Below are 69676 nucleotides of genomic sequence, written 5' to 3' on the forward strand. Positions count from 1 at the left end.
GCGAGACGGCGAGCAGCAGCGTGGCCGTGGCCTCGGATCGCGGCATCTTGGGCAGGCTGTGTGCCTGTGTGAGGGAGGTGTCTGTGTGTTGGAGTGGCGTGCCGTGTGGGGTTGCTTAAATTCAGTGCGCTGCACATCAGATCTGTGCATACCTTGCTGATCATCTCTGAATACAGTTGACTTCGCGATTGTTTTAAGCCATCGCTTGTTTCGTTAGAGTAGCAGAAGCAGCAAGCATGTGCTGGAAGCCTGGAACATGGAATGGATGGCGCGATCCATCATCCATTGGCTCTCTGCATATCTGCCCAGGGTGTTACCATCTTCTGCGCTCTCTGTATCTCTCTTGGGCTCTATTTCGACACATGCATGGAGTACTAAATGAAGTCTATTTACAATTTTTTTGCATGAATAGACTGTAAATCGCGAGACGAATCTAATGAGCCTACACAATCCATAATTTGCAACAATGATGCTACAATAACCATCAGCTAATTATTGATTAATCATGAATTAATTAGCATCATTAGATTCGTCTCGCGATTTACAACCCATCTATACAAAAAGTTTTGTAAATAGATTTCATTTAGCATTTCAAATTAATAAAATTCTGTCGCAAAATTTTTTTTGTGTTTCATCTAAACACACCCTGGTCTCTTCGACTCTTTCCCAAGCCCCACCATTTCGCCTCCGCGCTCACGTGCCACTTCTGCTGCCGAGCGTTTTCTACTCCCTGCCCACATGGCAGCATGAGAGTGGAGCCTTCATGCCCAGCATGGTCGCATGTTTTCGCCGCCGTCTCCGACGAACACGGTGAGGGGGTCACCAATGCCAATTTGAGCTCGCGTAACCACAGCGGAAGTTGGGAGATTTCAGGTGATGAAAAAGCAGAGGGTACTCAGGCTTTGTTTAGTTCCCTTCAAAATTCTAAAATTTTACAAGATTTCTTATCACATCAAATTTTTTAATACATACATGATCATTAAATATCGAATCTTTTAATGCATAAATGATCATTAAACCGAGCTAGTACTTAAACAGGTGACAGACTTGGCAGGTCACTAACATGCCATGATCGAGGTCCGAGATGGAGAAGAATCCACTGCACTAGTACAAGTAGTATCCAGTTGACCAGACCCTGAGCCGACACATGCTTCCAACAATCCACAATTTACTGGGTCTTGGTGAAGTTGAAGTTATTGCACGCCGAGAAAGCCGGCACCTTGGCGAAGCCGAGCTGCTGCTTCTCCAGGTCGAACTGCAGCAGGTGGTTCTCCATCTGGAACCCTCCGACCACCACCGCCGCCGCGCTGGGGTCCCCGGCCTTCACCCCCTTCATCTCGACCAAGGCGAGGCACGCGGTCTGGCTGTTCACGTCCACCATCGAGCTGCTGCCCACGAACGTCCAGCTCTTCCCACGCTCGAGCACCAGGGCGATGTCCGGCACGGCGTAGCCGAGGCGCGTGTTCCCCAGCATGCTCGATCGGTAGCAGAGCTCGAAGGGCGCCACCGTCGGGACCTTGGCGTCGTTCCGCGCCAGGGCCCTGTCGAACGCGTCCACGACCGGGCGGTACACGTCCGGCCGGAGCGCGGTGTACGCCACCCGGGTGCAGAGCACGACGCCGCCGCCGGCGAGCGCGTTCGCGGGGAGCGGCACCTGCGCCTGGTTCACGGCGATGCCCTGCACCGGGATGTAGTACAGGGGGTTGTCTTTCCTGCCGCGGAGCGGGGTGAACGCCAGCGTCGCCGTGAGGTCGCCCATGGAGGAATCCGGGAGGAGGAACAGCGGGCCCCCGCCGAAGATGGCGACGCCCTCGCCGCTCCTCGGGAGGCAGAGCAGGAACTTCCTGGCGACGCGCTGCGAGGCCGCGACCTGCGCCGGCAGCGCCTGGCCGGACGCCGAGAGCCCCGCGACGCCCGTCACGTCCCTGGGCAGCGACGCCAGGATGTTCCTGGGCGCGCACGCCGCCACGGCCCGGACGGAGACCTGCTGCAGCGGGTTCTTGCCGTCGGTGGTGTTGACGATGAACCTGGTGTGGACGAGGTTCGCGGCGGCGCACTGCCCCGTGATGGGGTTGTACGGGTAGGCCCTGCACCGCTTCTTGCAGGGCTGGCCGGCGATGCGGCAGCTCGGGGCGCGGTAGGCGTTGGCGTGCCTGCACTCCGTGGCATTGCAGGAGAAGGCCGCCGGCAGGTGGTCGCTGGCGCAGGTGGACCAGAGCAGCGGGCCGGCGAGGTCGATGACGTGGTTGTCGCCGTCCCTGATGGGGACGGTGTAGAGGGAGGTGGCCGGGTCCTTGGCCACCGGGATGAGCACGGGGTAGGCGCACGAAGCCGGCCACGCTAGTACGAGCAGCGCGGCGGCCAAGAGGATGAGGGGCGCGGGCCGTGGCGTCTCCATGGTTGATGCGGAGCTTCCTTTTGAGCTGGCCTGTGATTGGTGGTTGATGATGCGTCTGCTGCTCCTTATATAGACATATAGTGCTTGCCACTCACAGATCTCACTGAGCTCTCCGCACAGGAATGGCGATTCCCGTTAGTCTATATCAGTAAAAAAGAATCTTAATATTTAAAAGTATTAAATAAAGGTTAATTATAAAACTAATTGTAGAATCCCGAGACTAAATTGCGAGACGAATCTAATGAGGTATATTAATTCATGATTAGTGAATGATTACTATAGCATCGCTGTAGAAAATTATGAATTAATTAGGTTCATTAGATTCGTCTTGCGAATTAGCACACATTCATAAACAAATTTTATTTGATATTAAAATATAGTAAAAAAATTTTAATGTGATTTGTGGAACCAAACAAGACCTGATCTTGCCTGCTGCCATGCCGATCGGGCATAGCTGAGGCGTATCAACGAAGGCGCGCAGGCAACGAAAGCCGGTACACGCGTCACTCGGGAACCATCACGTGAGTAATGCGTTGACCTTCTCGGCTGTCACGACTCACGCCCCGCCGACGAGGTGGCTTCCTACGTACGCCATGGATTAACCGTCTCGAGAATTTCAGCTCAGGATCGGAATCACTACTACAAAACAGGCCTTTGTTCCAGGCCATTTGTCCCGACAGCCTTTGGGCCCAGGACAACAGGTGGCTTTTGTCCCGGGTCCAACGGCTAGCCGGGCCAGCGGGGGGACAAGGGCCTTTTGTCCCGGTTGGTGGATCCAACCGGGACAAAAGGCCCGCGTAGCCTTTTGTCCCGGTTGGAGACACCAACCGGGACAAAAGGGGGACACCAACCGGGACAAAAGGACCCCCTTTTGTCCCGGTTGGTGTCTCCAACCGGGACAAAAGGCCTTGGCCCCCTTATCCCCTTCCCTCTCCCCCCGCCCGAGCCATTCAGCTCACTTGTTTTCTTGCTGTTCTTAGCTCGGGATAGAGGAGTTCTTGCTCATTTCTTCACCATATTTGTGAAGATCTTTGATTCCCCATCCATCCATCGGCGCTAAAGGTTTGGGGCTTGTTTTTCTCTTCTTCCTTGGATTGTATAGCTCATTTCATGCTTTAGAAATAGAGAAAATGTGTAGTTAGCTCATTTCTTGGACATTTAGCTAGATTGCATATATATGTAGGTGTGATTTTCTTTTAGATTTAGATGAGTATGTGGATAGTAGAAATTTTTAGAATGATTGTAGACACTTCATGTGATGTACTTGTATATATAACCATATTGTGGATAGTTGATTTTTTTATTCATGAATGAATTAATGAAATGAGTATATTAGAATTTTTTGTATTATGAATGGATTATTTTGACACTCTAGTGATGTATTTAATCAGGCTCACATTGAAACCATCTAGAAGTTAAAAAAATCTTTGCTTTGTAATGGTAAGAATTTATAATTTTGTGGAAAATAAAGGTATTTTTCAGTAAAATATGGCTTCAGCAGCTGGAGGGAGTGGCGCCGGTGGGGGTGATCGTTGTCCTTCTGGAGAGAAGGGCACAACTCGAGTAGGTCGTCGGTCCAAAAAACATAGTGATTTTCATAGGGCAGCGCTCCGTTATTTGGAAAAAGAATATAGAGAATGCATGGCAAGGGGCGAGGAACCTCCGTTTGATCTTGAGGATTTATTGCGGCGTTACGGTTCGTCACCACCAAACTCGGAGGTTTCAGCTCCGCCATCTTTTTCTGCGCCAGCAAGAAATCCGTTAGAACATTCTGTGTTCCAACGCAAGGACAGTTGAAAACCTATGAGTTGTTGACCGAATTTTTAAATTTCATGTATAGTACTCCTTTGTTAAGTTCTGTAATGGATTAAGTACTCCTTTTAATTAATCAAGATGTATGATGGATATTGCATATCTTTTAATTATTCATGTTATGTTACATTTAGTTTAATTTAGGTTTGATATATTTTATTTATTCGATACGTGTAAAGAATTCAAATCGATTTATTTAAAATGCAGATGGACCGGCAATGGATGTACAATGCTGACCGACGTTCGAAAGAATTCATTGATGGCCTGCATTATTTTTTGTCTGTGGCTGAGGCAAACAAGCAGAATGGTTTTATGTGCTGCCCGTGTGTTCATTGCAACAATAACAAGGATTACTCATCTTCAAGAATCCTACACAGCCACATTTTCGCAAATGGTTTCATGAAAAAGTATGTTTGTTGGACGAAGCACGGAGAACAGGGGGTTACCATGGAAGACAATGAAGAAGAAGATTTTGACGACCACTTTCCCGGGAATGCTGGAATCGGTGCATTCGATGACGATATTCTCATGGAAGAGCCCGAAGTAGATGTAGCAGAAAATGATCCCAGCGATGATCTGTATTGCACAATATGCAGGCAGACTGTGAGAGTGAAACGGAGAGGTTGAAGTTCCAGAAGTTGTTAGAGGACCACCATAAGTTGTTGTACCCAGATTGTCAAAATGGATTTAAGAAACTTGGCACCACCTTGGAGTTGCTGCAATGGAAGGCGACAAATGGTGTATCCGACAAGGGATTTGGTGAATTACTCAAACTTGTTAAAAAAATGCTTCCTAAGGACAATGAATTGCCTGCCACAACGTATGAAGCCAAACAACTTGTTTGCCCTTTGGGACTGGAAGTGCAAAAGATACATGCATGCCCCAATGACTGCATCCTCTACCGAGGCGAGTACAAGAATTTGGATGCATGTCCCGTATGCAGTGCATTGCGTTACAAGATTAGAAAAGATGATCCTGGAGATGTCGAGGGGGAGCCTCCCCGGAAGAGAGTTCCTGCGAAGGTCATGTGGTATTCGCCTATAATACCACGTTTGAAGCGTCTGTTTAGAAATAAAGATAATGCTAAGTTGATGCGATGGCACAAAGAGGAACGCAAGAAAGACTCGATGTTGAGACACCCCGCTGATGGGTCGCGGTGGAGAAAAATAGATAGAACGTACCCTAAATTTGATTTGGATGCGAGAAACATAAGGTTCGGTTTGAGTACGGATGACATGAATCCTTTTGGTGAGATGAGCAGTGGTCATAGCACTTGGCCCGTGACTCTTTGTCTGTACAATCTTCCACCATGGCTCTGCATGAAACGAAAGTTCATCATGATGCCAATGCTTATCCCGGGTCCAAAGCAGCCCAGAAATGACATTGATGTGTACCTAAGACCATTGGTCGAAGAACTCTTATTGCTCTGAGGCGATGAAGGTGTACGGATGTGGGATGAATATAAACAGGCAAACTTCAACCTACGAGCATTGCTGTTCGTAACGATCAATGACTGGCCTGCTCTTATTAACTTGTCAGGACATTCGAACAAGGGATACAAAGCATGCACACACTGTTTAGATGATACCGATAATATATGGTTGACTCACTGTAAGAAGGTTGTATACATGTGTCATCGTCGGTTTCTTCCCATCAGGCATGCGGTACGAAAGAAGGGCAAGCATTTCAAAGGCCAAGCGGACCACCGAACAAAACCGATGCACCGTAGTGGTAAAGACCTCTTCAACATGGTAAAAGATCTAGAAGTTATTTTTGGAAAGGAGTCTGGTAGCCAACCTGTTCCGAACGAAAACGGAATGGCGCCCATATGGAAAAAGAAATCTATATTTTGGGAGCGACCATATTGGGAAGTCTTAGATGTTCGTCATGCAATTGATGTGATGCACCTCACGAAGAATTTTTGCGTCAACCTGATAGCATTCTTGGGAGTGTACGGAAAGACAAAAGATACAGTAGAAGCACGTCAAGAATTGCAACGTATGGAAGAACGAGATGCCTTACATCCACAACAGCGAGATAATGGACGACAATACTTAAGTCCTGCCAGCTATACTCTTAGCAAGGAAGAGAAAGAAACCATGTTTGACTGCTTGAGCAGTATAAAGGTTCCATCTGGATACTCATCCAATATAAAAAGAATCTTAAATTTGGCAGAGAAGAAATTTACAAATCTCAAGTCCCATGACTGCCATGTGCTTATGACCGAACTTCTTCCGGTTGTGCTGCGGGGGATTCTGCCTGATAACGTCCGGTTAACCATCGTGAAGATATGTGCCTTCCTCAACGCAGTTTCTCAGAAGATAATTGACTCGGAGAATTTGATAAAGCTGCAAAACGATGTGGTGCAATGTCTTGTTGGCTTTGAGCTGATATTTCCACCATCTTTCTTCAACATCATGACACATCTTCTAGTGCACCTTGTCAAAGAGATTGATATCCTCGGACCAGTATTTCTACACAACATGTTTCCATTCGAAAGGTTCATGGGGGTACTCAAGAAATGTGTTCGTAATAGAGCTCGTCCAGAAGGAAGCATCGCCAGTGCCTACGGAACTGAGGAGGTCATTGACTTTTGTGTTGACTTTATTGATGACCTTAAACCGATTGGAGTCCCTGAATCGCGATATGAGGGGAGACTAACTGGAAAGGGTACATTAGGAAAGAAATCTTATGTCTGCACAGATGATTTCTCATTCAAGAAAGCGCATTATACGGTTCTTCAACAATCATCCTTGGTTGACCCATATATAGAGGAACACAAGAAAATTCTGCTCTCCAATTTCCCGGAAAAGTCTGAGGCATGGATTACACGTGAGCACATGAACACTTTCTGCAGCTGGTTGCGGAAGCATCTAATGCATAACATGGATATAAGTGAACAGCTGTTCTTATTGGGTAGGGGACCATCTTGGAATATCTTAACATACCAAGAGTACGAGATAAATGGAAACACATTTTATACGATAGCCCAAGATAAAAGGAGTACCAACCAAAACAGCGGTGTTCGTATGGATGCCACGGACAATAATGGAAAAAAAGACACATATTACGGCTACATTGAAGAGATATGGGAGCTGGATTACGGTCCCAATTTCAAGGTGCCTCTATTTCGTTGCCAATGGGTTAAGCTATCTGGAGGAGGGGTAACAAAAGATGAGTATGGGATGACAATAGTTGATCTCAACAATCTTGGGTATAGAGACGAGCCATTTGTCCTAGCCCAGGATGTTGCTCCGGTTTTCTACATTAAGGACATGTCCAGCAAGCCAAAGAAGGGGATAAACAAGTAAAAGGATGAGCCTAAGCGACACATAGTTCTATCAGGAAAGAGAAACATCGTTGGAGTGGAGGACAAGACAGACTTTTCAGAAGAATATAATAATTTTGTTGCCATTCCACCTTTCGAAGTAAATGCTGATCCATGCATCCTGCTAGCCAATGTTGATGCTCCATACTTGCGCCGTGATCATAATCAAGGGACATTTGTGAAGAGAAAGTCTGTTACCGCTAATCCTTCATGTACTTGAATCATTTTATATTATTGTATAAAAACATAATCGCAATTCGAATACTTTTATTATATATGTAATGTACAATTATACTTTATGTGTTATATATATTATTTTATATATTTTTCACTTAATTACTAGACTCAATTATAATTTTCATTCAATAATGGATTACTCAACAAATTTTATTTATTTCATGAAATTACATTCACATTAACACACTATACTCTCTCACTAACACACACAATCTCACTAACACACACTATCTCTCAAACTCACACACTACTCATTAATATCATGAAATTGCTTAATTTTATCTAAAATTCACTTTTTAAACATTAATATCGTGATAGAATCCACTTTCTGTCGAAAAGCAACAGTTTGAAAAAAAATTCTCCTAATATATTTTTGCATGGTCAAAATAACAAATATGATTTCAAAAAAGTTAGATATTTCATTGACCCAATCACTTGAATGAAAATTAATTATTTTTGTTGCGTGTATCAAGTTTATATAGAGATAAGAAATTTTGTTCCATAATTTTTGGAATCATAATTTTATTAACTGAATTAACAAATGAAAGCCAATTTTAAAAGAGAAGTAAAAAGAAACAAAAACAAACATAACATTAGGCTGGAACGAGGGAAAACGGCCCCTTTTGTCCCGGGTGGTAGATCTACCCGGGACTAAAGGTGGGCCGCGGGCTGGGAATTTTCCCGGCCCGCCCAAAAGCCCCTTTTGTCCCTGGTGAATATATCAAGACGGAGACCACACCCGTATTTACCGGCGAGCTCGAAAAGCTCAGGGGTCACTGGGATGCATTTGTGGAATACAAGTCTTCAGAGCTTGGGCTTCAGAAGGTGCAGAAGGCCAAAGACAACGCCTCGAAGAAAGTGTACCATCACACTCTAGGCCAAGGAGGCTACAAGCTTGCAGTACCCAAATGGGAGAAGATGGAGCAGGATCTGATTGACAGAGGCATCCAACCTGCGACCATGAACTGGCCTGAAAGGTCAAGGACCTGGTTTTATGGTCACGGGGGAAGCTTGGACCCAATGACTAGTGACTGCATCTATGGGCCAAACATCCAGCGAGCAGCCCAGAGACTACAGGAGGCCATACAAGCAGCGGCCGAGGGAACATTCCAGCCGGATAGAGAGAGGGCCGAGGTCAAGCAAGTACTGCTTCTGGGAGATGGATAGGGTGTACAGTGAAGTGCCGGTGTCTTTGGTGATCGGAGCTACTAGGGCTTAGATTGGAGCAGAGGCACGCACAAGCCTAAGGTGAATTGATGGCAAGGAGAACAGGGTGGTGCAGAGGAAGGTGAGGTGAAAATAAGCTGAGAGATTCAGAATCATCTTGATCATGTTGTGGCGAGTGGCCGGGGTGGTGATGACCGATGAGTGTGGTATATGCATGTAAGAGCGCTAGGCACAATGTGTTGGGATTGGGAATGCTTCAAGTCTAGCTCATCGATTGTAGTTCGATTAGCACTGAAGTATGGTAAGCTAAGCGTGATGGGAGTATGTTAAGGGTGTGTTAGATCTTTACGTGTAAAATTTTTGAAAGGGAATCTTTCTATTTCGGACTACTAAATGAAGTCTATTTACAAAATTTTTTACACTGATGGGCTGTAAATCGCGAGATGAATCTAACGAGGCTAATTAATTTATGATTAATTCATAATTAGCGGATGATTATTGTAGCATCACTATTGCAAATTATGGATTAAGTAGGCTCATTAGATTCGTCTCGCAATTTACAACCCATCCATACAAAAAAAATTGTAGATAGACTTCATTTAGTACTCTATGCATGTGTCCAAATATTCGATATGATGTTTTTTACCAAAAAAATTTGGCATCTAAACACGGCCTAAGTTTCCTGCTATCTGTTTCCATGGAGTGGAGCTAATGTTATTTGACTGCTTCTCGAGTGATTGTGAACAGAGTAGTACGCCGTCTGCTTTGACAAAGTCGTGCACGCTTGAGATTTCAGAGCAGCCGGGCAAGGTGTTCATGGGATGGAGCCCACTGTATCAACTCTATGCAGCGGTATCGTTTCTAGTATTCTTTCCAACTGTACTTATTTAACTCCTCGGTCTCAAAATTCACTGACAACTAGAATCTCCAGTCAGCAATCGTGTTGCGCGATCTCTAGAAAAGGCCGATACAAACTGCACAGCGCTATACTCCGGATCAGTCACCTTCCTCATCTCCGGCTTAATTAGAGTGACGACGAACATGTCTGCAAAAGTTAAGCCAAACCCAACTGCACCCATGATCATCTACTTGTTCCCTCGTGTCATCTCACTGCTAGCCTTGCTCCTTCTCGCATGGGTCGTCGTTGTAGCCAGTGACACTGAGCAGCCACCATACAAACCACTAGTTTCTCCTCTAGCAAAGGATCGCAACACCTCGCTGTACACGATCTCCATCACCAAGGGCGCGCCCCTGGTCGTCGACCTCGCCGGCTCGCTCGTCTGGTCGACGTGCCCGTCCACGCACGGCACGGTCCCGTGCCAGTCCGGTACGTGCCGCGCGGCCAACCAGCTGCGCCCGCCCCGCTGCCGGTACGTGGACGCCGGCTGGTTCGGGGCCAACCGCGAGCCCGGCGGCGGCTGCGCCTGCGCCGGCCACCCCTTCAATCCCGTCACCGGCGAGTGCTCCCTCGGCGATCTCACCAGCGTGTCGATGTCGGCCAACGCCACCGACGGCCGGAACACGCTGTACCCCGTGGAGTTCGCCGCCGCGGGGTCGTGCGCGCCCGACCGCCTCTTGAGATCGCTCCCCGCGGGCGCCACCGGCGTCGCGGGCTTCTCACGGCAGCCGCTGTCCCTGCCGTCGCAGCTCTCCTCGCAGCGCGAGTTCGGCAACAAGTTCGCCCTGTGCCTGCCGGACTTGGCCGTGTTCGGCAACTCGCCGGTGAACCTGGGGCTCCGGTTCCTCCCCGACCTCACCGCCGTCCTCCCGCACACCCCGCTGGTGAGGAACCCCCGGAACGGCGCCCACTACCTCCCCGTCAAGCGCATCTCGGTGCTCTGGGACCAGGACGTCGAGGTGTCCCTGCCCGCCGGCGCGCTCGACCTCGATGCCAGCACGGGCCGCGGCGGCGTGGTGCTGAGCACGGTGACGCCGTACATGGCGATGCGCCCCGACGTGTACCGCTCCTTCATCCAGGCGTACGACGCGGCCGTGAGAGGGAAGAGCTACGTGGTGGAGCGGGTGGCGGCGGTGGCGCCGTTCGAGCTGTGCTACGACGCGGGCGCTCTGCGCCCGCTGAAGCGGTTCGGCCGCGACGTGCCGACGATCTCGCTGGAGCTGGCCGGGTCGACGCGCCCCTGGATGGTGCCGAACGCCAACTACATGGTGTTCCTGGACGGGTGGGTGGCGTGCGTCGGGGTGGTGGAGATGGGGCGGGGCGCGGCGTCGCCGGTGGAGGACGAGCCGGCCGTGGTGCTGGGCGGGATGCAGCTGGAGAACCGCCTGCTGGTGTTCGATCTGGACAAGGGCGTGCTGGGCTTCAGCGACCTCATCTGGTACATGGAGACGAGCTGCAGCGCCTTCAACTTCACTCGCGCTTCCTAGCGCCGCCGGCCGCGCAGCCGCTGTTTGTGTATCGGTGATGCCGCCTGCGTCCAGTCGCTCCTCTGTGTGACAGAATAAACATGTCATGTCATGTAATAACAAGGCAATAGAAGTACTCAAACAACACCATTGTCCCATGGAGGGCTCCTGAATTGATGCTGCCTCCGACACGACCCGGAGCTTGCCACGCCGGAGCATGGTGGCGGCGGCCGACGTCTAGCTACACCGCGGGCACAACGATGACAGCGAGCGCGGAGCGCGACAGGCAGATCAAATTCCCGAACGGGCCTCGCCTCAGCCGCTCAGGTAACTGGGCCGCCGTTTGGCCCAGCAGCGCTGCCGCGTCCCCACCTCCGCAGATCGAATCGTGACCGCAGCCTCGCGATCCAGCGGTTCAAAATACTCCAGGCCTGGACGGTAAATGGGATACCGTCCGGGGTGGACGGTAAATGAGATACCGTCCACCCCGAGCCTACGGCCGCACGCTCTCGTGCTCGCGGCTCGCCGCGCTCGGCATTGCGAGCGCGGCGCCCGCGAGGCCACAGCACCCTCCCCTGGTGTCATATCCGCGGTATTCAGCGCCGGCTGCGTCGCCGCATTGCGCTCGCCGGTGGCGGCCGATCGACATCTTCCCGGCGCGCCCGCGGTCAGCGCCGCCCGGGACGACGCCGCGCAGACCCGTCGCCCGTTTTCCTCCGCCCGCAGCTCCGCCGCATCGAGGTGTTCCGACACCATGGAACCTGGGTCCATCCAGCGCCGCCGCGCGCTTGGACTTGGAGCTGGAGGCCCTCGCAGCACAGATGCTTGCTAGCTGATCGCGTCGTCCGTGGCCCTTCTGTAGAAGTCGATGACACCTTCAGGCCGACTAATGCCCTTGAGGTGATGAAAGGACGCTCCGATCGATGTTCAGAAGGCAAGATAGCTATATCTCCTTGGGGTTGTCGATCCATGAAAACATCACCAGTAACGGCGTGGTTGCCACAGTCTAGTGCTCTCAAACATCCAATACGAAACGGAGGGGAAAGACGCTGCCCCTAAATGTTCAGACTTAGCTTGTTGCCGCCAGCGCTTCGATGTTACAGTGTGTACTTTGCTCAGACACCGGATTTGCTATAGGCACAGCAGTGTCTACTGGCATTGACAGGGGGACGACAAACAATGTAGCTGCGAGTCACAAAGATCGCAGGGCAGCAGGCATCGGTTGATTTACAGTGAACATCACTTGTCATGCTTTTAACTTCAATTAACAATGTTTATATATATATTCCTGGGAAGACGAACAGCACATTGATCATTGTTTTGGTTGGTCGCCAGGATGTTTAAATGTAGTTTTCACTTGTTCGTTTATTCCCAGTTCCATAGTGCAAGTGCTTACGTCATTTTTTTTGTTTTTGTGCCACAAATTTGACTAGACTTATAGAAAATTTGTGCAACATTTGTATCCCCAAATAAATTTATTAAAAACTAGATTTAATAATTTATCGAATGATACCAATTCTGTAGTATAAATATTAATATTTATTTTATATAAAATTAATCAAAGTCATTTCTCGAAAAGCGAGAATGACAGTTATATTAGAACGGAGGGAGTAGGCACATGGAGGCACGGTCTAAAAAAAAATCATTGCCGTGAACAGAAACGTAGGGATCCCGTGAGCGTCCGTTGATTTGGCATCCAGATTTGCATGCACTGGACAGCACCATTTTCTGACTCGAGCAAAGAGCATGAACCGTTCGAAGTTTCTTCTGAAATCGACAGTCATTCCTAGAATCCTAGAGCATAATTTACCAATAGGCAGCCTACAGCATTTTGACACTCATTCTGAGGTCTTAGTGTACTCTGAGCTAGTGCTCCTCCACGACACAGCAGCATAAGCGAGAGCCATGTCATGTCACGGCGTCCCTCCCACCCAATGCGGTGCTTTGGACCTCGACGACGTGTCCCGCCCTTTTCGTCCGGCGTTCGACGAGGGCAGCCATAACCAGGTTCTTGTCTGAAAAACATTGTCGCCATTAATTCCCAGCTCCAGGTTATACTATACTAGTACTACTAGTATTTGACTTATAAGCTGAACACTGTGTGACTTGAACTGAACTCACCTGCAGGGGGAAGATGACAAACGTGAAGCTGTTCCAGCTATGCTACGAAGACAGCGCCTTCCAGTTGCTGAAGCTGCTGGTCTGGCGGTCTGCTATGACAGTGTTATGTTTAGATCTAGAAACAAAAATGTTACAGTTTTGGCCAGAATGCCTGCTGCATGCATTAGTTACTGTGGGCATTATCTTCAGACAAGTGTTTGAAATTATCAACGTTTGCAATTTCAAGAGACGGTTCAAGAACTTAGGCATGGTTGAGATAGGAAGGCCAGAAGCATCAAGATACCGTAATAGCTTCAGTTTATAAATAGAATTGGGTAGCTCTGACACGTCACATCCACCCAAATCCAAAACTCTCAAACATAATGAAAGGATCGAGACCCAAGAAGAGGGGGTTGAATTGTGACTTTTTCAAATTTCTATCAAATTTTTAATCTAGATTAGTATTGCCCAATCTACAAATTTGAAACCTAGTGACTAGAGCACACTAGCAAAAAATCCTTAGGTAGGAGAACATACTAATATAATCATCTTTTTTAGAAAGAGCCACACTAGCAAGAACAAGTTCTAGTCAAGAGATCAAACTATCATGTCATTGTCCTCGGCAAACAAACAAGCAAAGAAGAGTAAGATCACAAAAAAAAAGAAAATTGAATGCTTGAATGTAAAAGCGAAGGACACGAGACAACCGGATTTTTTTCCCGTGGTATCGAGGAGTTGACGCTCACCCCTAATCCACATTGGAGCACCCACACAAAGGTATCGCTCCCTTGCTTCACCAAGGAGCAAGTGATCACTAAGAATGCTCCTTCTCTATCTCCGAAATGGCGAGCTTCACACCGTGTACAAGCTTCTCTTTTTGGGGCTCCCACAAACTCCAAGAGCTCACCAAGAACCTCCCGATCACCAAGACCGTCTAGGTGCCGTCAAACACCAAGAGTAACAAGCTCAGGGCATCAGCAGTGGTTGATTCGTATGAACCGAATCATGGATGCCATGTATGCTCTAAAGTAATATAGATTTTCTCTCTCCTCTGAATTCATTAATGCGATTCTGATAAAAAGCCCCACAGTTCACCTTTTCTCTCGTTGGCTCTCACCACAGATAGCTTTGATTTTGTTTTTTTACTCCGCAGGAGTCGACTCCCAATTGAGAGTCGAATCTTGTGTCAGATAGTAAAAATCGGCTTCCTCCAGCGGATGAATCGATTCATCAGATGCCACATCAGCCTATGTTTCGACCACTGGAGAAGCTCTCATAAGCCTTCACTTGACCTATACTCAGTTGGCCCTAACTCAAGCACACTTGCTACACTTGCAAAGGTTGAATTCTTCAAGGTTGGGACACAATTAATGCTCTAGGTCTTCATCTCATTGTTCAACTCACTCTCTTCACTTCTCAAGGGTGGCCTCAGGTATTCAATGCGTCAAAGACAGCTCAAATGAGCCAGGGGGTGCCCTTATATAGAGTTGAGAGGGTCACATAGCCGTTGGAAGTGCACTGCAGAAAAATCGTGACCACCGGAAAAACCGACGAGTTAGAAATTGATGGCATCGGTTCAACCGGTCTCTTTGTGTCCAAATAATAGCCGTTGGGGGTTCTGACACAGTATCCAGGCTTGCGTCGTTGCACCGGTGCATGCTCCGATGGGGCGTCAGTTCAACCGGTGCTGAAGAGGTTTTCTGATCCACTCAAACAAACTCTTTGGAACATAATACAACCAATGCACCGATGGTTGTTTCTGAAGCGTCGGTTCAACCGGTGCTGAAGGCGAGTAGAGATCCACCAAACATGCTCTCTGGAACAAAGTACATCCATTGCACCGGTGCTTAGCTTGAGAGCATCGGTTCATCCGGTGCTATAGAGTGTGTTGACCTGATTTCTGCTTGCATCCAGAAGAAATAGACCGACAGGGCATCGGATTTTCCGCCAAGTGTTGGATGCACCGATGATGATTCATCGGTTAAACTGGTGCTACTGTTTTTCTTCGTTTTTAGCTGAATTGACTTGGATTTTATTTCAACTTCGATTGTTTCTTCTTCCAAGTGTTGTGTTGACTTCTTTTGACTATCTTGAGCTGTTTTTGAGCGAGTGTGCAAGATTTCTAAGGCCAACTCAATTTTGGTCAAGCTACTAACTCACGAGCCCCTCTTAATAGTACGGTCAATAACTTAGAAACTATAGAACCTAGCAAAATCAAGTGTCCTTCATCTCCTTGTGACACTTGAGACTAAAAAGGTTCTTAATCTTTGAAATTAGGTCCTTGCCATGCATGATTGATTCGAATTGAGGAGTCTCTTTTCATATTTCATATGAGATTAATCCAATCATTGATTTTTCCTTCAAAACATACGTTAGTCGCATACGGTTGTCATTGATCACCGAAACTTACCATTAGCATCTATCGGCCTAGATGCGCTTCAATCTCCACCTTTTTTGTGATTGATGACAACACAAAGTAGAGATACAAAGATATGAAATTGAAAGCGATAAACAAGCATGCATTACTGAAATAAAGCACATGTAGGGACATGTCAACGCAGAACATACACAATATCCAAATAACATGTCCATACACAAAATCCATGAAGATCCAAAATACGCCACAAACCACCAAGGCTCCCCCTATCTCTACTCCTCCTATCTATCTCCTCCTTTGGCAACAAAGCACCAAAAAGGAAGGCGATCTAATCCTGGGCTGGAGAAGGCGGACTCCTCAAGCTGGGTCCGGTGGTGAACTGCGTGGCAGAGTCGTCGGCGCCGTCGTCCGTCCAATCCTCGTCGGCTGAAGAGGGCTTCTGCTCGACCGGAGTCATCGGAGCAGCAGAAGTGGGTGAAGCGGAAGAAGCAGCTGGCTCCGAGGCGATGATCGTGGAGTCCGTCGGAGGAGCAGACGTGATGGGAGTCGAGTCTGGCTGAGAGGGGCGAACAACAGATGGACGGAGCACCTCAGGCTGAGAAGGTGACTCGAAAGAGAGCGACTGAGCTGACGGGTGCGGAAGCTGATGCAGAGCCTGCTGCTGCCTAAGAAACTCTGCACGCTGCTCGACTGTCCAGACACTCGGCTGAGGAGTAGGAGCAGGAGAAGGAGCTGGGCTGGCAAACACCCCGGTCTAAAGAAGAGGTGACGTCGGAAAAGACGCCAATGGTGTCTGCAAAGCCTTCAGCAGGTGGAGAAGGAGCAGTGGGGTCGAACTGGAGCTGCTAGGATGTAGGGAGCTGAGGCTCAGGCAATCCAGTGTGACGGTACAACTGTCCAAAGCATCCCGAGAAGAAGGTGAACATCTGCTGCTGAATCTGGGACTGCTGCTGGAGCTGTATCCTCATGGCCTCCTGCTGCTGGTGTATCCCCTCGAGCACAAGTGTCTGTGCCTCCCGCTGGCAAGCCTGCTCTGCTTGCATGCTTAGCTGAGCTGCAGCAAACATGTCCTGCTGGTCAGAAAGTCTCGAAAGAATGACAGCGAGTGAATCGGGCTGAGTGACCTGACCACCCAAGAAAACCGTACAACCACAATACCACATGGCTCTGGTCTTGGCTGAATAATTAGAAACTCTAGTTTGTGACAATTTTACCGAAAGGGCAAGAGAGGAAGCATCGTTGGGGTATAATCCGGTCCTCTTGGAGTAGCAGCCTTTGCTAAGGTGCTAACCATTAGGGAGGTTTATGCTCTGCTTTTGACTTGAAATCTTAGCGGATTGTCACTTATTAGGGAATCTTTGTAAAGGCTTCGGTAGTGGATCCCTCGCCACTCACCAAAGGAAGTGTTTAAGGGCCTTGAAAACCCGGGCGACTCAGGGGGACACGAATTGTGGAGAAAGTGTACAACCTCTGCAGAGTGTAAAACTGATATATCAGCCGTGCTCACGGTCATGAGCGGCTTGAACCCTCACATGATAATTGAACTTGAAGGATAATTAACTTGTGGTTCTTGGTTTTTAAAAGTGGATCCTTTTTGCTTAAGTGGGTTGGTATATACTTATACCTAGATAATAGGCGCATGCTAATAAAATTTGACCAACTAAAATGCTAACTGCAATAAATCTTAGCCTTTCCTTGATGACCTTGCATTTTTCTTCCACTTGCTGATTACCAACCATAAGAGTACTCACCCTTGCCTAATTGCTATTCAGAAGAGAACAATGAGATGGAATTCTACAGCGACTTTGAGGAGTTTTAGGAGCGTTCACCAGTCGAGTTCCTGTGGGAAGCTTTGTTGAAGATATTGTATATGTTGTCGGTGAAACGTTAAGACCTTCATGTCTATTATCGGAGTGTGTAATAAAGTACTTTTTCCTCTTTTGTTTACGTTGTGAACATTGTTTTTGATATATTCACTTATGACGTCTTCCATATGTGTGAAACATGATCCTGGCATACATATGAGGTACATCTAGTCTTCTTTCGAAACCGGGTGTGACAGGAGATATGGCCCACAGTGGAAAGAGGCGGTAGCTAGTCCGCTGCCTCGCTAGATTTGGCGAATCGGGAGCCATTTGCTGTTTTAACATAGCCCTCCCAATTCCTCGGTTCAAACTCCGCGTACCCCATCCGTGTACTCTCAGGGAGGTTTAGCGTCTGCCGGTGCCGGTGCAGACAGCTTTAGCATCAGAAACGTATGGCGGGCCACTGTAGTTTCATCGCATACTCGCCGCGACATGGAAGAAAAATTCCGGCTGCACAACGATGGAGGATGAGTAATTCACGAACCTAGGGCCCTGCGGAGGGTCAAGGAAGGAACGCAACGGCCGAGCTTCTTGGAAACGATGGCGGGATTCAATTGTTTGACTGGTCAACAAATTCATTTTTATATAAAATTTGGTTACATTTACATGGAGATTTATGAATTGAGTATTCCTAGAGAAGATAGTGGGACAAAACTAGGGAGATATTGTGAGGAGCTTAGGAGAACGATGGTGAAAACGTGATGTTTATGTATTCATCAGCTGTTGCAAAGTTGAAGAGGCTAAAATAATTATATAACTAAAGTTCATTCATATCTTTCTAGCTAGAAGGGTATATGGGGTGGTATAGATCTTAATGGTAGTAGAAAAATTCTACTTTGATTGATTTTTTTTTATCATTTCGGTTTCGTTTGATTTCGTGTCGATCCTAACTGAAATGGGTGAATTTTTGTGAAATTCGACCATTTCGGATCGAATCCCAGAACCATGGATGAGTACTTCACCAACCCAGGGCCCTGCGGAGAGGCCAAGGAAGGAACGCAACGGCCGAGCTTCTCGGAAACGTTCGCCGCCGCGGTGGATGGCATCAGCATCATTCCCTCGCTCGCCGTCGCTCTCGGGCGTTCGGCCCCGCGGCGTCCGCCGGCGAACAGTCGGGGGGAGTTTGGGTGCGGGCTTTCCGTCCACAGTGGAGGGAGCAAATGAAGGAGCAAATATACTGTTTGACACTGCAGATGCACTGTTTGGTACTGTAGACAGAGAGGGCGTGGGAAACGAAGAGGGAGCAAATTTGCTCTTGCTCCCTCCGCTGTGGTCAGCCTTACAGTTCACCCACGGACGAAACGAACGGTTCTTGAATTGCACATGCGATGGTCGCTTCATGGGCTTATGGCCCGTCTAACATTCTCCGGGCCGAAATCAGATTACGGCCACAGTTCCGGCCGCTCAATTCGTCCTTCTTGGATCCAAAGCATTTCTAACGTTCACGGGCACGGCCGGGTGCAGCGTCAGCCATGGTGGCGCGCGTGTGCCGCCAGCCATGTAGGATGTGCGGTGTGCCCACCACCAGCTTCTCCCCACCCCGACCAAACCGCAAAACCAACCCAACCACAACCAGACCACCACTCACCTCTCCACTATCTCACTCACCCACTGCCCGCTCGCTCACTACACGAGCTCTGCAACTGCAACTTCAAGGCCGCAGCAGCAGGGCACACATCGCCAAGCAATCCTCTGACCTCTCCGCCTCGCCCTCGCCACGCCGCCACCCCACACAGCAACACGCGCGAGCAGCGACCGATGGCGAGGACGCGCGCGCGCGGCCGTCTCCTCCTCCTCGCCGTCCTCGCGGCCGTGCTGGCGCTCCACCTCGCGCCGTCCCGCTCCACCGCGGCCGCGCTCCGGGCGTCGTCCATCTCCGCGGCGCCCGCGGACGCGCCGCTCCCGCGGCTCCCCAGGCAGCACGGCCACCCCCACTCCGCGCCCCCGCCGGCGGTGCCGCTGTCGCCGGACATAATGCCCGTGCTCCCCTCCCCCGCCGAGGACGGCGCCGCCGCGCCGCCGTCCGACGCGGAGCCCACCATCCCGTCCAGCCCGAGCCCGCCCAACCCGGACGCGCTCGAGCCAAACTCGGCCCTTGCGCCCTTCGGCTACGCGCCCGCCGTCGCCGCGCAGTCCCCCGCGCCGCCGCCGGCCCGGCTGGCCACCGTGGCGTGGGCGCTCCCCGTGGCGCTGCTGGCCATGTGGTCGGTGTAGTGGAGGGGGCGAGCCATCATCAGCCATGGTCCTCACCTCCGCACCCCCTCGTGGATGCGAGTATGCGATAGCAGCAGGCGCAGGCGACTGGGGCACAGCATGCCTCTCTTGCCAGCCTTCAGGCGTGCAGGAAAAGTTGGCCGTTGGTTGGTCGGGTTGGCTCTGCAGCTTCCATTTGCACTACTCCTGTCCTTGTGAAGAACTGTTACACTAGTCCGTTTCATCATTGTCTAGTTCTCTCCTGTAAATTTTAGTTTTCTTTCGATTCATAATTTTTGGGAGGAAGGGTTACATTATGTCATAGCCTTTTTTTTGTTTTGTTTTGTTTTGTTTTGTTTTGTGGCCTCTGTTAAGTCAAATTATTTGGGCGATTCATAGCTTGTAATAAATTTGGATGGAGGGATTATTAGTAAGTGCTCAACTATGATACCTTATGTGAAGTTCAAATTGGATTTCCTTGATTGCTTGTTTCATACTCTACCTTGTACCTTGACTGCTGAAGTGCTGATTCTTCAGCTGCATCAGAGGCCATCCCTCACATTGGTCCTCACAAGTGACCCAAAAGGCCACAAATGCATCAGAGGCTATTCTTACAAGCAATCATAGCTTAATTATGTGATTGTTTTGCAGCTCATTAGATCAGATCATTGGTAGAATTGTTTACCATGCTTCTATTAAAGCATAACCTGGAAAAGCGTATGATCGTTCCCTTTCTATCACTGACGACTTTTTGAATAGAAAACTCTGAAAGGGAACGTGATAATTCAACGGAAAAGGGCAGTGTGCGGCTGGAACTCCACATCGAAATTCTATATTCTCCCTTTCGTGCTTCTTTTAGATTGGCACCACACTTTAGGTTCATCATCACCTCATGATTATCAGCATAAAGCCTCTGACATTGCCACTTCGAAAAGACATGATGAACTGCTGCAGCTGCAGGCATGTGATCTCGCTCTTGGTTTGAGACAGCCATGATTGGAGAAGATCACGTGGCCTCCTATCCTATGAACTGTGTGTGCATATCTTACCAAGAACATTTGACTGCTGTTTCTGGAAACCAACTGATAAAAAAATTAATGCGTTTTGATTGAGATGAGGTGAATGGTTCTTTCCGTTGTTTCTTTAGTGGTTACTTTCTCGTTGGAGCTTAATTTGAGGATAACAGCACCAGCTCAAGTTCTCTGTGACTTCACCTATGGCCTTATTAGTTGTTACAGCTCTACTCTTCTTACTGCAGTAAGTTCAGATGCTATGGCCCCTTTGCACTTGAACCTGAAGAATAAGAACAGATGTGCTAGGCAAATCTCATTAACCATGATGTCAGACATGAAAACTCACCAAAGTTGGAACAAGATGTACATGTGTGATGCCAAGATAGACAAACTGCTCCTAGTGGCATCCAATGATAGGAAAAAGACATCCGCGATGAAGATGGGATCGGTCGGCCATGTCGTCGTCAGGCTAGCTTCTTCACGTGCAGTGTCCATTTGCCCCCAAGCTCCATCTCCACGAATTACCCTGCAATTATAGCTCGGTAATAAATTTGTTTAGCTTTTCACTGCCAGCCCAGTTCGATCACCTGCAATTTGGCGTTTTACTGTGGACGCGGCCTTGAGATCCAGCCCTAGCAACTGGCAAGAAGGCAATCTGTGAGCTGTGCGCGATCGATGAGAAGATTCGCCTGCTTGTCGTGCAGGCTGTAGGAGGAAGACGCCAAGGGATTAAGTAGGCAGTCACGTGCTCGTCTGCTGCCTGAGATTAGCAGGCTAGGCTCTCCGCTGATGACTGCGAGACGACGCCCGCCGTAGCAATTGGGGCGCGAGACTTTGTCGGAAGAAGAATCCCTATCCCTGATGCCATGCTGTTCGTTACGGCGCGCGAATCTCCACTGCTTTTGGTTGAGAGAATCGCCGTCCTGCCAAACTCTGGTGAGTGAGAAAAGAAAGTTAACTTTACATCATTGAAGGCCGGAGCTAGTGGTGCTGGTGCCTACAGAATAAACCGATTACCTTTACCGGTGGCCTCAAATAAGATAGTAGAACAGTTCCCCGTAGACTATATTTTTCATCTGGATCAGAGAACTGGCGTCATACTACTATTTTGAAATTTGGTCTGAATTTCAACATGTTTAGCGATTTTAATTTAAAATATATCCTGGGATGTGGTTGCCGCCCACGGGCCACGGCCCACGGCCCACCCCACCAGTTGGACTCCTAAACATGCGGGCTGTACGGCAAAACAAAAACGTGGTGAGTAGTGGGCCAGGTCAAAATCATGTGTTTCTGTCAGGCGGATAGGGAAATTTCGGCCCTCGTGGCCCGCCGCCCCTCTTTCTGAAGGATCACAACGTCACAAATCACAAGCCTCCCATGCCGCCGGAGCAGAGCTGCCACCGCCGGCCTACCACCGGAACATCGACGCACTGCCGCAGTGGATGCGACGCCAAACTCCGAGCCTACTGGCCGCCAACTTTCTCCCTATCTCTTCGGCTCTCAGACCTCCGGTCGTCCTCGCCGCCCGCGCATCCTCCTCTCACCATGCGCCCACGGCCGACGCCCACCACCTGCTCGACGAAGCGCCGCGCAGGAGGGCCGGCGCCATCGTGCGCGCCCTCGCCGCGTCCTCCTCCACCGGGGACGCAAACGTCGTCGCGTCCCTCCACTGCGCCTCTGTCAAGTCGGGCGCCGTGCTGGACCCGCCCGTGCGCACCTCCCTGCTCACGGCGTACGCCAGGGCGCGCGCCGCGGGCGCCGCGCGGGCGCTGTTCGGCGAGGCCGTCGCCCCCGACGTGATCCTATGGAACGCGGCCATCAGCGCCCTGACGCTGAGTCGCCGGCACGACGATGCCGTGGCTCTTTTCCGGCGGATGGCGCGCGAGCTCGGGGAGTTTGATTCGACGACGGTGGTCGTCATGCTGTCGGGGGCGTCCCGCGCGGGTAACCTGGGGCACGGGATGGCGCTTCATGCCGTGGCGGCGAAGAGGTGCCTCGATGCTGATCACCTGAGCCTGTGGAACGCCCTTATTGACATGTATGCAAAATGTGGCGATTTTTACTCCTCAGAGGTTGTGTTTCAGAGGATGATGCCCTGCAGGGACACCACCTCATGGAACTCTGTGATAAGTGGAAGCATTTTTAACGGATTTGCTGAGGTTTCAGCTTCGTACTTCAAGGAAATGACCCGTTCCATCTTTCAGCCAGATGAGGTGAGCCTCTCTTCTGTCCTCTCAGCTTGCTCTCGTCTGGATGATCTCTTCTCCTTTGGGGAGTCAGTTCATAGCTGTGCGGTCAAACTCGGTTATGAGGACACTGCATCTTGCTCAGTGGCTAACTCCCTGATGACATTCTATTCTGAGTTTAGGCTGCCAGAGTCTGCTGTGAAGGTATTTGCTAGCACTTTGAACAAGAATTTGGTATCATGGAATGCTATGATCAAGGGGCTGGTGGAGAATGACAGAGTAAGCGAAGCCCTTACTGCTTTTTGGGAAATGAGATTGGAGTACCAGCCAGATGTTGCCACTTTGGTCACCATAATTTCAGGTTGTGGTGATCAAGGCCTACTTTCTGAAGGAAAAGCAGTTCATGGATACATACTCAGAAAAGGATTTCTTCATGAGGATCCGTCCACAGGGAACAGCTTACTTGATTTCTATTTGAATTGCGACGAGCCATCTACCGCGAGCCTGTTGTTTAGGACAATGCCAAGAAGAAACTTGATATCATGGAACACAATGATTTCTGGTTACTCAAGAAATGATTTACTGAGAGAAGAGGCACAATCAATGTTCAAAGGGTTGCTTTCTGAGGGCTTGCACTGTAGCCTGACCACTATGCTAGCTATCATACCTTCATGCTCTAGTGTGGAAGAACCTAGCTTTGGCAAATCACTTCATTCTTTCACCTTGAAGTGTGGATTTGCTAGTGAAGTTTCAGCTGTTAATGCGTTGATACACATGTATATAAGCTATGGTGACCCACTGGCTGCCTTTTTGCTGATAGAAAGAATAATACCGGTGTCAGATATTGTTTCATGGAATACAATCATAGCTGGTTGTACACAGAATGGACTCTACAAAGATGCTTTGGAAGCCTTCCAGTTCATGCATTCCTCTTTGCCTATAAATCCTGACAGTATTACATTAGTTAGTATTTTGTCGGCATGTGGAAACCTTAATCTGCAGTCACTAGGGAAATCTATCCACTGCATGATCTTGAAGCAATTGCTTGCTTCCAACTTGAGGGTGAAAAATGCATTGTTAGCCATGTACTTCCGCTACGGAGATACTAAAAGTGCTGAGTTAGTTTTCTATAGCATGGGAGATAAAAATTTGTGCTCCTGGAATTGTATGATCTCTGGCTTCGTGCAGGATAACAAAGGATGGCGGGCATTGCAGTTCTATCAGAAGATGGAAGACTGTGTACCAAATGAAACATCCATAGTTGGTATTATATGTGCCTGCACACAACTTGGGGGTTATCAACTAGGAAAGAGCATACATGGGCATGTGGTCAGGTCTGGTTTGCAAAAAGATATTTTTATTTCAGCATCACTTGTTGATATGTATTGCAAGTGTGGAAGACTGGATGTTGCTGTCAGAGTATTTGAAGCTTCTGCTGAAAAATCAATTGCTGGCTGGAACTCCATGATATCAGCCTTTGGTTTCCATGGCCATGGATTGAGATCCATAGAGCTTTTCTGGAAGATGATTGATTCTGGAACGAAAGCAACGAGAAGCACTTTTATTGCTCTTTTGTCAGCTTGCAGTCACTCTGGGCTTATTGATGAAGGATGGAAGTATTACCACCTTATGTCAGAAAAATTTGGGATCATCCCAACACCAGAACATCATGTGTGCATTGTAGACATGCTTGGGCGGGCTGGTCGGCTGCAGGAAGCACACAGATTTGTGGAGAGTCTACCATCCCAACAAGCACATGGTGTTTGGGGTGCACTGCTAAATGCTTGCAGTAGCAAGAGTGAACTCAAGATGGGTGAATCCATCGCGAGGCATTTGCTAAATTTGGAGCCTGAAAATAGTGGATATTATGTAACTATTTCGAACCTTTATGGGTATAGAGACATGTGGAGTGGTGCTGTCCAAGTAAGGAGCATTTTGCAAGATAAAGGACTGATGAAGCCCCGTGGTCATAGCATTGTTGGTTAAAAGTGGACCAAAACCATGGAAGCAATAGAGTGCCAAGAATTACAAAAGAAGGCTGTTCACTTTACCGAACCTGCTGCAGGTTCTCCCAACTGTGAGACAGTTATCTGACTCGAAGGCTCTGCTGCCTACTCTGGTCGAAAGTTTTACTACATGGTACAACTTTCTATATCTGGTTTTGATAAGATTAATAGTCCTTCGATTCACTTCTTTTTCTTTGTTGACCCTTGTAGAACTAGCTATACAAGTATCTAACTGCAAATGGACCAGAATTTAAGCACTTTTTAGTCCACTCTACCCTCAAATAGAATTAAGACTTGCATTTTGTTTCCCCTAGCTATTTGAAGCTAAAAAAAATCAAATTTTATGGAAGAATTTAAAGCTCTATTACATCACTAGTTCAAATATTGCTTCTGGACACCGTGTGTCAGTGATGAAAATCATTTGATAAAACTCCGCCTTCCAGCACTAGCTTCAGGTTGCTGAGGGGAAGCCCTCGGCCCTGCTCGAGCGGCTGTGGTGGCCGAGGTGGGTATCGGAGCGAAGAAGACGAGGCGCAGAGGAGAAGGGAGGTGGGTCGGGCCCACTGATTGCTGGCCGTCACTGCTTGCGAACCCATTGCCTGTGGCAGCTCCCGGCCTTGCACATCAGCGCTCGCCACCAGTCATTCAGCGAAAGCTGCTGCTTTACCTCGCCACCGGCCAGCCAAAAGCAGGTAGAGCAGGAGGACAAGGTGAGAGCAAGAGGGCAGGCAGAGAGAGTGGGTTATGGATGGATGATTGGTTATTCTCGCTGCCATGCGGGGCCCATCTAGTGGCAAGGGCATACTTGCAAATACTCGAAAACTTGAGGTTGACATGAAGTAGCAGTTGTTAGAAGGAAGGACCAAAATCCACAGTGGATGATGGATGGCTGTCTTTTGGACACACCACCACCCAATCACCCCTTTCACTCTCACCACCCTCTGCACCACTCAAACCCCCAGCTCCCCCCTTCATTTCCCCTCTCCTCTCCTTCCCTCTGGACACCAGCTTCCCCGGCCAGCTGCCTCAAGCCCTCTGGACACCAGGCTGCAGGATGGCCGCGGTGATGAAGGCTCTCGCCGTTGGCTCGCCAGTCTCAGCACGGGCACAGCCCCGTAAGTACATTGCAGGTACAATCCCCTTTGAAACTGCATTCCCGTTTCTGTTTTGTTGTCCAAGTCATGTAGGATAATCAACTTCTGGGTGCCTAGGAGCAATGCGCTAATATTTGCCTGCAAAATATGTTGGTCTGTGTTGCATCATGCTTAAGGGTGTCATTGAGTTTGGGGGTAAATTGTGGTTAGGGAGCTGCATCAGGAACTGTAAAGAAAGATATTTGGAGTAGCTAGCTTTATGATGAATTGGTAGTCAGTCCTATGAACAAACAAAAGGATGTGTGCATAAAGATATTTACTCGGCGCAGTGTTCAGGCTGCTGCTTAACCAAGATGCATAAATTTTTTTGGGACGGGGTTTAGGAGTTAATGGAGTCGATCCCTATCTCTTCTAAGCACGCACAAACAGGATTGCCCATGTGATGATGTGAATATTGTCAATTCATAGGAAGTGTTCCAGAAAGAGAAGATATTCATCGGGCTTGCCTGTTTACGCACACATCAGGGAGCCATTTCTTTTTTCTTTCTCACACTAACTTGTCCAAATGACCTTGAGGACCTGTAAGGGGTGAGATTAATTCGGTCTACAGATCAACCCGGTTTATGCATCTTAAAAATCGCATGACCCTAAGTTTCTGAATGTGCACATCTCTAGCATAATAGCATGCATGATGCATTGTACCTTGTTTTTTTTTGTGTGTCCTTTGTTCTACACCTGTATGGCCGTATGAAAAATACATACCTGTATGTAGGCACTTTATTCTTGTACCCTTTTCTGTTGTCTTTTTGCTCTTTTCTTTTGTTTGTTTGTTTGTTTCTTTGTAATTTTTCCTAGACTTTTTTTATTCTAGCACCCTCCTGTTTCTCTCTCAAAAAAATACATACATGGAATTAGTCATTCAGTATTCTTCAAAAAAAAAAATAAAGTCATTCAGTTGCATGTGTAACTCTGTTTCAGTTTATATTATTTGCTATATATGTGCACGGAGGCCATTTTAGTTCTCTGGCTACGTTGTCTTAAAGTACTCTCTACTTCCATGTTTAACATTGCCATGCCGGGGTCTCAAGATCAATTTCTGCTCCGGAAGTTAACCTGACATTACTGCCAATCTGACGATGGAGCATCTCACACCCTGTTCCTATCTATTTTCAGGTGCCGCTAGCCAGCAGCAGAGCCTGCAGTCGTCCTTCAACGGCGTGTCCCTGCAGTGCCGGCGGTCGTCGCAGCCGCGGCCGTGCAGCACACCGCGGTCGTCGCCGGTGCAGGTGGTGATGATGGCGAAGCCGTCGATCCAGTTCATCCAGGGCACAGACGAGCAGACGATCCCTGACGTGCGGCTGACCAAGTCCCGGGACGGCACCAACGGCGTGGCCATCTTCACCTTCGAGCAGCCGTCGGTGTTCGACTCGTCGGCGGAGCTGGGTGACATCACGGGGTTCTACATGATCGACGAGGAGGGCGTGCTGCAGTCGGTGGACGTCAGCACCAAGTTCGTCAACGGGAAGCCGGCGCGGATCGAGGCCAAGTACGTCATGCGCACGCCCAGGGACTGGGACCGTTTCATGCGCTTCATGGAGCGCTATTCCCAGGCCAACGGCCTCCAGTTCGTCAAGAACTGAGCTCTCTATCTGATGGCTGGACTTGGAGGTGGAGGTCTACGCCATGGCAATGCTCCCCGTTGCCTGCACATGGCTTCATTGCTCTTCTTTTTTCTCTTTTTTTTTTCTGACACTGCCTTGAGTTTCTACGAGCCTGATTGGTTGGATGTAAGTTTTGCAGACTAAAATCATGGCAAGCCAAATAATAGGCAATATCAAATTATAGGTATTGCTAAATTGCGGGTAAGATTTTTATGTACTCATTTGGTTTGGTGTCGAAATATGACAACCAATATTTTTTCCCTTGTAAGGTTTCTAGTAACTTAGGGGGTGTTTAGGAACAGGGACTTCAAAAAAGTCTCAGGGACTTTTTAGTATTTAGAAGTATTAAATAAATATTAATTATAAAACTAACTGCAGAACCCTGGGGCTAAACTGAGAGACGAATCTAATGATGTATCTTAATCTATGATTAGCGAATGGTTACTGTAGCATCACTGTAGCAAATTATGAATTAATTAGGCTCATTAGATTCGTCTCGCGAAAAAGCACTCAGCTGTCAAAAAACATTTATAAACAGATTTTATTTAATAATATAAAATAGTAAGATTCCTTTTGATGTGATAGGGACTTTTGGAAAAAGTCCTGGAGCCAAACAGGCCCTTAGTTTTGGTCTAAGGTTTAAAAAGTTTATAGTAACTTGCTATAGTTGGGGGCTTGTGGCAGTGATTTTTCTGCAGCGCTGCAGCTGCAGCTGCCTAGCAATCTGCCGCTGCTGTGTAGCTACTGAAATTTTATCGGCATATCATTTTGGTGCGGCAAAATTTTAAAGCGAACCAATCAGACTCACTATCATGTTCAGTGTAGCTCGAGCGTTGCAGATAGCCAGATACTTGTGGGCTGGGCCGGTAAGCTTGACACTGGGCTGTGAGGTTCTGTGGTGAGTGTCTGCTATTTCTTTTTCTTCCCCTGGTGATGTGCCTGAATTTTTGTAGAAAAAGAATTACTACAAAATGGAAATTGGATGCGCACGTCCATGAGGTGAGAGCATCACAGATGACAGATGGAGACTTCCTGCCTGTTTGCCTACAGCCGGTCCGTTAGCTTGAATTGAGAAAGGAGTGTGTCAGATGCTTTGGGTTAAACAAAACGGAAGAGAATTTAGTATCATCTCACACACAAACAGCAACCATTTGCAATCAACGCCAGGCTGCATTTGGCGCCAATTGTGCAATTAGGAAGCAGGTTGTGCTAGCTTAGCTGTGGGCATGACATGACAAGAGGTTTATCAGGAAGAACTGGCAGATTGGTGGTGGTTATGGGTTGACTCGCTAGCTTGCAATTGCAACTGGATGCGGTCGTTGTGCTGCGTACGACGGCCAGGCTCTACAGGCCATGGGGACACAGAGCATGTGGCCACACTGGAAGCCAGCCTAGAATTACTATTCTAGTCTGCAGCAAATTGCCCTCTCTCATAGAAAGGGATCTGTCGGCTTGTACAGTCCTTTTTGGTACCTTCGTGCTGTCTGCTGTGGTATTCTCCGGTCACCTTCAGTACCTTACCTACCTTTGCAGGGAAGAGCTATACATAGCTCATTAGTTCTCTTACAAAAAAAAAAGATATACGCGTAAATAGCTAGGCTTATGGACTACGGCTGCTGCTACTCTCAATCTGAACCCACATCAGAAGTACTCCCTTGTCCCTTCGGCCATTTTCAGTTTATCTTACATTATATCAGCAACTGCCATGGATATTTCGTAATTGACTATTTTTGGGTAAACAGCTATAGAGCTTGGCTTTTTAAAATCCTAATACGCTTGCTAAAAATAATGGATAAAGTACTTCTAGAACCTGTGAATTGGATCCTAGCAAAAGGATTGATAGAATCAGCCTCATGTACATGCAGAGTGGTGTCTGTTACAAATCTAGTACAAACCAACACCAAGTTACTGACAACTATTCTACAACAGTTCAATCAAATTGCCATCGATAATGGGTTGTTTTTCCTTTTGAAAGTGCCCTAAGATATATATCACGGCCCAAGCATCCATTTATGGATCCATCAGCTTTGATAAAGACCGGCCTTAGCTAAGGCCCTGTTTAGTTCCCACCCCGTAAACGTATTAAAGTGAAAAGGAATCTTGCTAATTTGAAGTACTAAATGAAGTCTATTTACAAAATTTTTTGCATGGTTGGGCTGTAAATCGCGAGACGAATCTAATGAGCCTATTTAATCCATGATTTACAACAGTGATACTACAGTAACCATCCACTAATTATTGATTAATCATGGATTAATTAGCATCATTAGATTCGTCTCGCGATTTATTTACAACTCATCTGTGCAAAAAGTTTTGTAAATAAACTTCATTTAGTACTTTAAATTTGCAAGATTCCCACGCAATTTTTTTTTGCGTTTACAGATAAAACGAACTAAACAGACCCTAAGTATCATGAAAGAAGGAGCATCCTCCAATCGGAGCTTTGGGTCTGCGCCCTGCAGCAGTGCCCCAAATCATTCGGACACATCTGCGCCGTACTATCACACTGACGAGACGAGGATGGCATCATCAAAAGCAGATCGAGCCATCCAGGGTCTAGTGCCTCTTGCCCCTACCCTAACAGTTTGTTCTTCCCCTTTTCTCCTAGCCTTCTCTGATAAAGTTTAATAAGTTGTCCAGCATCCACATCTTTCTAATCATCCACCCACATATGGCTGTCGTTTCTGAAGATTAGCATGTGGATCAGCCCCCCATGATATAATCCCCCTGGACCCTGCAGTAATTTCACGTTTCATTCAGGTGCGTGAATGCCAAACACCTGATCTCATGTGTTCCTGGGCCAAGCAAAGTTCAGATGGCTTTGAGTTGGAGGAGCAGACATGCCAGCTCTGTTGTGGGAGGATTGACAGCGAGGGTTCCGATTGTCATGGGTGTGAGGGTGTCTCTTGCTGCCTTCATGTCCTTGTCCACCATTCCTCGGGTCCAGGGCCTTCTTTTGTTACCATCTCTCATGGGCACGGTGGAACCCAAGTTTTGACACCACGATTGATAGGTAAGTTCAGGAAAGGATAATGATTCTTTTAGTAGCTTGAATTTGAAATAACTGGACAGGCCCGTGTCATGCACTACTGAAAACGTCGACGAGAATTTTCCATGATAGATATGCCTCGAGAAAATCCACATGATTGGTTATCAGTTTTGGGTATCTTCCTCATCCTGCCTGGAATTTTTTTCCCTTTGATTTCAATCAATCATGATGAGTAGTCAGCTTGAGCCTATGGGTGGTAATATTTTCTTTTCAGTAGTGGCTTTACAATCCTCCATTTTCCAAAAAAAAAAATATCATGCCATGTTTGAATGTTGAAGTGGTCCACGAGTTGACATGACCTCCACTACCATGTTCCAGTCAACCCTACTATGCACCAATTGCCACTGCTCCCGCTTACAGTAAAAAAGAAGCGGCACGATGAAGGTTGACCCGTCACACGTTTTTACCCACACCATTTCAATTAAATGTGCTTAGTTACCGCTGAAATAGTAACTGCAGAGTTTGAGCACGACACATGAGCATAAAATCCAAGCCTGTGCACAGTTGCACTACAGAAGATGAAGAAACCATTTTTTTCCTTCAGAAAGGAATTAAAGAAAAACAAAAAAAAGACACACACCTCCTGCTTGAAACCGTTGCAGCCAAGGAAGATCACAAGGACAAACCTCTTCTCAAGCTAGTAGCTAGGAGGGGTGTGCATAGATCCCACAAAAACTCCAAACTTTCCATCACATCGAAATCACGTCGAAACATTAAATATAACAAATGACTCATGCATGAAGTACTAAATGTAGGTAAATTAAAAAACTAATTGCATAGTTTTGATGTACGTTGCGAGACGAATCTTTTGAGTCTAGTTAGGTCATAGTAGGACAATACTTACCAAAAATAAAAGAAAAGTGATACAAAAGTGGTACAGTGCACTTTTGAGTGCTACAGTGTTTTTTCATGGGAACTAAACCCAGCCGAGCTCTCTTCTAAAAACACACAGAAAAAAAAACACCCCCTCCAGAGAGAGAGAGAGGCTGCTCTGCTCAGGTCATCATTGCAACAAGTAGGGTGGGAGCCTCCAACTGCTGCATGCATATCCATTAGCAATTATTAATTGCTCCGCCCCGGACGCCAACTCCATCGCCTCTCCTCCCCTCCACCACCTAAAAACCCAAAAACAATTCCAGCAACCGCAGCGACGAGCGGCGGGCGACGACAAAGTCTCCGGCGGAAACCCTAGCAGGCCCGGCGCGCAATGGCGGAGGACGGCGAGAAGGCCGCGCCGCCCGCCGCGGCGTCAGCGGCGGCGGCCGCGGACGTAGGAGAAGCAGCAGGGAAGGGAGGCGGCGGCGAGGAGGGGAGCGTGAAGCTCTTCGTGGGGCAGGTGCCCAAGCACATGACGGAGGCCGAGCTGCTCGCCTTGTTCCGGGAGGTGGCCGCCGTCGACGAGGTCACCGTCATCAAGGACAAGGTCACCAAGGTCTCCCGAGGTGCGGATCCGTGAGCCCGGATCTGGGCTCGCCACCCTCGCTCGCGCTCCGGGGCGCTTGCCACGGCTCGATTTGGCGTAATGCCGCGCTGCCAAGAGCTCTCGTGCTCTCTCGAGGTGTTTTTGCTTGCTCGCGTTTTGGGGCGGTGCCCTCGGAGGAATCTGAGCTTTGCGGTTCGAATTTCTAGCGTTTTGACTTGCTTTTTTACTAGTGGGGTTCGATTTGCGCCAATGCTGGAGGGAGATCTCGCGTCGAATTCTCGGGTTGGTGGGTGTTTCAACACAAATTTGAGTTTGTTAGGTCTGAATTGTGTTCCTTGGTGTATGCGCTCCAATGCCTGAGCTAAAATTTTGCCTGTTGCGTTTCTGTTTTTTAAATTCACATTTCGCTGGCTCCATATTTTCATGTGGGATTTTTGCCAAAAAAACATAAATAAATAAATATGCGCGTATGGTATGGCTTGAGCTTGTTTTGGAGCAATGCAGGCTTAAATGTGCTATATTTGCGTGGAATTTTTGCTATTCGTAGCTGCTTGCCTTGGGTTGGCTTCAGGAAAACTCAAGTATTTCTGGTTCAGATGTGGATATTTGGTTGGGATGTTCATTTCTGCAAAATTAGAAACATTTCCTTGTTCCCCCCCTGAAAACTGTTTGTTACGTCGCAGTCGCACATTGACAAGCCAGTTTTCTGCTTCTAGTGCAACTACCTTCGCCTCTGTGCAGCTCCAACCTGACAGTGTTTGCTTCATTGTGTCCATCTGCTTGTTGATTTGACATCAGTTTTACATGCTTTGAACATAACGCAGGTTGCTGCTTCCTCATATGCCCCACAAGGGAAGAAGCTGACAAGGCAGTGAATGCCTACCACAACAAGCGCACGCTCCCTGGGGTACGTGAGCATTCTAATCGTGCTCTGTTAGCATGTCTCTCCTTGCATCTGCCTAGGCGTCATTTTCAGCAACTGAATCTACTGTACCACCTTAAGCTCTTTCTGGTGATCACAAATTATGAATGTCCTAAAATCTGGTTGGCAGGGGCCACATTGTCAGTTAATGTATGCCTTTAGCTGTTCAGTTAATGTATGTTTTCCTCCCCGCTATGTTTTCAACTGCAATTGCTCAAACTAGTCTGTAATAGCTGTTTGGCTTTCAAAAAGCCCATCAATGAAAATTCAGGTGGGGGATGCTCCCCCCCCCCCCCCCCCCCCCGGTGACCCTAAAAAAAATGAATCTTTGGTGGGACAGTGGGGAAATTTAATCTAGTGACTGCGACTTTGGTGGGTGTTCGAAAATTTCGAAGTGGCTTTGTGCAACATTTCTGGACTCACACAAATTTTATGGATTAACCATCTTTAGTTTGTCAACGCCTCAAGGGGAATGCACAAATGATTGCAGGATGTGAATCCATTCTAGTCTTGTTTCTAGATTTTGTTCATTATTTCATCAGGCTGATTTCAAGGATATGTCTGAATAGTGTTAATCCCAGTGGCAATCGTTTTTTTCCTTCTTGTACATTGGATAAGAAAGAATATGTACTTTAACCTCCCTTCAGTGAGTTCTTTCTGCAATGTTGGTCTTGCTATGCCATTCTTTGGTTGGAACCTGTTCTAATGCAGATACACAATAGTGCTTTTAAGAGCAAGTAGACAAAACAATAAGAACCCTTTATTAGTCTTTACTCTTTAGGAAATCTTTTGTTTGCTACTCTGAGTAGGATAAAGTGGATTGTCACTACATTAGGAATGTGATTTTGTGCTCTATATGTGAAGTACATCTTATCGTGCCATTCTGTAAGATCAGTGCCTGCTCATCTGCCGGATGCTATTATGGTATTTATCAAAGTTAGCCGGTTCAGCCTCCTTTCGAGAAACATAAATGTCTATAACTTCCAGCATTAGCTAAGGAATCAATTACTCTTATGTAGGACAGGAGGAATTCTAAGATTTCCTTTCAGGTGTAATCAGATAGTGGGCATGTTGATGCAGAATATACCTATGTGGGGTGTAATTTTGAAATTGTAGGCAATTTGTGTATTGATTAATAAACACAAGCTCAGGAGGAAGTTCTGAGTTCTGTCCTCCACAAAGTATGATCTTGTGTAGCATCTGTCAACAGAAGCTAGACAAACATTTCGGCCGATTAACAAAATTTGTATTTAGTCAATTGTAGTGTCAAGAACCGTACCTGTTGAATTGCTCATGAGGAAGTATGGTTTTTATGGGAAACTAGTTTCTATGACAACTGACTTCTGGTCACCAACCATATAATGGCCTAGGCTTGTCTCTGACGTGGCACACCTAATAGAAGTTAGACCACCAGTAACACTTTTGCATCCATCTTGTATGGTAAATGAACTTTTTGTAGCTCAAGGTTAGTGGTGCACTTAACTGATGGCCCAAACCAAACAATGGACTTATAGCCAACCTGACTCTTAGTGTGGTCTATTGTGGCCTCTGTCCCATCAAACATGACCAAAGTTTTTAGATAGATGAAACAACTGGGTATGCGTAAAGCTTTTGGACTAGATTTAAAATGTAATGAAAATGCATCAACACTCCTGCTGATATAGGTATCTTAGCTGTCTTCACCCAATGAAAAGCATCAAGAAAATGACTACGTATCTAATCCCACTTCTGCTGATTTGGGTTTTTTGTTAAAATATACGAAGTAACATTGCATCATTTCATGAGACTAGCAGAGGCAAAAGCTCGCCAAATAAGGATGGCGATAGAAAACATGCTATAAAGTATTGGTGGTTAGGGATCCACATCCTAATGTTGGGCAAAATTTGAAATTTTTGGTAGTTGGTAAACACTGACTTTGTGGAGCCACTGAGACACTTGCCCATTACTACTGTTCTCTTATTAGTATAGCTACTCTTCTGATGCCTTGTTTGGGTATGGTGATATGTGTGACACTTTCTTTGACACTATGATGACACTCTTCTATGTTTCTCTCTTTAACTTAGGCATCAAGTCCTTTGCAAGTAAAATATGCTGATGGAGAGTTGGAGAGGCTGGGTATGATCGCTCTTTACATAGAACTTTCTCTTTGCCAGTGATTTTGTATGGGGATCTTGCTCACGACATCGTTGCCTGTATTTTACTGATATTTGAACAGTGAACTCATATGGTCATATCTATACTTGTCATTACTTCCAGAACATAAGCTTTTCATTGGAATGCTTCCGAAAAATGTTACGGATACTGAGTTGACTGATCTGTTTTCCAAACATGGAAATATCAAGGATTTACAAATTTTGAGAGGTTCACAACAAACAAGCAAAGGTAATGCCCTGTGGAGAAGTTGCTTTACTTATCAATAGAGTTATAAGCATCGCTTGGTTTAGACAGTTTATCATCTCAAGTTCTCAACTGTATATTGTCAATTAACTTTGCTTTTTTTTTTCTTCCAGCTGGCTGCGCCTTCATTAAATATGAGACAAAAGAACAAGCATTGGCAGCCATTGAGGCTCTAAATGGGAAGCACAAAATAGAGGTTTGACAAAATGAGTTAGGACACGAAAGCAGTTGTTACATATATTTATATCACTGTGATGCATGGTGGAGCATAGCATATAGCTCATAGTTTTGACTGAATTATATACTCTAATTATCATCCAGCAGTTACAAGAACGGTAATTAAAAATAGAGGTTTGGCCAAATGAGACATGAAATTCATGAAAGTTTTACATGCTTTCTTATTACTGTTATTCATGTGGTAACATATCATCAAAGCTTGTAACTTTGAATTATGTACTTCTATTTATTATCCAACAGTTTGAAGTAATACTTTGCATTTACTGTGGAATTGTCAAATATATACTATTATGGCATTCCGGATTTTGCAGCTATCCAGTTTCTGGCAGATCTTCTGCAAATATTTGATTTAGTTTGGTTCTTAAGAATGCAAATCTATTCAGCCTCGCCCTTGGGTTCACTAAACTTGTCCTGAGTTTGCCTAGTGAATCCTACATGACTTAAATTATAACTTCCAAATGGTGCTGACTTAGCTTGTGATGTGGGCACAATACAAGTTTACTCATGAAATGATTTTTGCCCATCAAAATACACAGAGACAAAGGGGATATGTTAAAAATTGTTCACCTAAATGTTGAATAGGTGGCAATGCAGTGAGCCGAAAATTTTATGGTAGTTTAGTTATTTTCAGTTTGTAAATAAATTGTGAAATTTAGAGATTATTTTGTTATTGCATTTTTGGATTGCTAATATGACACCTTAAGTTTGAACTATGTTCTTTTTTGAGGATTACTTATGAATCCCTTTTTTGGTAAATGTATACTAACTAGTTCTGGTACATTTGTAGGGTTCTAGTGTGCCATTGGTTGTCAAATGGGCTGATACAGAAAAGGAAAGACAGGCTAGAAAAGCACAAAAAGCTCAACTACAGTTATCTAATATGCCCAATGCAAGTCCTATGCAGCAATCTTCACTATTTGGAGCTTTACAGATGGGATATATGCCTCAATATAACGGATTTAGTTATCAGGTGACATACCTTCTACACTGTTTTGCTTTATAATAGAAAATTTTAATACTACACACCAACTCATTTTTTTCTAGTTTATTTTCTTTACAAAACTTTTCCATCAATCATTGTTGCAGATGTTTTTTGTTGACTTGCGCTCTTCACATTGAAAATGTAATTTAAACAACATCTATCTTTCAGTATTTGGATGTTTCCTGCTTGTTCTTACATACCGTTGCAAACAAAAAAAGATGGTCTTAGTTCGAAGTTCTGAAATTTCTAAGCTTTATTACTTGATATGATGTCAATACTTTAACCCAAGTGTTGTTTGTATAGCTTAAAATTACTGAATTTTGTGCCTTAAATAGTCCACTTGAAATTTATTTGTGTACTGATTTAGATCTTCTGTGCAGCCACCAGGGACCTATGGACTTATGCAGTACCCTCTGTCACCTATGCAAAATCAAGGTCCCTTCCAAAACATGGTTCAACCTGTTAATCAAGGGAACTCAATAAGAGGAGTCAACCCTGAACTGTCCCCCAGTTCTGTTCAAAGGTCATTTAATGCAATGCAGTTAGGCAGCCCTTATCCTCCTATCCCTGGTATGCAGTATCCTGGATCATATCCTGGTGGTCTCATGAACAATCGTCCTTTTGGAAATTCTCACAATTCGATTAAAGTTCCAAATTCAAATGCCACTTCTGCCATATCTACTAGTCCCAGAAGCAATACTGGTGGGCAGATCGAAGGTTAGCCACATTCAATACTCTGTATGTCTGTATTGGGCAAGGCAGATAGTTGCTGTTGTCATTAGCATGCATTTTTTATGTCTCAATATAAATTCTCCCAATGTCATGTTCATCACTAACATTTTCTTCCTTTTGTTTCTCAAAAGCATACAAAAGTACATAGGGCCATCAGAAGACTTGATTTCTAACACAGATACTGCAAAATGATTGGTAGATCTGATTATAGGCTGTACTATCAAAATCTGTAGCACATTATGGAATAAATTAATCTGTCTACCAGTAACTGATATTGTGACATTTATTGCGTTGTCTAATTATCATGTTACAGGTCCTCCTGGAGCCAATCTATTTATTTATCATATCCCACAAGACTATGGTGACCAAGAACTTTCCAGTGCGTTTCAGAGTTTTGGTAGAGTACTAAGTGCTAAGGTGTTTGTAGACAAAGCAACGGGTGTCAGCAAATGCTTTGGTAAAAACTTTATTTAATGTTCTATCCTGCAGTGCACAGCCTTGCTTAACTGTGCTAATCGATTTATATCACCTGGTGCAGGTTTTGTGAGCTACGATTCTCCAGCTTCTGCACAGACAGCCATCAGTATGATGAACGGGTTTCAATTAGGCGGTAAGAAACTCAAAGTACAACTCAAGAGAGAAAACAACAAGCATAGTAAACCCTATTGACAAAAGCAGCAGTTGTTGTGACCATACGACACGATCAGGTTCCCGGTACATATTTGTCAGATAATTGATCGTTTACCACATTGTTTCCTTCATCTGCTCCCTCCCAACCAGCCAGTCAGCCCTTCAGACTCGGGGAGCCCCCATTGTATCGTTCTTTGTTCAGTTCACATTCTTGAAAGATCGTCACGTTGTGTAATGTAATTCATTGCAGCATAGTCCGTAGCATTTGTACCGTCAGATCACTTGTACACAAGACTGCCAATTCATTCAATTGTTACCTTTTCCAACTGACAAATGGCTAATTCGCTGTGATTCGCGTCATTTCCTGTTATCAGGTTCCCATGTACTTTCTGAGATCTATCCATGATCATTGTGGCTCCATGATCGTGGGTCATCAGCTGTTTCTGATGGCTGAACAGAATGGTTCATGCTATAGTTCGGTCGCAACTCCGCAGTCAGTAGGCCCTGTTTGGTAGGGTTTCCACCGGCTCGGGGCTCCGACCTCTCCGTAGAAGTCCTATCAAATGTTTACGTTTTGTATGAAGAGCTGTTTTTAGTTGAAAAAAAGAGGAGCCGGAGTCATTTTTAATGAAAACTGCTCCGGCTTGAGACTTGGGTAGGAGCCTTTGAGGAACCGGCCCAAGTTTTCCGTTTAATCAAGTTATCGTCCATTAATCAACTAGATTAAAAAGGGCCAATTCCGGTAGTTTTTAGAATGTGTCATGAGCACCGCTCAGAATTTAAACACATTCCACTTGCACAATATGTAGATATCGTCACACAAGCACAACTGTACATAAAGTTTAGATTACATAAAAAAGGTTCAAGTACAAGGACATCAAGTTTCAGAGTTTTACAGCGGAAAGTTCTACGTCGCATTCACTCCATACATAGTACAAAATAGAAGGTTAACACTATATGCCGATAGTGCCCTTCTCATAGCCACCGGCCATCTACTCCTCACCCGCACCTCCGCCCGCGGGGTAGAAGTACCCAAAGATGGCCTCCGACTGCAGATCACCTGCAACAACTTTAACAATAGCACCATGAGTACAAAAGGTACTCGCAGGGCTTATCCAATATGGGTATATATTATCCCGACCTCAAGGAGAATGCATTTGGTTAGTAGTAAGGATAGGATATGGTATTTAACTTTTGCATAAAAACATCTATCTTTGATCAAGTTGTAATAAGCAAAAGACAAGCATCTAAAATCTCTAAGTCATACATCAATATAATTGCATAAGTAAAGTGATCATATATAACTTGAGATCAATCTTCCATGAACTCCATCACAAAACTTTACAATGGTGCGAACCTCAAAGAGCGTGCTCACTGTCCGAGAGCGCGGCTATTGCAATAGATTAAAAACCCTGTAGGAGGGTACAACTTTACCCACACGAGGCTAAGACCAACGCTCATACCCATAACCAAAGATAAGGGTTGATTCATACCTCAATCGTTCACACAAACACAACCGACTATGAGCGAACGGTCGAGAAGGACAAGTGCACCGAAACCGTCGATCACACTCCATCACGACCCGCACCGAATCCGATCAAGGCATGGTGTGACTTATGCTAATTGGCTTGCCTTCCCATTATCAAACATGTGGTTTGTACTAAAAAGGTGCTCAAGAGACCGGCGACCAAGGAGACAGTTCTTAACCAACTCAAGCAAGACTAACCATTTAGACTCCTTTCCGTCATGGCCCTACTATTCTTGCCCAAGTCCAAATCACAATTCATAGTTGCTCACATTTTAATCATCATCATCTAGGAGCGTAGAATTAACCAAGCATCCTATAACTCGCGAGCGGTGGTGCCCTTGCCACCTCTCGACTTCTACCGAAACTATGCAAGGCTAAGCATGTAGTTCGTGACACCTAACAAGCATACTCATCTATGGGGGATTCTCCTAAACAAGGTTGGTAATGCATCAAATAGGTTCTAATCAAACATTGATATATATATAGAGAGAGAGAGTAACTCATGCACAACCAAGACACTTAAATAGTCTTCGTTGATCCAAAATAGGGGAGAGAAGTATGCTTAGGTGCCTGCCTTGAGTATCAAAAGAAGCGTCGTCACCCACGGGCTCCGGTTCACCCTCTTCTTGCTCCGGCGTCACGATCTCTACACGAATGCACATGATGCTTGATAATGAGTATGTCATGAATGTATGCAATAATGGGTAGCTGACATGAGGATACATGTATAAATAAAGCCAAAATATAGTATAAAGGCTGGACATAAGGTGCATGGGTGGGTTGTTCATATGTACGAGAATGGGTGCTGAACAGGCAAGGGCGGACCGTCCGGGTTAGGGGAACGGACTGTCCGGTCTGAACGGCGGACCAAGTGGCGGACCGTCCGCCGGTCAGGTGCGGACCGTGTTGGGTGAAAACATGCTCTCTGACTAAATCGCGGACCGTCCGTGTAGGTTAAGCGGACCGTCCGCCTCTCAAATTTTGAAAGACTAGAAATCGTGCAGAGACTCTGTTGATTTGGGTGGGGATCTGGCGGACCGTCCAGTCATGTCGGGCGGACCGTCCGCGACACGGCCGAGGCTCACCGGCGAGTTTGCCGCCGGCGATTCCGGCCACGGTTTGGAGTGGGGTTTGATCCTAGAGGTTCCTGGGAGTCTAGGGAGTTGTTGTCGACCGAAACCCACCGGCGAGCAACGACGGGCAACACGAAGAGCCGGGAGGTTGCTGGTGCGCTGGCAAGCACTGCTCCCTCGTCGACAACCCGCAAATTCCGTCACGCGCCCGGAGGATGTGTGAAAACCGGGCGTGCCACCTGACCTATACCCGATCAGGAGGGTGTAGACGTGCTCCGAACAGTTTCCTGCATACAAAGACACGTGTAAACGTAAGTCCGAGCCGTGGTCGGCTCCCCGGGACGACTCTTGCATCGGCTTTGAAGAGCCGATCGAGTCCCGGTGTCAGACGGGATCTGATTGTATCCGGATATGATAAATAGAGCAAGTCACTATAAAACTGCTTCAATCAAGTCCAATTAATCTTAACCCATGATGGTAACAGCCTCACTGCTAGATCGGAACATCCTACACGTGACTGGGCCTAGCGAACGTAACAGACAACTAAACCATACCCTAAAACAGAGGCCTAAGAACTAGCAAGAGCCGATTCCCGGAACAATCCCTATCAAGGCTAAGATAAAGCATCTACTACGCCACCGGATCATCCAATCCGTTTGCAAGGCCTAACCCAGCAGATATTATGCCAACTCTTAAGATAAGAGCAAACCATAACAGATCGGATATACTAAACGTGAAAGAAGCAGGGTGTTGTCCCTGTGCGACTAGTTCTACGCGATAAGAACTAGCGAGAGATTGAAACGTGACTACACAGAGACAACATGATATTCGCAGACGATAAGCAACAAAGCACAAGAGATCTACTAAAAGCCATGCTACGAACATCATGATAACTAGTACTACTCGCCATCAAAAATGCTTCAGTACGAGTAATACCAAGGTAAAAGCAAGAACAATACTGCCCTGATCGCAAGAAGCGATCAGGGCAGCATGGCACTTACTTGGTTGAAACCCTAGGATTAGGGGTGGCGATGCGCCGAGAGTTGTTGTTTGCGAGTCGTGATGACGCTCTCTTTACGAATAACAAAAGATACATATTTATAGTCCGGAGACTTGGTAAACAATCTAAACTAATCTTGTCCCGATTGGACTCTATCTCTAATCTTGAACTAAATCTAAGGATACACGGCCAATGTGGCCCATACGCTCACGCAGGAGTCGATTTACAAGCCTTCCTCAATCTTCTGCTTTAAGCCCATCTTGCTTTCGGCCCATAAATTAACCCTGTTAATTTATGGCGATAACACATGCCCCCTGGTTTTGGCAACGATAGTTCCAAAACCAACCCGTCGCTTCATCTTCCCGTTAATGCTCATTAATCATACTGCAACCACCAAGGAAGACGCAACATCTCTGCAACTGGCTCCTCGTAGAACATGAAACTGCCGATCCATCTTCTATCTTTTTATTATTTAACCTCCCTCTGCATCGGCTCCTCTTCACAGCAAAACTCCATCTTCTTCCAAAAGCCAGTAGCACAGAAACCACCCCAATCCTCCAACAGCCATGGCCATCTCTTCCCTCGTTCGGAGACTCTTCTTCTTCTCCCTCTTCACCTTCTTCTTCTTCCTCCCTCTCGGCCTCCTCCATCGACTCCATCCCAGAGAGCCGAGAGCCGACCCCTGAGTGGGACCCAACAGCGGCCTACGAGGCGCTGGCTCCTCTGCACTGGGACGCAGAGGAGTTCGACTTCGGGGTCGCCTCCGAGGAGGACGAACCCACAACTGAAGGGGAAGAAGACCTCCAGTTCCTGCTCCATGAGGAACTGGAAAGCAGCGAGGACGATACCTTCTCCTGGGAAGGAGCCGACTCCTTCGAAGAGATCGGCTCTTCCACCAGTGACGACACGGTGGCAGGGGGAAACCCCCACCAATTCCTCAAGGCCCCCTTGGAGGGGAACGAAGAAGGAAGCAGCAGCAGCAGCAGCAGCGGACGAAGCAGCAGCAGCGCCGAGGACGATGGTAGTAGCAGCGGCGACGACGGCGATGATGACGACGATGATGGTGGAGATGCACCGTCGCGAAGCCCGAAGCGCCGCAGGTGCTCAGACACCTACGACTAGTAGATATAGGTAGCATCATAAGAATAGGACCTCAAAGCCGAATTATTGATTCCTTTGTAGAATCGGCTTTCCTTGTAATGATCTTTCCTTTTTAATGAAATCGAGTTTCCCCAATTTCGTGTGTCTTCATTTACTTTCCCAAAAAAGCCGATGGCAACGCATCAGGCTTCCATAAATATCCAAGAGCCGACGAAGTTCAAACTAAAAGTAACCCGCACAAGAGTAGAATATCGCTTCCAGCTTGAACCGAACTCGACGCACTCTCAAATTCGAGTGTAATTCGAAAACCAAACTCTACAAATCCGAGCAAAAACTCCCCAAATAGCCGGAATTCGAATCAGAATCTCCAGCAATCAAACCCTAAGTCAACAGATCTGTGACCATGGCAGATTCTACAGTTCAGACAACAAGCTCTAATGATGCGGCAATCCACGGCCTGAAGGTAATACTCAGCCTAATCTTTTAGTTTTCTTCAGCTCACTAAGCTTCTGAAACTGAAACTCTGAAACATGACACCAAACGCATATTTCTGAACTTCTGAACTCCAGGTGTCAGACATCCTTCTACCGCATCTCTTCAACCCAAAATCTTTCTGTCTTGGCCCACAAACCCATGAACCCCCCACAGATTTGATCTCTTGTGAAGCAAATAGGATCCCTTTTGTGAGTCAAAACATTGATTTGAACCTCTGGGCCGACTGCTTAAGAGCCTGGCCTAATCCACCTGAAAGCTGGATAACATGGTATAACAGAGTAGCAAAAGCCCACATGCCCTTGTGGCAAGATTTGAACATAGCCGATGCAGTTAGCTTATCACTGTCACCCCTTGACAAAGACGAAAATCTTCTGAAAACCATCGGCTATTTCTGGTCTGATGCTCTGAATTGTTTCCTTTTTGGTCATGGACCCATGACCCCTACTCTGTTAGATGTTGTCATGATCACCGGACTAGACATTAGCTCTCCTAATCCTGCTGCTCACAAAATGGCAGAAGTCCCCTTTAAACTTTCTTCCAAAGTCAACTGCACAAACTGGGGTACTTACATGAGTCAGCACATGAAAACAAAAGGTCCAGTGACTGAGAAGGAACACACAGCATTTTTAAATCTTTGGCTAGAGCACTTCATCTTCTGTGGCCCTTCTTTAGCTCCAACTAAGAACTATCTCCCCTTGGCCTATCACCTGGCCCATGGTAATCACACTGGCCTAGGCAAACTTTTCTTGGAGAAACATATAGATATCTCCACTTAATGACATCCAATCTGCTCAACCACAATAAACTGAGAATTGGAGGTCCTTGGTGGTTCATTCAGTTATGGGCACAGCTGTACTTCCAGCATCATATTCCCAACTTCCAAGGCCTGACCAAGAACTCTTTCCCTGATGAGAGTGGCCAACCAATTAGATGCACAAGCTATGGCCAAGCTTTATTCAGTCTTCCTGGCAGTAAACTAAATTCAGCAAATGCAGCAAACTGGTTCAGAGTCTTCTACAAAGGACTAGATAATCCCCTATATTTTCCATTTACTGAATCTGAATCCTTCGAAAACCCAACTGCCTTTAGATTAGATAACTTTGCCGATGACGACAGCACTCGTCATCTGTATTCTTTGATGATTCGACCTAGCTTCCTTCCTGTTTGCATCAGCACCTCTAATAGAATTATCAAGCCAGGCTATGAATCTTACCAGCCAGTCGTAGTAGCTCGACAACTTGGTCTAGGACAGGTCCCTCCCCACTTCCATATTCACCACTTGGTGGAGAGCAGAGCCGATCTGCCCGATGGTATCACCAGTTCAAGATGCTACAACATGTTTGATGACCTCCACATCCCAATACCAGCCGATCTGTTCTTTATCTCTTCATCAATCGGCTTTGATACTTGGTGGAACATGTGGAGAACTCATGTTTTCAGAAAAGCTCTAGGTCCTCGACTGCAGCAAATCGATCCTGAATATGCAATCCTCAAGGAAGAGGTACTAAATTTGTGCATTTAATTCCTCCTAAGTCCCCTATCCTTTTCTCTTGGCTAATCCTGCTCATCCTGTTAGCAGCAACAAGATGGCCCAGAACCCATAACCAGTACTGGGGAACCGTTTCACCTTCTTCCAACTGCTCCTGATGTACTTTTCTGCAAAGGATTACCACCAATGAAGAAAGTGATAATGACTGTCCAGCCAGACTTACTTCAGTCAGCTTTCAAACGAAGACAAACTTCTGCAGTAGTTGCCCCCCAAGTCTTGACCAAGAAAAGGAAGATGATCACCAGGCGAGTGATCAAGAAACCAGTACCAACTTCTCCGAGCCCATCAGAGTCCAACACCAACCAGGTAACTCATCATTCAAAAACCTCCTCTTTATTTCAGACATATATACTCTGGTTGACTGTAATTCTATTTTCAGGATGCAGCTGAAGAAACCTCCAATGCAGAAGGCCTGAATCAACATGAGACGGCTGCAACTCCTGATGCACTGATGGATACAAACGAAGAACAAGCTGACACAGTCGATGCTCTTGACGCTAATACTAGCTCTGATGGGACGATTGCTCCTGAACCGACCAACACTTCTTCTCCATAACAGGTGACATCACAAAACCAATTCTGAACCAGCCGATAACTTCATAAATGCACCTTGTTCTAACTCCAAAGATGTCCATAGAGCTTTGACATTTCAGGTTTGCTTTCCTTCGACCCGGCATCAATGGGTCTGATTATCCCTGGAGCAGAAACATTATCTCTGCAGCAATCGGCTAACTTGACACATCAGCTTAAACTCATCAAGGATCTTCTATCCGCTCCAATCACCGCTCTGGTTGACGATTCCAGCAAAATAAAGAACATTTTCGAGCAAATAGAATCCCAACTTCCAGATCCATTGCAAATCAAGCTCTGGTCGGCCAGCAACCTCCCGTTGTTTCGGATAGAAGTCAGTAAAGCACAACAAAGGATGGAAGCACGTCGCTCTCAAACTTCTCTGAAAGCTGACATTACCCAAAAGTGCAAAGCCCTCAACCAGAAGAAGGCAACTCTAGATATCAAAGCTGACGTATCTGCCAACGTGAACCGACTCAACCTCCTGAAGAGAGAGCTGGCGGAACTCGAAGAAAAGGTCCGCACTACCAAAAAACTCATCCAGGCCGAAGAAATCTCCATCGTAAACTCCAAGCAAGAAACCCAGGAAATAGCCAAGCAGATACAAGCAGAGTTTGCAGACATCAGCACCTTGAGTCGGCAGATAGTCACAGGCGATGACAAGGATGACGAAGCGATTGTAGCACGAGCAGACGCCGTCCGTACTGAAGCCATCCATGCCATAGTGGAGTTCCTGAACCAGTAGATAGGCTCAAGAGAGAATTAGTACCACCTGTTAATTTGAGACTTGTAACTGTTCTTTTAAAACATCTTAAGTCGATGGTCACACATCGGCTGTTCGCTTTTCATATTTTTTTACTAGCCAACTCAAAGTGTTGGCCCGTCATGATTTTTCTTTTTCTTTTTTTTTACTGGCCAACTCAACGTGTTGGCCTTTCATGATTTTTCTTTTTCCTTCATTTTTTTTACTGGCCAACTCAACGTGTTGGCCCGTCGTGATATAGCCAGATGGACGTCATCGGCTTTCATTACTCGCCTTCCCACATGCTCAGGAAATACCTCTTAAGATGCTGACCATTGACAGCAACAGGAAACTTGACACCGTCCAATTCCTCGAGCATGTATGCGTTCCCAGGCAAAACATGATCAACCTTATACGGCCCATGCCAAGTTGGAGACCATTTACCAAACTTTTTGTCTTTAGTTCCCAATGGCAATACCGCCTCCCAAACCAGATCTCCAACTCGGAAATCCTTAGGCTTGTCCTTCTTGTTGTATGCACGGGCAACTTTAGCTTTGTTCTCTTTGATTTTTTCCAACGACCAAAGTCTTAGCTCTGTCAGGTCCTCCACGTTATCGTTCATCAAGGCTGCATACTGTTCAGCAGATAGATCATTCTGAAACTCAACACGCCTTGATCCAACCGTGATTTCCCACGGTAGCACAGCGTCCTGGCCGTAGACTAGATGGTACGGCGACGTCTTGGTGGACCCATGACATGAAATACGATATGCCCACAAAGCTTCTGATAACACCTCATGCCAGCGCCTAAGATATTCATCGATCTTTCTCTTTATGAGCTTGATAAGGCTCTGGTTGGATGCTTCAGCTTGTCCATTAGCTTGGGCATAATACGGAGATGATCTGATCAGCTTAATCCCCATGTCATCGGCAAACTTTCTGAACTCCTCTGATATAAAGACCGATCCTCCATCGGTTGTAATGGTCTGAGGGATCCCAAACCTGTGAATGATGTGTTCTTTGACAAAGCTGATCACATCTCTCGATGCTACTGACCTCATGGGCACTGCCTCTACCCACTTTGTGAAATAATCTGTGGCAGCTAAGACCCATTGGTGACCCTTGCTAGACGACGGGTTGATCTGTCCAATCATGTCCATGCCCCATCCTCTGAATGGCCAAGGTTTGATGATAGGATTCATCACTGATGCTGGCACTATCTGAATTTTGCCAAACTTCTGACATGCTTGACATCCCTTGTAATATTTGAAACAATCCTCAAACATAGTGGGCCAGTAATAACCCAATCGCCTAATCAGCCATTTCATTTTATGAGCCGATTGGTGAGTACCGCAGGCTCCTTCATGCACCTCATGCAAGAGCCGATTCGACTCTGAAGGCCCCAGACATTTGAGCAGTAGTTCTTCCAAGGTCCTGTAGAACATGTCATCCCCTATCAGAACATACTTCATGGCCTTGAGTCTTATCCTTCTGGGTGCCCCCCGAGCCGAATCCTTCAAGTAATTGAAGATATCGGCTCTCCAGTCTCCGGGTTCTAGAAACTGAACTTCCACATCAACTCCATCGGCTGCTTCCCTATACCCGGAAGCCATCTGTGCCAAATCATTGGCTTCATTGTTCAGAGTCCTGCGTATCCAGTGGAAATTGATGTATCTAAATTGTGACATCAACTCACGGCACTGCATCCATATCGGGAAAAGAGCCTCGCTCTCACATCTATATTCCTCCGTGAGCTGGGAAATCACCAATTTTGAGTCCCCAAAAATTTCCACCGCCTCTGCTCCAGCTTCAAGGAGTAGTTCCATCCCTTTGCGAATGGTTTCATATTCCACCAAATTATTGGTGCATGAGGCAGACATTCTGATGGAAAAAGAATATGTCGCCCCACGAGGCGAGACCAACAGAATTCCCACACCGCACCCATCATCACAAGCCGATCCATCAAAGAACATAGCCCAAGCACGAACAAATACTGCAGCAATATCAGTGCTGATCCTGTCCGCAACAAGATCCGCCAGTGCTTGTCCCTTGACTGCTTTTGTAGGCTGGTATCGGATATCAAACTCTGACAATGCAAACATCCATTTTCCAAGTCGGCCTTTCAGGACAGGAGCCGACAGCATGTGCTTTATGACATCTGATTTGCATATAACAATTGTTTCTGCCGAGAGCAAAATATGACGAAGCTTTGTACATGTAAAGTATAAGCAAAGGCAAAGCTTCTCGATTTCAGGGTACCTGGTCTCGACATCTAACATGTGTCTGCTGAGGTAGAAAACCACCCTCTCCTGGCCGTCATGCTTCTGAACCAACACTGAAGCAATAGAAGTGTCACCCACGGATAGGTACACATAGAACGGCCTATCATGCTGAGGAGGAACCAACACTGGAGGCTTTGACAAATATTCTTTGATTTCATCGAAAGCTTGCTGTTGTTCTGCCCCCCAGCGAAACTCATTATCTGATTTGATCTTCACTAGACCCATGAACAGCTCAATGCGCCCAGACAGATTAGAGATAAACCGTCCGACAAAGTTGATTTTACCGATGAGCTTCTGCAATTCTTTCTTCGTAGTAGGTGGCTTCATCGTCTTCACAGCTTCTTGACTCTTTAGGCCGATCTCGATTCCCCGTTCATGCACCAGGAATCCCAGAAATTGACCGGCCGATACACCGAAGGCACACTTCTTTGGGTTCATTTTGAGCCCGAACCTTCGAGTCCACTCCATAACTTGACGCAGATCTTCTAAATGCTCCGCAGTTGACATGGACTTGACCACAACGTCATCAATATAAATCTCTACCAGCTTGCCGATGAGATCATGAAAAATGTAATTCATAGCACGTTGGTACGTTGCACCGGCATTTTTCAGTCCGAAGGTCATAACCAAGTACTCAAACAAGCCAACTGCACCTGGTACTCTGAACGCAGTCTTGTTCACGTCCTCTGGGGCCATGAAGATCTGGTTGTAACCGGCGTTGCCATCCAGAAAACTCATCATTTTGTGGCCAGCAGCGGCATTGATCAACGTCTCTGCAACAGGCATTGGGTATTCATCCTTCGGAGTTGCTCTGTTGAGATCTCTAAAATCGACGCAGACACGCCATCGGCCATCTTTCTTTTGTACCGGCACCACACTGGAGATCCATTCTGCATACCGACACGGCCTGATGAACCCAGCATCCAGCATCTTCTCCACCTCTTTCTTAACTTCTTCTAGGACTTCGGCCTTCATCTGACGTGCTGGTTGCTGAAACGGCCGAAACCCCTTCTTGAGCGGGAGCCGATGCTCGACGATGCTTCTATCCAGACCGGGCATCTCAGTGTAGTCCCATGCAAAATAGTCCCGATACTCTTTCAGTAATGCAATCATCTCCTCACGCAAAACCGGATCCAATTTTTTGCTGATAAATGTCGGCCGTGGCTTATCCCCAGAACCGATGTCAACTTCTTCCAAATCGTCAGCTGACGTGAACCCGTATCCTAGTTTGCCGTCGTCTGAGAAACCAGCTGCGAACGCAGGCGAGTCTTCATTGTCTGCAAGATCAGCGGCAAACACAGGGAGATGACAAGAAAAATTATTTGGCCAACCGCATGGGCTGGCCGCCTCTATACTTCCATTATAATTCGAAATCAAATAGTGGATGAGTGGCCAACTGCCAGAGCAGGCCATCATGTGTACATGATGTAACAATTCCGAACCCAAACAGGATTTTCCTATTTTTTTGGGACCGATCGCCGGGATCGGCCTCGCTATTTCTATTACACCGCGTGGCATGCCAGGATGCATTTACTCTGTGAGGCCAGTGGATAAGACCAGCCTCAAACCGTTTTTTGTCGCCTCGATCCGATCACAGTCTTCAAGGGCGATCCCTGAGATCGGCTCTTGTCCTTCTGCATCCCAAGCATGCATATCCGCGACGGAGACTTCACTGGAATCGTCTGCAGGGACCACTTCTACTTCATTCGCCGTCCCATTGGACGAGGTACTGATGCATTGTGGAGGGGATACAACAGTTGGCATGAATCCAGTCCCTTCCAAGCAGCACCGTGTATGTACTCTTGCTGTTAACGATGAAGAACGATGTCGGTACAGTCTTGCGGCCCACTGTCAGTTCCACATTAAGAACCCCCATTGCTTCTGATGGTTGTCCGTTGAAGTCATTGAGCATCACATTGGTCTTGATCAGATCAGCAGAAGAATGACCCAGTCGGCGCAGCACAGAGTACGGCATCAAGTTGACTGCAGCGCCAGTGTCGACCAACATCCTGTTCACAGGCTTGCCGTTGATGAAGCCCTTGAGATATAATCCCTTCAAATGTTTGTAGCTCTTCTCCTTGGGCTTCTCGAAAACGATTGGCCGTGGGCCGAGATGCAGCTGCGCGACGGCCAATTCCTCCTGTTGGGGTGCTCGAAACTCTGACGGGAGCACGAACACCATGTTCACGTCAGCCGATGGCTTTTCATCGGATTTTGTCTGCTTGGGGTGCCACTCCATCCTCTGGGGGCGCCTCTCTTCCCTCTGCGGTCGCCTAACTTGCTCCGCGAGATCCGGACGCGCTTTTCTCAGCACGTCAAGATACTTTGCTTCTACATCTTCGAGGTTGCGCAAGCGCTGTATTCTGCGCTTCTGCGACCGATTGAGCCCGTCGGGACACCACTGTGGGCGATGGTACCTGTCTTCTTCCTCTAGCTCTGAACCACCTCCGGATGGGCGCCCCACATGGTCGTCCTGACGTGTTCTGGGCCCCAAACGCCGGAACACCGATGTCTTGTCGTGTTGATGCCCTCGAGGCCTGCACTCCAAGCAATCATCTATAGTAGGTAATCGGCTCATGCCGGAATTCCAACAGTACCTGAAGAACGGGAAATGCCAGTGGTCGCGTGTAGCCTGGCACCTGCCCAGTGTCCTTCCTGAGCGGTGCTTGTACTCGTCTTCCTCCGATTTGTATCGGCGGCGTAGCTGATACTGGTACTGGTATTTCTCCAGAAGCCGATTAGAAGCTGGAAGCTGATTGCGGATGTGACGTACTTGCTCTTCAGTCACATGCTGCTGTTCCAAATCACGTTCATCTTGCGGCCGTTTGCCAGAAGCGGCCTCTCTCCTCTGCTTGTTATGGCGGCGCACAGGTCCCACCATGTTGATCTGGAATGCTAGATCCTGGCCTTCGGATCCGACGTCTGACAGCTCCACAACGTTAACCGGTGGGAAGGGCTTCGTGTCAACCTTCATGGTGTGCTGAGCCAGGATCAATCGGCCTTGTTCGATAGCCGATTGGATCTGTCGACACAGCTCCTTGCATTCACCCGTGGCATGAGTGAACGAGTGGTGCCATTTGCAGTACAGCCTCCCCTGCAGCTCTTGCAGCGTCGGTAGCTTGTGGTTCTCTGGGAGCTTCAGCTGTTTTTCTTTGAGGAGCAGGTCGAATATCTGCTCTGTTTTGGTTATGTCAAAGTCGAAGCCCTTCACAAGCCCCTGCTGCTTGATCCACTTGCATGGGACAGGACTTGCCCCCCGGGTCCACTCTGCCACGGCTACTTCCTGCTCTTCGCCAGAGTCGTCAGATTCCTCAGCTTGTGCCATGTTTATATGGCGCTTGAACTTGTCCTGGTATAGCTCAGGATGGTAATGCTCGTACGCTGTAAGCTTCTGCACCAGGTGAGCCAAAGATGTGAACTCCAACTGGAAAGCCGCATCCTTGATCGGCTTAGCTAGTCCCAGGGCAGCCAGATCGACTGCCTCCTTCTCTGTGATGCGTGACGAGTAGCATCGGTTCTTGACCTCCCTGAAGCGCTGTATGTACTCTGACACGGTCTCTCCTCGCTTCTGCCTGACTTGGGCGAGGTCGGCAATTCCGGCTTCTGCAGCTTCCGAGTGGTACTGGGTATGGAATTGATCTTCAAGCTGCCTCCAAGTCCGGATCGAATCCGGAGCCAGTGATGCATACCATCCAAAAGCTGGGCCTGTCAGGGATTGGCCAAAGAACCGGACCCTCAATGGATCCGATACTGAGATCATCCCAAGCTGCGTTAAGTATCGGCTCACATGCTCGATGGAGCTGGCTCCTTCTGACCCATTGAACTTGGTGAACTCAGGAAGCCGATACTTGGGTGGCAGTGGGATCAAGTCATAATCACTTGGATACGGCTTGGAATAGCCGATTGCTTTCCTCTTGGGCAGGATGCCGAACTGGTCTCTGAGTATTGCGCTGACCTGCTCCACACTGAGAACTCCTGGGGCCGATGGCTCAGCATTCGGCCCAGTAGCGTACTTTGCCAGCCACGCTTGTTTTTCTGCGTCTGCTCCAGGAACTCCTGGGTTCACCATCTGCACCGAGCGTGCTGGACTGACGCTGTCAGGGATGTAGGCGCACGTGTAGCCGTGCGGGATCTCCTTAGGTGGCTCGGTGAGGAACTGACCTTCTCCAGGATCACCGCCGATCTTGTGGACGACGTAGATCGGCGAGCTGTGTGGTCTGGGAGCTGCAAACGAGAACGGCAGTTGCGGCCTAGAATGCATTGCAGCTTCCTCTGTATGACTCCCCAGGATTGGCCCCGATGGAGAGTACTGGTTCTTGATTATCTCCTGGATGACGCGATGCGCCATGCGCTCAAGTTCGTTCATCAAGCTCTGAGAGTGCCGATGAAGCACATGGGCCACCATGTAGTTCATCTCCTGACGCAAGGCTCTGGTGCGTTCTTCAGATGGTACAGACAGATCTACATTATCCAGAGCGCCTTCTGGTGAGAACCCCTTCCACTTGATGCCATGGTTGCAAGTCCTCTCAAAAGAGCCGATGAGATCGGCTTCAAGCAGAGCTTTGATCTCATCATACTTTTTCTTGTGTTCAGGAGGAAGCTCATCATATGTGACTGGCTTGGGAGCGGGTTCTTGATCTTGAGCTCCAGTCATCATTGCGGTGGATGTTGTTGCCAGAATGTGTTGTCGACCGAAACCCACCGGCGAGCAACGACGGGCAACACGAAGAGCCGGGAGGTTGCTGGTGCGCTGGCAAGCACTGCTCCCTCGTCGACGGCCCGCAAATTCCGTCACACGCCCGGAGGATGTGTGAAAACCGGGTGTGCCACCTGACCTATACCCGATCAGGAGGGTGTAGACGTGCTCCGAACAGTTTCCTGCATACAAAGACACGTGTAAACGTAAGTCCGAGCCGTGGTCGGCTCCCCGGGACGACTCTTGCATCGGCTTTGAAGAGCCGATCGAGTCCCGGTGTCAGACGGGATCTGATTGTATCCGGATATGATAAATAGAGCAAGTCACTATAAAACTGCTTCAATCAAGTCCAATTAATCTTAACCCATGATGGTAACAGCCTCACTGCTAGATCGGAACATCCTACACGTGACTGGGCCTAGCGAACGTAACAGACAACTAAACCATACCCTAAAACAGAGGCCTAAGAACTAGCAAGAGCCGATTCCCGGAACAATCCCTATCAAGGCTAAGATAAAGCATCTACTACGCCACCGGATCATCCAATCCGTTTGCAAGACCTAACCCAGCAGATATTATGCCAACTCTTAAGATAAGAGCAAACCATAACAGATCGGATCTACTAAACATGAAAGAAGCAGGGTGTTGTCCCTGTGCGACTAGTTCTACGCGATAAGAACTAGCGAGAGATTGAAACGTGACTACACAGAGACAACATGATATTCGCAGACGATAAGCAACAAAGCACAAGAGATCTACTAAAAGCCATGCTACGAACATCATGATAACTAGTACTACTCGCCATCAAAAACGCTTCAGTACGAGTAATACCAAGGTAAAAGCAAGAACAATACTGCCCTGATCGCAAGAAGCGATCAGGGCAGCATGGCACTTACTTGGTTGAAACCCTAGGATTAGGGGTGGCGATGCACCGAGAGTTGTTGTTTGCGAGTCGTGATGACGCTCTCTTTACGAATAACAAAAGATACATATTTATAGTCTGGAGACTTGGTAAACAATCTAAACTAATCTTGTCCCGATTGGACTCTATCTCTAATCTTGAACTAAATCTAAGGATACACGGCCAATGTGGCCCATACGCTCACGCAGGAGCCGATTTACAAGCCTTCCTCAATCTTCTGCTTTAAGCCCATCTTGCTTTCGGCCCATAAATTAACCCTGTTAATTTATGGCGATAACAGGAGTTCACTTTAGTAACTAAATCTCACATGCATTAGGATTTCGAAGCTCTAAGTCAACAATGGTGATTGTGCTCTAGGTGAGTTCTTGGCTTCAAATCCTAGGGCAATGGGGAATGGATCGGGGAGGGGAAACACTCACCGGCATCGAGTAGGATACCGGCAAGGGCTTCAAGGCGACGGGGAAGGCTTGGAGTAGCTCGGGGTCATCTTCTTGCTTGGAGCTTGAGGGAGGACATGGAGTAGAAGAAGAACTTGTTGGAGAAGCTCCTCCCCAAAGAAGAAGAGGAGATCGGGGCGGTGTAGCTCGTCGGCGTCGTTCCTTGGCGTTCTCCAGCGATGCTCCGGCGAGGTAGAGCTTCAATGGCAAGAGAGGAGGAAGGGGAGCTCCTCCATGGCTTAGCTAGAGAGAGAAGTGTTTGGGGAGAGTGGGAGGGAGAGAGAGAGCTGGGAGATGGTTCCCAGGTGAAGAGGGGTCGGGCTGACGAGTGGGGCTCGAGGGTGGGACGTGGCGCCCAGACTCTGCGCGCATGACACGCACCAGAGATGCACTGGCGAACCTTAATCAACATAGGGCTGTTACAGAGCCCTTCCAAACAAAACCTAATCTCTAATACTAAAAAGCACATACTGTCCTCGCACACTCGTGGCTTTGCCGGTAAACCGACGCAGGCAGCGCCGCATCCACCGACATCTCTTACCACATCTGCCCAATCAACAATCGGCGTTCAAAATTCAAATCTCCCCCAACTCCCTACAAATCGCTCCCAGGAACTCCACCGCACCGCACGGGAACGAGGTCATCCACCGCTCGGGAATTCCCGGTAAAAGAGCTCGATTGCAATCCACGAGAAATCCCCAAATCCTAGAAATAAGAGCACTAGAAATCCCCAGATCGATTAGTAATCCACGAGCGATCTCAACAATCCACGAGAAAATCAACCGATCGACTGAAAATTAGCACAAGCAAAAAAGTCCGAGTTTTAAAATCCGACCGGACCGGCCTAACCGCCGCCCTCCGGTACCGGTTTACCGGACCGGTTAGGCCGGTAACCGGTGGAAACCGGTTGAATTCAAATCCAAATTCAAATAAATTCAAAAACTCCTATGCAACCGGTTCCGACCGGTTTACCGGCCGGTTTGACCGGTTTGAAATTCAAAAGCTCCCGTGCAACCGGTTTACCGACCGGTTTGACCGGTTTACCGGTCGGTTTGACCGGTTTGATCGGTGGGCCTTCATGGGCCGGCCCATTTTTTTTCTTTTTCTTTTTTGATTTAACTTTAAATTCACACAAACTATACTAAATGAATGAATTTTTGAGAAAATTTGACACCATTAGATTCATCACACCTTGAAGTATTTTTATGAATTTTTTGGGAATTTTTCATTTTTTGAATTCAAATTTAAAATTTGAATTTGGGCCGGTTGGGTACCGGCCGAAACCGGAACCGGACCGGACCGGTTTGACCGGTAACCGGTCAAACTGGACCGGTTCCCACCGGTTAGGTTAACCATGGTTCTTGCGGGGGCCGGGGGGCGGCGGGATCCGGACTCCGGAGGGCGTGGGCGAGCGGTTGGATCGGCAGCGTGCCTATCAATCACCATGAGGCGTTAAAGCCATAGTTGTTGTATACAGACATTTTATCAGAAGTCATTTGTTTTATGCTACCCAATCGCCTTAACTCTCAAGAAAATTTAAAGAAACATTAAAGGCCGGCCATAAAATGGATGTAAGATTGTTTCAAGAAAGCTGTACGGAAACTTGCTTGTGAACAACTCCAGATGTTGAAAGGAACTGACCGAAATGTGGCGAAGCACTTCGTGGAACTAACCGAACTCTTGTCATTTTTTTTATCTTTAATAACCTTTATTTATTCGAGGTCGAGGATGCATGTGAATTCTCAGTTTCGTGCAAAGCTCAACGGTTAGCGAAATTGGCTCTTAGCTAGCCTCGGAAAAACTACCATGTCAGAAATTGCATTGCAGATCAGTAATATTCCTTACCTTTTTATATTTTTAATGGGTTTCCCGATCCTAGTGTCTACATTTTGGTAAAATTCCATCACCGGCACATTCATGTTGTTTGTGCTGGAAAAACTGCCATGTCTGAAAGGGTAGGTACCGATGTGCTGGAAAAACGAGATGATTCAAGCACCGAGGCACAATCATAAATCATATTACGAGAAATGAAGCATTCAAATATATTATATATCCAAAAAAAAGAGAGAAAAGAAATGAAGCATTCAGCACAACACTAGCTCTACAGAAACCCCTGAATACGTAAAACCAGTTACAGTTGGATCGCCCGGCAAGAGGTATGAATCCGGCAACCGGACTTCACACGCGACAGACTATCTCCACGAACTCGTCGAAGTTCCTCCTGCACGCGCCGCCGGGCGCGAACGCCGCGGCCGCAGCGGCCTGCAGCTCCTGCGCCCTGGCCCTCATCCTCGCCCCTTCCTCCCCGCGCAGCAGCTCCCCCACGGCGGCGGCCACCCCGGCGCGCGTCATCGCGGCGCCCTCGAACGCCACGCCGACTCCCCACACGCTCGCCACGGACCGCGCGATCATCCGGTGGTCCCCGAAGAAGGGGCGGCACGCCATGGGCACGCCGCTGGACAGGGCCTCCAGCACCGACCCCCACCCGGCGTGCGTCACGAAGGCGCCCACGGACGCATGGCGCAGCACGGCCACCTGCGGCGCCCAGGGGACCACGAGCCCGGCGCCGGCGGCCGCGGCGCGGGCCAGGAACCCCTCGGGCAGGAGCGGCCACGAATCCTCGCGCAGGGACCACAGGAACGGCGCACCGGAGGACTCCAGCCCGGCAGCCAGCTCCCGGAGCTCGTCGGAGCGCGGCGACGCCACCCTGCCGAAGCCGACGTACACCACCGAGCGCGCCGGGTGAGCGTCCAGCCAGGCGAGGCAGCCGTGCGGGTCGCCGGCTGCTGGCGCCGCGGCGTCGGTGATGTCCTTGGGGAGGAGGAGGTGGTCGAGGCCGAGCCCGAGCGGGAGGCAGTTGGGGAGCGTCTCCGCGAGGACCGCGGTGAAGTCGGGCGGGTCGAGGCCCGGGAAGGTGTTGAGCGCCACGGCGGCGGCGGCGGCGCGCGGGAGGAGCTGCCCCATTCGGTGGACGAGGCGGCTGATGACGTGGTTGAAGTCACCGGAGACGACGCCGTCGGGGAGGTCGCCGACGCAGTAGCTGCCGAGGCCCGGGTGCGAGGCCAGCAGCTCGTCCGCCCTGCTCGCGGCTGCGACGGCGCAAATGCAAACGCAAAGCCGTTGGTCAAGGTGAGGTCTTTTTGAACCGAACCTACCGGATCGATGCAAGCAAGAGAAGAGAGCATTTTTTTTAAAACGAACGCACCCTGGTCGCCGACGTCCTCCCGGAGCGCGTCGGTGCGGAGGTGCGCCAGGAGCGCGCACGGCGCGCCCATCCACACCGGCACCCACGGCGACCCCGCCGCGGCGGCCGCCTCCGCCGCGGGCCACACGAAAGCGTCCCCGACCACGCAGCTCACCCTGGCGCCGCCCGCCATGGCGCGGGCCGCCTCCAGCCCGGCCTTCAAGCCGCCGGCCTCCGCGGCGGCCATAAACAGCTCCATCTGCCGCGGCACTGGCACCGGCACGGGCCCCTTGGCCGCGGGCAGCCCGGCGCCGTCCGGGACCTCCACGAAGCGCAGGTTCCCCGGGAGCTCGGCGCTAGCCGCCCCGCGGAGCTGCGCGATGGAGCCCGCGGTGGAGAGGAACGAGAGCGTGGCCCCCGCGGGCGCCGCGGCGGCGGCCAGCGCGCGCGCGAAGGCGAGCAGCGCCGGCGCGTGGGAGCCGAACGGGAACGCTACCACGGCCACGTGCGGCGTCGGGGAGGACACGGCGGGCGCCATCGCTGGTGTCGGTGGGAGCCCTGTTCCTGTTGTGCGGCTTCAGTTGCGGTGCGGCGCGGCGCGGGGGCATTTAAACCCGGGCGGGGCGGGGGTCGCGCGTCCGTGTTTGGTGAGCTGCGTGGTCAGGAACGCGTCCGTGTGGCCGTGTGGGTGTGGCGGAGCCGTGGCTTGGCGTCGTTGGATTTGGGGTGGGGGGGGGGGGGGGGGGGGGGGCGGGGCTTGGCATTTGGCAAACGAAAGAGTCTTTTTTTTTTACCATCCAACTACCACTCGAGTTCGATTTTGGCCATCAAACTTTAAAACCGAATATTCTTAACCATCAAACTATCGAAACCGTTTATATTTGATCATCTGGCTGTTTTGAATGATGGTTTTGCTGATGTAAACGACACGTGGCAGTGGAGCCTATATGTCAGCTCATTTTCCTCTCATTTTCCTCTCTTCTCTTTCATCTTTCTCTCCCTTTCTCTGCTCCGGCGCTCTCGGCCTCTTCTTCGGCGGCGGCGACAAGCTGACATGTGGGCCCTACTGCCACGTGTCGTCCATATCAGCAAAATCACCCTTCAAAACAATCAAATGGTCAAATATAAACGGTTTTGATAATTCGATGGTCAAGAATACCCAATTTTGGAGTTTGATGCCCAAAATCGAACTCAGGTGATATTTAAATAATGATAAAAAAAATAGACATTTTCCTTTGGCAAATGTACGGGGTGGTGCTCTATATGCGGCAGAAGGTTACTTTTCACCCCACTTGATCAATTCAGTGCAAATTATTATCTGAAAAATCATATTTGAAGAACATGCCAACTATTTGAAGATCATTCTTCACATCCTAATGATCCTGACAACATTTGTATTTTGGTTGGTGCCTCAACTTGGAGTTGAAGACTTGCAGCCATCAGAAGTGAATGAGAAGCATATGGTAATTCTGAACTTTTCGCCTGTGCTCCTAACATTAATTTGAAACATTAATTAGAATCCATCAAGACACCATGGTACCGATATAAGTACGGAGTACTAGTAGTGATCGAAATAGACTGGCTATGGTACCTGCTAACTGATGCTTACCAGGGCAAACTGACTGACCATGAAATTGACACACACTTTGCACAAAAATCAAAGGCTTAAAGTCCCAAAAAGTGCAAACCAAAGTGTGTTATTGCAATTCAAGCGTGGCAGGAGCAAAAACTGAAACATCGACCCACTAATGAATGCTTGCTCACAAAATCGGGGTCAGGCTCCGCAAAACTGAAGCAATGATGACCCAATCCATCCATGCCCACAAAAAAATCGACAGCCAGTCTCAGTGAGAGTGTTATCGACACAGTTACCTAGACTGGAATCTTAAGAACTGTGCTAGTGGAGTGTCATCATCATGACACTCCTCTCACATTTCATGACACTCCTCTCTTCTCTCTCCTCATACTATTGGAGGGCTTGCTAATCAGAGCGCGCACGCCAGGAGTGCTGCTAGCGCACGATCCCCGACAATGGTTGTTTTTCCATTTCTAGAATAAAAATTCCCCACACCTTTCCATTTTTGGAAAATTATAGATTGTAAACACAACTTGTACAACTTATACGCAAAACTTTTTACTCCTTCTATGAGGTAAACTCGTATAATAACTTTTATGATACACATAACTTTTATATATAACTTTTTTCTAACAACTTGATGCATAAGTTATTAGCATAAATTTTATTATACATACACATTCCATGCAGCTTTATTTTTTCTAATGATTTATAGAGGACAACTTTTTAGTACAAGTTGTATGGAAATGTTATCCGGAAGATTTCTCACACAACTTTTAATCACACAACTTATACGTACAAATCTTTTTAGTATGATTTCTATATAAAAGTTGTCATGAAAACTTCATATATAATAGAAGGTAAAAGGAAAAACCTGGAAAGGAGAAAAAAAGATATGCCAAAAAATAGTAGCACTTGTTATTATGGAATGTAAAGGAATAGAAATGAAAAGAGAAAATAAATGGATACCTGGCCCGTGAGGTAGGTCCGTAGGTGGGCGCAGCATGCAGGCACCTCAGTTCGCGATTGTCAGTTGTCATCGTGTTGCATCGCGCGCTACGAAGCGTTGTAGCGCGCGACCCTACAATTGGATTTCCGTACTATTGGTGTATATTAGTAAATTTAATGTTCATGATACTCTTATGACACTCCCACTGAGATTGGCCTTATGACTAAGTGTTTGGTGGATAGCATCAAAACCGAGTCGCCACGCGCCTGAAGTTGCGACGACAAGTCCAAGATGCGACAGTACTCTGCCCATATGGCCACATCTACGCTGGTGCCAAGATCGAGACATACAGCTGCTGAGTATGTTGAGTTATGTATCATATTGGTCGTTATCGATGTGAGGTTAATGTGACTCAGGCACAATGCCGTATGTATCCAGTTCGTCACCCACGTGAGGTTGATCACGCCAGTCGCCGAGAAACATGAAGACTAGGGAGTTTAAGAACAAATTTTTATAGAGCATTCTATTCTATGTATTTTTTTCTAACTGTTGCCAAGTTTTTCAAAGACAATCATAACTGTCCATATGTCCAACCACGTTAGCTTGAAGGGCGGTCGCACACTATTAGGGATGCAATGGATACCCATTGGTGTTTTGGAGCTTCTCATTCTAGTTCATTTTTTTCTTCCAAATTAATTACATAGCATGCCATTCTAGCTCATTTTATCAAGTTTTAGGTTGACCCAATAACTCAAAAAAGGTGGAACTTGCATCCCTACGCGCTATGCACCTTTCATATATGATATATGACGATGATGCAGTGGTCATCAATTATGTATGGATCATTAGCCTCATATCAACCTAAGATGTGTGTATATTGTATTTTGCGGCAATAGGGTCAAGCCAATTGTTTCGATAGATGCTTAGGTGCTGACAATAGTGATCGATGGCTCATATTTATAACTTGAGTGTGCAATAGCTAGCTCTGTACAATTTTTGAGTTATATATGTGACAATTCAGAGCACCTACAGCTTGAGATTATCGCATTTTATAGGGAAAGAGGGGGCATGACATGGCTTGTAGACAGCTCATAGAATTGCTGGTCTATTAATATAATTGACAACTAACAATTTAATCAAACATATATATATAGCATGTGCAATGTGTGCTTTGTTCAACACTAATTCACTTAGTGGCGAATTGATTTTATATCTGCTTCCAATTTTCTTTATGTGTAAACTCCGTCGTTCTATTTAGAGCTGTATAAACTACTAGAGTTCCAAACAAGTTCAACACATATTCTGACTTCTTTTATTATAGACATTTCTATGGTGATAAGGTGGATGGAAGCGGTGTTCATTTGGTATGGTGGGCAATGCATCATGGAAAGCACAACTTGACGTTGAGATGTGTCGGTGTTCCGACCCGAGGGGCCTGAATCCCAACTAGTAAATGTTGCGTGTTTCCTCGTCCCAGATGATGATGAAAGAGGCAACACAGTAACGCACGGTTTTATCCTGGTTCCGGCCGCGGGGCCGTACGTCCAGCAAAGGGGGTGTGCGAGGGCACTGTATTATCTTGCATCCGGAGTGCTTGTAGTAGGGGATACAAGCAAAGCGAGAGAGGGAGGGAAGCTCCCAAGTCTCTGCTAGGAGTGGAGTCGGTTGAGGTGAGTGCTCAGTAGTGCTGAGGCCTTTCTGAGGGAGAAAAACCGGAGAACCTGCTGCCAACCACGCCTAAGTAAGCCCACCTCCTCCTTTTATAGTCACAAGGAAGGGCGGTGCACATGAGTGGGGATATGGAAGTCATCGTTTCCCCTTAAATCGCGGGGTACTGTGGTCGAACACTGTAGAAAGTGTACTGTGGGAAGGCGGCGCGCGTCGTTGTCGTCCTGGGTTCCGCGAAGATTGCGCCGGTCGTCCTGCAGTGTCCCGGCGGTAGTAATGGCGTGGGACGGCCCCGGACCCCCTGGTCGGAGTGCGGGCGTGCACACTAGAAGGTCCAGGAGCGCGTGGAAGTCCCGGACCCCATAAGGGGGAGGTCCGGGGTCCCTGCCCGTGCGTGCAGAGCGTCCTTCTCGGAAGGACACGTGACATCGCCGGACCCCTTCCCCAGCGGGAGGTGAGTCCGGATGGTTGATGTCGGCAGAACAGTAACGGGGGCGGCGCCAACTTGTCTTGCCCCGCATTGAATGTCCACAGTGTTGCTACAGCGACCGGGGTGGCGGAGCGGTGACCGGGGTCAGCGGATGGGACGTCGGTCGCATCCACCGCGGGAGCGGCGGTCTGGCGCCGCCCGTCATTTGAGCCGTGGCGGAGTGGCTGGCCTTTAATGCCTTTGTACGGCGGTCGGTTGGGCGGCGGGGCCGTTTGTCCCTTGTGCCGTGAGAGGGCCTCGAGCGAGGCGGAGATGAGTCACCTGCTCGAGGGCAGATCCGCTACCCTCGAGCGAGGTGGAGATGAGTCACCTGCTCGAGGGCAGATCCGCTACCCTCGAGCGAGGCGGAGATGAGTCACCTGCTCGAGGGCAGATCCGCTACCCTCGAGCGAGGCGGAGATTGCCCAGCGGGCCCGAGAGGGACCCTCGAGCGAAGCGGAGATTGTTCTTCTGGTTCGAGGGGGATGGGAATGGGCCGCATGCTGGGCTTCTTTGAGTCCTTTCCTTTCTTTCGAATAGGAAGCAGGCCGTGGGTCTTCGCGGGCCCAGTTGCCTTAACAGGTATTCGTGTTTTAAAAGCGATCTTAGTACCCCAATTAGGGTGTCCCTAATTGTGGCACCCGACAATAGCCCCCGAGGCTTTGGTCGAGTTGATGGATTCGGCCAAAGGGTGTTTCCGCGATTTCCCCCTTGACGTGTTTAGTCAAAGTCGTGCACCTGCTGGGCGCGCCGGAGCGCGGGCCCGGCGGATGTGACAACACGCCGGTCGGGATAGTACGCCCGTGGGGGGAGTACTTCGAGGCGCACGCCTCTTCGTTTGTTTGTGTAAAGGACAAGACGTGTCCGCACACTGAGGGGGGCCAGGGCGACGGTGGCACCCGCTGCTTGGCAGCTAGTGCTCCCATCGTGCTGTCCCGTACGTAGGGCCTTGGCCCCAGCGTTCCTGGTTGCTTTACGGCGCGCCGTTCGAGGGCATCCGGCCAGGGTCGATGCTGCACCGCTTAGCGTCCAGGGGCTCAGCTCCGCTTTATTTCGTTCGGTCGTGTCTCGGCGCGGCGACCGAGGACATCCTTTGCTCGTGGAGCGCCGCTTCGTCACGGGCGATACAAGCCTCCGCTCTTTGATAAGCTTGAAGCTTTGTGCCCGGCGCAGCTATAAATAGGGGTCGTGGGGTTCCCCTTCTTCTCCAGCTTCCCAACTCTTTCTTCCAGCATTGCCCAATTCTTGTAATGTTTCCTTTGCCTTTTTGTGACCAGCCCCCAGATGGGGTGGCCTGGCTTTTTTAGGCTTTTGGCGCTAGAAGAATGTTTGCGAGCGTTAGGGGAAGACCGGAGTGGGCGTGCGCACCATCCCTCAGCTTCAGTGGGATCAGCAGAAGAGCATTGGGCCCGTGGGGTCCTGCTCCTGCGATGTCCCCTAGCCTGAAGGAGGATGGAGGCGCCTGACCATGGCGTTAGTGCCAGGTTGGGCGGCTGTTCTTTGCATCGTCCCCCCAGGCGACGAGGTTGCCCTCGGGGAGACGGTGCGGAGGGCGCTGTCCGCCAGCTCGACCCCCCGCGTGGTCTTCGGTGGAGGAGACGCTAGAAGGAGGCTTGCGAGGAGAGCGTCCCGCTGGATCCGTGAGGTCTGGGGGCCGTTTCTCGCATCCCTAGCAGCCTCGCTGCTGCGTCAGCTAGGGGCTTGGTGCCTTTCTTCGTCGCTCGTCCCTCCCCAAGACAGAGAAAATTGCCACGTAGGTGGCAATGTGTTTGTATCTTTCGATGGCTTCGCGCCGGTGACCCTTTGTAATCTTTACTTGCATTTGAGCAATAAAGTCCCCTTTCTCCTCTGCGGGGAGGATTACCGAGGGTATAGGGGTGTACAGAGAGTCACGACCCTCGAATATGTGTGAAGTCACCTTCGCGGGGGCGCGTCAGCGCACCCGCGGGTGTAGCCCCCGAGGCCTTGGAGGAGAGTTTCTGCTCGTCCAAGGGCTATAAACATTGTCCTGCTGGGTAGCTCTACTGGGATGGCCGTCCAGCGTCTTTTTCAGCCGGCATCGGCACTTTTTCAGCCGGCCTCGGCACTCTTAGTGCTGGTACGGCGATCTGGCGTTCAGCTTTAGCCGTTAGGGGGACGTACGCTAATAGCGGTGGGTTCGGTTTACGCGTGGAGCTTCATAAGTGACAGTTGTCGATTTATTCTAGGGTGTGGTTTTGAACCGCGCTATGCGAGGAGCCCCCGAGCCTAGGCCTGTGTGAAGGCGTTCAGGGGAAACCCTCGACTTCAATTACGACCCTCGTCGCCCTTCCGCAGGGAGGAGGGGTGAAGCGCACCATGCTACCCATGCCCGGGCCGCGAGCTATGGCTGCTTCGGTGAGCTATTAGCGGGTTGTTCAAGCGGACGTCCGTGCCCAGTTCGATAGGGGTCGGCTCGTGGTCCATAGACACGTCTCATAAAGCGCTCGCGAGGGTTCGCTAGGCGGGGCTCGAACCCATTCGGTAGGGTTCGAAGGCTCGATGCTCTCCCTCGATGGGATCCCCCTTCTAGGTACCCTCGACTGGCCTTGAACACTGCGTAGGATGTCTCGAACTCCGCGTTCGAGGGTAGCTTGTACGGCACATCCCTGCAGTCCCTGACTCTGGTGATTTGGGGCGCCTGTCGAACCCTCTGAAGGGCCAGGCTTCGACCCCCTAATCAGTAAGGCCTCGAAATGCGATTCCTTCGAGGGTAAAGAGACCATATGAAGGACTATTCTGTCATGGTCTGAAAACGTCGCAGAGCCGCGAGCCACGCGCGCGCGGGTCTTCCGCCGGTAGCGGGCGACGTGGCCCGATTTGGGCGGCATAGCGTGGGCGCGCCTTTTCAGGCGTCCGCCTCGGGCAAGCGAAGCGGCATGGGCGGCGGCTGACGGATGGGATAGCGCAACAGTCGCGCCGCGCCCGCCGGTTACCGTGCCGCATTTATTGTCGCGTGCGCGCGTGGGAGACTCCGTGGTCGTGGGACCCACCCGTCAGCGATAGCAAAATCTACCGCCTTCAATGCGGTAGATTTGGGCCATGGCTACGGATGCGCCCGTCGTGGTGAAATAAAACGAAAAGAAAGGGGAGGTTCCGGGTTCACCTGGCCATTTGCTTTTACTCTGCTTCGCCTTCTCCGCACCCCTGCATCCTGAGCCCGTAGCCAAGAGCGGAAGGGAGAAGGGAGAAGGGAGAAAGAGAGAGAGAGAGAGAGAGAGAGAGAGAGAGAGAGAGAGAGAGAGAGAGAAAGAAGCACCTTAGCCATCCAGAGCTTTCATTCCCACATTCCCCTTCGAGTCGAAGACATGTCGGACATTCAGGAGCCCTTACCGTGGGGCAAGTCCTCCGCCACCGAGGCAGTGCTGGAGCAGCTGGTCGCCGAGCGGCTACTGCCGCGGAACCCGGACTTGGGGGCTCCGGCGTGGATTTCCCCGCACCCGGACGAGACCGAGCCGAAGCCCCCGCAGGGCTACGTCGTAAGCTTCGTGCGCCTCCACGAATGGGGCTTCGGCGTCCCCGTCAGCAAGTTCATGAGGGCCCTGTGCGAGTACTACGGAGTGGAGCTGCACAACTTCAGCCCCAACTCCATCTCGTAGGCGGTGGTCTTCGTCGCCGTCTGCGAGGGGTACCTCGGCATCGACGTCCACTGGGATCTCTGGATCCACCTGTTCCGCGGCGAGCTCTTCGTCGAAAACGCGCGGAACCAGCCGAGGCGGTTCGCGCGCGCCGGTGGCCTGACGCTCCATGTCCGCCCGAACCGGAGGAACCTTTATATCACAAGCAAGATGACGACAAACAACTCCGGGTGGAGCCGAGGGTGGTTCTACCTTCGAAACTTCAGTGGCACGCTCCTGGCGTTTACCAACAAGGTTCTTCGGGAGCGTCCGGCGAAGTGGGACTGGGGGGTGTCGCCCCCGGCGAAACAAGCCAGGCTCGAGGGCCTCACCGATGCGCTGGCGCATTTGGCGAGGAAGGGATTGACAGCGGCGGCCGTCATCGCGAACTTTCACCGGCAGAGGGTGATCCCTCTTGTAGACAGGGCCCTGCCGATTTACCGGCTCATCCCCGGGAGCAAGGTCGAGGGCTCGAGGACGTCGAGCAAGCTTCTCTCCCACACCAACGCCGCCCGGAGGGCGAGGTATGCGGCGGCGGAGTTTCCCCAAGATCCCGCGGATCTTTTGAGGATCAAGATGCGCCCCGAGCCGGGGTATATTTCCCTGGTGAGTTTTGGCTTCGAACTCGTCGTGCATCGTGTAGTTCCCCTTTCCTGACCCCATCTCGGGTGTGTTGTACTGGGTTTGAGATGCGGCACCTCGAGGCCCCCGGTCCCAGAACAGCGCCTGATCAATCGCCTCCACGCGGAGAAGATGAAGAGGCGGAAGGACGCGGCGGAGGCAAAGGCCGAGAGGAAGAGGAAAAGGAAGGCGGCGCACGACAAGGCGTGCCAGCTCGCTCGGGCGGAGGGGAAGCCGCAGCCCGCCACACCTGAGTCCTCGGAGGAGGACGAGGAGGAGGCCACGGAGGAGGACGAGGAGGAGGCCTCGGACGCCGAGGACCACGCTCCGAGGGGGGACGGGGAGGGCGCGAGCCCCCCACCATTCTACCTGTGGGATGATGAAGAGGGAGCGACCGTGGCGCCAGAGGAGCCGAGGGCTGCAGGGGGGGTCATTGGCGAACCTCTCCCTCGAGGGTGCGGCGCGGGGGTCATCCTCGCCGGCGGCCGGCGAGGGGTCGCCTGCGCCCCAGTTGCTGATCCGTGGCCACGAGGCCGCGGCGGGAGAGGAGTCGTCCGCGCTGGCAGCCTCGAGCCACCGGGCCGACACGAGGGGTGCAGCTTCAGGGCAGACTTCGAGGGACAGCACGATGCCCCGAGCCCGGAAGGCCGCCACGAGGAAGCGGAGTATGAGCGCTCGATCTGGGTAAGTATTTCGGATCTCATTTTCGTTACGTATTTGGCGGATTTCTCGATCCTGCTCAACTCGCGTCTCTTGATTTCCAGCCCCGGGGCCGTTCCCAAGGATGTAGTGCGGCTTGCCCCGGCCAAGGCTCTCAAGACCGGGGCTCGTAGCACTCCGCACACGGCGCCACAGCCCCCGCCTGCCTTGGATCTCGAGGCGGTGGCCGCTAGGCTACGGGAGGCAGTGGCCCGAGGGGCCCAGGCGGCGCAGCAAGCCCGGGAGAAGGAGGGTGACACCGGTCAGAGCGACGCCGGCCAACGTGGCGCCGAGGCGGCTGCTCAAGCGGCCGACGCCGAGGGGACCGGCCAGGGCGGTGCCGGTGGCGCCGCCCAAGCGGTCATTGATGTTGAGGCCGGTCAGGGCGACGCAGATATCGCCGCCCGGCCGGACATAGAAGGAGAAACTGGCGGGGGCGCGCAGGAGCACCCTGCCGGCCAAACTGCGGAGGAGACCCCCGTCTTCGAGCCTTCGAGGGCCGAGGGCGAGGGCCTCGCAGAAGACATGGCGCAAGAGGCGCCAGCGGTAGAAGGAGCCCCCATCTCGGAGCCCACCGAGGCTCGGGACGAGGGTACCGTCTTGATAGTGCCCGTGCCCACGGCGCAGGAGGGCGCAACGGCGGTGGTGGAGCTGCCAGACAGCAGCGAGGAGTATGGGGACTCGATGGATATCGACCCCGCTGCTGCGGCGAGCGCCGCCGCACATATTGCCGAGTTCGCGTCGGCCAGCGCGGGCGTGCTCGAAGCAGGGGCGTCGGAGGGGAGCCACCTCGGAGTTATCGTCCCATCCGGTGTCCCCTCAGAGTTCCTTCGCAAGGAGCAGGAGGAGGAGGAGGCCTGGAACAAGCAGATGGGCGTTGGGCGCGAGATCTTGCAGGCCCTCGACCGCGCTTATCAGCTTCATCAGAACGCGGATTACCAGGTCAGCCAGGTAAATATTTCCCGCCGAAAATTAATCAGATTTGGTTTTAGTTTTTTGCGTGTCTTCACCCACGCCGTCCCCCTTTGCAGCAGCTGAGGGAAATCTCGCGCGAGAAGAGCGTCGAGATGAACCGGCTGTACTCCCTGATGAGCCAGCTCGGGCAACACAACGCCGAGCTGGTGCTCAAAAATATCGATGCCAACACAAAAATGGCCGATCTGGGGGCGCGTCAGCAGGCGCTGGAGGAAGAACTGGCCCGGGTCACCGATGAGCGGGACGCCCAGAGGGCGGCAGCGGAGCAGAAGGCCCGGGAGGCCGAGGCGCAAGCCGCCGAGCTGCAGCGCCTTCGGACGGCGCTCGAGGATAGAGCTCGGGAGGCTGAGGCGCAGAGCGCCGAGCTGCAACGCCTCAGCGCCACTCTCGAGCAGCAGAAGGCCGAGCTCCTCCATAAAGAGGTGGCCATGGTTGCGCTCGCCGGGACCCTCCAGGAACAGGGTGTGGCCCTCGAAGAGAGGGAGGTGGCCCTCCAGAACATGGGGGCTAGCCTTAAGGAAAAAGAAGCCTCCTTGTCCTCGCTCGAGGAGGCTGCCCGTACCCAGAGGGAGGAGGCGCAAAAGAACATGGCGGGTGAGTACCTTCGATTTTTCGTCGATTTGCTTTCTTTCGTGGCTAATGTCGATTTCCTTTGCTCAGAGCTGAGGCAAAAGGTGGCGGATGAGACCGCGGCGAAGGAAGCGGTCCACACCACGCTCACGGCGGCACAGATGGAGTTTGCTGAGCTGGAGCAGACCACCGTGAGCGTGTGTCAAGAGCTCGAGGGGGAGGGCGCCGTCTCGGGCAGTTCGGTGATCAGCCGCCTGCGCGCGCTAGGCGGCCGGATTGCCGAACACGCCAAGAGTACCTTCCGCCTCGGTGTCCTGCGGGCTCTCGCCGTGGCCTCGACGCATTACCTCATGGATCTCCACAGGGTGTCGTCGGGGTACGTCGTTCCCGATGATGCGGATGCGTACGCCGCATCGGTCATCATGGATGAAGCTGACGCAGCCGCGGAGGAGTTCGCCACCGTCCTCGCCGAGAAGCTCGAGGCAGACATCCCTCCCATCGCTGAATTCGACGCCCCTGAAGACCCGCAGGGGGGGATGGTAGCCTGTAGGAAAGTTGGGCCTCGAAGCCCATTGTAAATAGACTAGTGTTTATCACAGTCGCTCTTTGTAATCGCATCCTATGAATATATGAAATTTTATTTCATAATTTGAATGTGTGGCCTGTCGAGGCCTCGTGTGTTCGAGCTTGTGTTTCTTTACTTTACTTCTGTGTTCTTCGTATGCGACTTAGATAAACATCTGCGAGGAAGTTCGCGTTCATA

The 69676-nt window shown here is 49.2% G+C and overlaps 8 protein-coding genes across 9 annotated transcripts in view; 5 read left to right on the plus strand and 3 right to left on the minus strand.

Moving 5' to 3' along the window:
* The window catches only part of LOC120709199 (chitinase CLP-like), a 1494-nt gene extending 1423 nt beyond the window's left edge, over positions 1-71 (minus strand). The window contains exon 1 of the mRNA XM_039994745.1: positions 1-71. This exon is cut by the window's left edge and continues 1423 nt beyond it. Within this exon, the coding sequence (XP_039850679.1) occupies positions 1-46 (46 nt within the window). The 5' untranslated portion in view covers positions 47-71.
* Positions 72-1067: 996 nt separating this feature from the next.
* LOC120710834 (chitinase CLP-like) lies at positions 1068-2416 on the minus strand. Its single transcript, XM_039996402.1, has one exon. The coding sequence runs from the start codon at positions 2396-2398 to the stop codon at positions 1169-1171; it is 1230 nt and encodes a 409-aa protein (XP_039852336.1). The 5' UTR covers positions 2399-2416; the 3' UTR covers positions 1068-1168.
* Positions 2417-9952: 7536 nt separating this feature from the next.
* Positions 9953-11327, plus strand: LOC120710318 (chitinase CLP-like). Its single transcript, XM_039995947.1, has one exon. The coding sequence runs from the start codon at positions 9984-9986 to the stop codon at positions 11325-11327; it is 1344 nt and encodes a 447-aa protein (XP_039851881.1). The 5' UTR covers positions 9953-9983.
* A 7836-nt stretch (positions 11328-19163) lies between these two features.
* On the plus strand, positions 19164-20323 carry LOC120709200 (vegetative cell wall protein gp1-like). The gene has a single exon (XM_039994746.1). It carries the CDS (start codon positions 19407-19409, stop codon positions 19860-19862), a length of 456 nt encoding a protein of 151 aa, XP_039850680.1. The 5' UTR covers positions 19164-19406; the 3' UTR covers positions 19863-20323.
* Positions 20324-22167: 1844 nt separating this feature from the next.
* LOC120709201 (pentatricopeptide repeat-containing protein At4g19220, mitochondrial-like) lies at positions 22168-25302 on the plus strand. Its single transcript, XM_039994747.1, has one exon. It carries the CDS (start codon positions 22297-22299, stop codon positions 25024-25026), a length of 2730 nt encoding a protein of 909 aa, XP_039850681.1. The 5' UTR covers positions 22168-22296; the 3' UTR covers positions 25027-25302.
* Positions 25041-28018, plus strand: LOC120709202 (photosystem II reaction center PSB28 protein, chloroplastic-like). Of its 2 annotated transcripts, none has more exons than XM_039994748.1 (3): positions 25041-25179; positions 25490-26176; positions 27314-28018. In XM_039994748.1, the coding sequence occupies exons 2-3, from the start codon at positions 26101-26103 to the stop codon at positions 27778-27780; spliced, it is 543 nt and encodes a 180-aa protein (XP_039850682.1). In that variant the 5' UTR covers positions 25041-25179; positions 25490-26100; the 3' UTR covers positions 27781-28018. The 2 variants fall into 2 exon arrangements, with proteins under 2 accessions (XP_039850682.1, XP_039850683.1); XM_039994749.1 differs by having other exon boundaries at positions 25490-26161.
* Positions 28019-31829: 3811 nt separating this feature from the next.
* Positions 31830-38533, plus strand: LOC120709203 (RNA-binding protein BRN1-like). The gene is made up of 9 exons (XM_039994750.1): positions 31830-32292; positions 33098-33180; positions 35259-35310; positions 35452-35577; positions 35706-35788; positions 36617-36799; positions 37192-37528; positions 37857-38000; positions 38082-38533. Exons 1-9 carry the CDS (start codon positions 32058-32060, stop codon positions 38210-38212), a joined length of 1374 nt encoding a protein of 457 aa, XP_039850684.1. The 5' UTR covers positions 31830-32057; the 3' UTR covers positions 38213-38533.
* An 18021-nt stretch (positions 38534-56554) lies between these two features.
* LOC120709204 (anthocyanidin 3-O-glucosyltransferase-like) lies at positions 56555-58337 on the minus strand. Its single transcript, XM_039994751.1, has 2 exons — positions 57773-58337; positions 56555-57656 (listed from the first exon to the last, which is right to left on the minus strand). The coding sequence occupies exons 1-2, from the start codon at positions 58287-58289 to the stop codon at positions 56746-56748; spliced, it is 1428 nt and encodes a 475-aa protein (XP_039850685.1). The 5' UTR covers positions 58290-58337; the 3' UTR covers positions 56555-56745.
* Positions 58338-69676: the final 11339 nt, after the last annotated feature.

This window comes from Panicum virgatum, chromosome 5K (assembly GCF_016808335.1).
Source record: "Panicum virgatum strain AP13 chromosome 5K, P.virgatum_v5, whole genome shotgun sequence".
NCBI classification, from domain to species: Eukaryota; Viridiplantae; Streptophyta; class Magnoliopsida; order Poales; family Poaceae; genus Panicum; species Panicum virgatum.

Bases quoted from the DNA above. Each gene is read 5' to 3' on its own strand.
- LOC120709202 (XM_039994748.1), top strand. From the start codon at position 26,101: ATGGCCGCGGTGATGAAGGCTCTCGCCGTTGGCTCGCCAGTCTCAGCA. The intron at 26,177-27,313 runs GTACAATCCCCT...ATCTATTTTCAG, and splicing joins GCCCCGTAAGTACATTGCAG to GTGCCGCTAGCCAGCAGCAG.
- LOC120709204 (XM_039994751.1), bottom strand. From the start codon at position 58,289: ATGGCGCCCGCCGTGTCCTCCCCGACGCCGCACGTGGCCGTGGTAGCG. The intron at 57,657-57,772 runs GTGCGTTCGTTT...GCGCCGTCGCAG, and splicing joins GGAGGACGTCGGCGACCAGG to CCGCGAGCAGGGCGGACGAG.
- LOC120710318 (XM_039995947.1), top strand. From the start codon at position 9,984: ATGTCTGCAAAAGTTAAGCCAAACCCAACTGCACCCATGATCATCTAC.
- LOC120709201 (XM_039994747.1), top strand. From the start codon at position 22,297: ATGCGACGCCAAACTCCGAGCCTACTGGCCGCCAACTTTCTCCCTATC.
- LOC120710834 (XM_039996402.1), bottom strand. From the start codon at position 2,398: ATGGAGACGCCACGGCCCGCGCCCCTCATCCTCTTGGCCGCCGCGCTG.
- LOC120709200 (XM_039994746.1), top strand. From the start codon at position 19,407: ATGGCGAGGACGCGCGCGCGCGGCCGTCTCCTCCTCCTCGCCGTCCTC.
- LOC120709203 (XM_039994750.1), top strand. From the start codon at position 32,058: ATGGCGGAGGACGGCGAGAAGGCCGCGCCGCCCGCCGCGGCGTCAGCG. The intron at 33,181-35,258 runs GTACGTGAGCAT...TCTTTAACTTAG, and splicing joins ACAAGCGCACGCTCCCTGGG to GCATCAAGTCCTTTGCAAGT. The intron at 35,311-35,451 runs GTATGATCGCTC...CATTACTTCCAG, and splicing joins TGGAGAGTTGGAGAGGCTGG to AACATAAGCTTTTCATTGGA.